General features: G+C 35.5%; 1 protein-coding gene across 7 annotated transcripts; it reads left to right on the forward strand.

The window, feature by feature from the left end:
* The first annotated feature begins 6,151 nt into the window (after positions 1-6,151).
* Positions 6,152-58,191, forward strand: LOC131042480 (transcriptional corepressor LEUNIG). Of its 7 annotated transcripts, XM_057975782.2 has the most exons (20): positions 6,185-6,390; positions 7,516-7,577; positions 7,778-7,825; positions 9,447-9,544; positions 12,614-12,723; positions 12,885-13,160; positions 14,973-15,058; positions 15,223-15,310; positions 15,472-15,544; positions 28,372-28,412; positions 28,600-28,887; positions 29,239-29,358; positions 29,605-29,835; positions 29,952-30,075; positions 30,270-30,379; positions 30,539-30,688; positions 32,403-32,558; positions 32,672-32,788; positions 56,857-57,057; positions 57,472-58,191. In XM_057975782.2, exons 3-20 carry the CDS (start codon positions 7,794-7,796, stop codon positions 57,616-57,618), a joined length of 2,448 nt encoding a protein of 815 aa, XP_057831765.2. In that variant the 5' UTR covers positions 6,185-6,390; positions 7,516-7,577; positions 7,778-7,793; the 3' UTR covers positions 57,619-58,191. The 7 variants fall into 7 exon arrangements, with proteins under 7 accessions (XP_057831764.2, XP_057831767.2, XP_057831765.2 ...); XM_057975781.2 differs by lacking the exon at positions 7,516-7,577 and having other exon boundaries at positions 6,152-6,282; XM_057975784.2 differs by lacking the exon at positions 7,516-7,577 and having other exon boundaries at positions 6,184-6,390; positions 29,263-29,358.
* Positions 58,192-72,089: the final 13,898 nt, after the last annotated feature.

The following is a 72,089-nucleotide window of genomic DNA, read 5'->3' on the forward strand; positions in this document are numbered from 1 at the left end:
GTAGCTAGCTCTAAGAAATGCTTAAGATCGATGTGTAAATACCTTGAAATTCGCTTGGGAGGTGGTTTGATCGCCTTGAATCGCTTTGCTCTGCTTTCTTGAAAACTTGGTAAGTGTGAAATGACCGCGTAAAAGCTTTAAGTACACAATATACCTTATCGGGCTTCGTGCAGTTAGGTCAAAAGACATTAAATGCACTCGGTTCCCTTAAACCAATTTACCTTTCCTTTTTATGCTTTTACCGAGTAGCCAGACTTCCTATGTTTACCAACTAGACAGGCTTCCTGAATTTACCGACTTGACTAGTGCACAAAAAGACTTGATAAATTTTCAAATTTCCTAATGCATCTTTAGCCATGCAGATTTTTTTGAATTAAGTACATGATAGAATAGGAACTGCTAAGATTTAACCTTTGAAAGAATGCAATCCCTTCATACCTTTACCGATTAATTTGGAATAGGTGCACCTAACTCGGTAGGTAAGGTGCTTTCTTCATTTGACACAATTTCCTTTATTCTTCAAATCATCTGTAATTTGTCTTTTATTTCCTCAGTGACTCCTCTAGGTTGATCTCTGCAATCTCTAGCCAAGTGTCCAACTTTGTGACAATGAAAACATGCCATACCAAGATTTCTCCATGATCTTTCGTTATTCATTCCAAACCTTATAAAGCAGTTGGCACTTATATGTCCATATCTTCCACAACATTCACACCATATCCTTGTATTGTAATCCCATGGTACTGCAGAATATTGTCGGTAAGGATCTGTGTGAGTTCGGTAGCCTCTAGTATTTGCTCGGTGTGCAAACCACATATAGTTCTTCTACTTAAACCAACATTTCTCGGTACTATGTCCATATCTATTGCAGTTTATACAAAATCCTTTGAATTTTGCCTTCTGATAATTGCTAACAGACTTTGTCCTACATTGGTTAGATGTGTGACCATACTTATTGCAATTGTTACAATAATCATTAGACTTAGTGACATTCGGTTGCTTACCTTTTCTGATTTGGCACATATTAGCAGTATGTCCTTGTTTTCCACAATAGTTGCAAATAGGCTTCTTTCCTTTGATGTTCTTCTTGTTTCCAGCTTGCTTTGATCATTCTCCTCTCTCGGTAGTGTGGATTCCCTTCTCGGCAGAGTCTTTTCCTTTGTAACTGAGTCCTGCTTCTTTGTTGGGTCTTCTTGTATTTAGTTGGTCATCCAACATCTTTGATGCTTCATAACTCTTCTTCAGTGTTTCTTTGGATTTCTTCTCTGTTTCAAGTACATCGGTCAATCTTGATACTTCAAGTTTCAATGCTTGATTCTCATTATCCTTTAGATTTGCTTCATGATGTGCATAACCCAATTGATCTGACAGATTACTTTGAATTCCAGTTAACCTTGTGATTTCATCATTCTTTTCAGATACTAATGCTTCAAGCTGTTGTTTTTCTCTTTCTAGATCTCTTACTTTCTCCTCGACTGTCCTTAATGCATCAAGATTCTCAGTCATCTATGTGCTGAAATGTTCATGTCCTCTTTTCATTGCTTTTAGCTGACCAGTCAGTGCTTTGTTCTTTTCTTTCAGTTCTCCGATCATCTCTTCAGTCTCTTCAGATATATTGTTCTCAGATGATGTTTCAATTTATTCCACTAGCTCTTGAGAGTCTTGTAAATCATCAGATAATCTTCTTCTAACTTTTAATGATTTTTGCATTTGTCTTTGCATGTCTGCAATCACTTGATTAGCATGATCCAACTCTTCTTGCAAATACACAATTCTCTGAGATTGTTTATAGCCTTCCATTGATAAGATCTTTTTCTTTAGGCCGTTAAACCCTTTTCCAAGATTCAAGCTCTGATACCAATTGTTAGGCCCAATATGGAAAGCTAATGTACTAAGAGGGGAGGGGTGAATCAGTACTTCAAATCTTTTCTTCAATAAGATCTTTACTATTATGCATAAACCACAAACTACTGTAACATAACATAAAGTTGAAACAAATAAATAACAATCATACATGATTCACTCCATAACACATATATTTTGGTTATGCAGAAACTCTTGGTTAGAGAGAAAAACTGCGATGGGGATGGCAGCCACAACTTCACTACTGCAATAATAAAGAGTGCTCGGTTAGAGCTACATGTTCAATTATTTCTGATAGCTTACCTTGTTAGGAGTATCAAGATCGTTAGATCTACCTTGCTAAAGGATTTTACAACACTTATTCTAAATGCTGCACCTGGTTAAAGGCTTTACAATTTATAGACTTTGTTAGAGTCTTTTACCCTGTTAAAGGTTTCTCTTACAACTTTAAAATATTACAATAAAATCTTTACAAATATCAACAACTTTACATCTGGAATGTTATAGTAGATTCTATGTGCTCAAAATGAGATTACCTTGCTTATAGCATACCTCGGTAACCCATAAAGTAACTCGGTAAACCCTTCTGTTTACTCTGTTCTTTGACTGTTCTCTGAAATCCTTCTCGGTGACCTCTGTGTCTCTGACAGTCTCAATACTCAGTGCTTTCCCATGATTTTGCTTTTCACATATGTCTGTCTTCACACTCATACACATATACCTCTATCATGTCTTTCTGATCCTAATCCATGCTGTATAAATAGATCTCTTATGTCGGTGATCTGGTTCATTGCTTCGATCTTACAAACATGATTTATCGAATGAATAACCATACAAAATATTTCATTGGTTAGATGACCTCAAAATCATACACAATCCTTAAGTGCAATTTCCAATGTGATAACGGTTCTTTTGCTCCTCGATCTTGTAACACATTTCCACACAAGTGTCTAGGTTCAATGAATCTGGTAAAACGTTTCACTTGGTGTATATCAACTCGGTGTATCATTATTGCTGCTCGGTAGACATACAGTGTTACTCGGTAGACAGCTCGGTGTATACTAGGCTCTGTGACTACTTTCTTCTATAACCGACTGCTCTGTGCATATCGACTGAATGTTTCGGTAGTAGTAACCGACTAGAGTATATAGAATGACTTTGGATATAAAACTAATGGCAACTATAATAAGTAGTAACAATTTCTAATGTGTTTTCTCGCAAGGGACTTATATTGGTCTAATATTGATGCTCGTGTATTTGTAATCGATATTCAATTAAAAAAATAAAATTAATATGAACTAATTTTAAGTAAAATAGAACCAGCCTAATATATTTTCAAGACTACGAGTATAACTCAATCAAAGATGAAATAATCCTGAACTAAAAACTAATAACTTACACTTTCAATCACAAAATACTCATTATATTAAAGAAAAAACATCCAGGCCTCATAAATAATCAACAAATTAAAATCAATATAATCTTGTTACACTTTATGTATTTATTTAAAGGGATTTATATCAATCCTACTACTAGTATAATGATTGTTAATAGTAAAGTGATATATGTGCAACGCTTTGACAATTTTAATCTATGAAGTCTTAAAATTAAATATATGATTGTTTAGTCAATGTAATGATATCATACATTCACAATTTTATTAGAAAGAGATATTTTTAAAAACGAGGCGTTTGCATTTATATTCTCTAACTTAAACAATTGACATCAAAATAAGATATATTTTTTAACACATTGCATATATTTTAGAATTTTAGAATAAGATGAGGTTGTCCTAAATAATTATTTATATTTGAAAGGTAATTAGAAAATAAAAAATACGGTATATTCCTAGAGTTTTTATTATACATCTAACTTCATTCTTAACTAAAGTGATATACAATCTCATTTTTAGTGAAAACTACACAACTAACATATTCAATGACACGACAAAACACTTTATAATTCTTGTAATGTTGTGGAACGTTAACATATTCCCAATCGATATTTTAAATATTGAAAATGAGGTATAACTTGTCTTCTATGTCATAGTAATCCATCACTTGGTCATAATTAAAAAATGTTTTATAATTGAAATATTTCAATATAAAATCAAGACAAATAACATCTTAAAATAAATATCAGAACATTAATACTTATTAAAATGAGAGAAATTAGTAATTATGTGACACATGTTCAAACACATTCCTTTTAGATATGATTCATTATCTCATCCATGATAAAATAGCTATCACTCAAATATTTGAACACCACACTATGACAACCCATAACTTAAGGAACATGCCACTAATCTTATGAAGTACTAAAATTGAGATATATCCACAACATTGCAACAAAGTTTGACTCCACCCCTAGTGAAGAGAGAGAGAAACCATCACCATCTTATTTTAATAAATGAAATATTGATTTTAATAGAGCCCAAAAGGCTAAAACACTCTAATGATAGTCACCACAAAGTCAAAGTTGAAATTTGATACAACATTTCAATGAATAAAGTGTAAACTTAGTGTTAAACTTGTAATATTACATATTTTATTTTGGAGAATGAAAATTCTATTATTTATTTTGATAAGAAATTTTCCTAGTTTTGCAAGTCTCACCTCTTCAAAGAAAACTAAAATGAAATCAACTCTGAAATATTGACATATCACTACAGACAAAGAAGACTATATGACAAACATAGTTCAATCACGACCTTCCCTAAAATACAAAATACCCACACTTTCTTTTTCTACTTGAATTTTATATGTTATCTAATCATACATATCAAAATTAAATTCTCATGAACTAATCTTAAGTAAAATAGAAACCCACTAGCTCAAATAGTTGGTAAGGTCGTGCTAAGGTTTTGTGCTTGTTCCATGTAGGTCCAAGGTTCAACTCTTGCTAGCCATGTTTAACAAACACAATTCAATCACGACCTTCCCTAATATACAAAATACAAACACTTTCTTTTTCTTCTTAATTTTTTTTATCTTATCTAATTATAAATTTCAAAACTAAATCATCATGAACTAATTTTAAGTAAAACAAAAACCCACTCGCTCAAATAGTCGGCAAGGTTGTGCTAAGGCTTTGGGCTTGTCCCATGTAGGTCCAAGGTTCAACTCTTGTTGCTCATGTTTGACAAATGCAATTCAATCATGACTTTCCCTAAAATACAAAATACACACACTTTCTTTTTCTACTTAAATTTTATATGTTATCTAATCACATGTTATGTGGATTCAAAGTTGGTTCAACTCTCGCTAGCCATGTACTAATTGCGAGATATCCCAAGATTAAAAAACTAAAAATAAAACCACCACTCTAATATATTATCAAGACTACAACCAAATCAAACATGGAATAATCCCTAATTAGAAAATGATATCTCTTTTCAAATAATATTTCATTAATCAACATTCAATCAAAACAACATTTGCACTCTCTTTCCAAACAATATTTCATTAATCAACATTCAATCAAAACATTTATTTCAGTGTACAAAATGTCCCACTAAAATTTCATTAATCAACTTTTAAACTATAACAACATAAGACTTTTGTTCTTGGAGACAAAACCCAATATACAAAAAAAATTATAATTAGGAAGACTTTTCTTACTAGCCCTGCCAAAGCCAATCATTACAATGGACTAAAGCCAAAGCACAATCCACAATCCCAAAGTCCACATTGGTAGTGCATATGAGAAAATATCATTCATGTGCAAATCAACTTTATATATAAAACGATACAAATGCACAAAACGAAACAAAATAAAAATTTGTTTCCCACGTCACTATACAACTCTAAGTACCAAATAAAACCAAATTCCCCCACCACAATAATCTCTTCCTGAGCAAAACACCCAAATCAAAATTTAAAATTATTATTTTTGGGCAAAGTAATTTAAAATCTATTCTTTTGGGGTTTTCTTGACCCCAAAGTCATCATCATATTTTAATATTACTTTAAAAAAAAAATCTGTAACAAACCTTGCCAAAGACAAACCTAGCGCATATCTTGGGGTCATTACGTGGCCACGTGGAAGGCCATCGCGTTTGCCACGTCACTCGGGGCCCACACGCTCTGGTGGACCCCATTACGACCAGGACTTGTTCAAAGTTGGCCGAGCCTGAGCTTCGGCACCCCATCTCAGGCTTGGTGACTAAACCTACAGATCGAGCATCTTATTGGTTGCTAGGGCAATCGCCGCCGTCCGTTGGCTACCGAAGCCGTGGTAGTTCTCGGCTCGGATACCGAGCCTACAGACCTGGCGCGAACCTAAAATTAAAATTAATATAATCTTTGTTGCACTTTATGTATCTATTTAAAGGGATTTGTCTGCGGCAGCGGTAGCGGCGGTGTTTTTTAAACCTGTTTGCCGACGTTTAAAGGGAGGTTGCGGTAAAATTAGGAGGTAAAAAAAAGATTTATTCCAGTTCGGATCGTTACGCTTCTCAGATGTTTTATGTTTGAGGTGTATTGACAATTGGCGGCTGTGTTATGTAATTGCAATTACTGGAAGGTAACTTTTCCGGCGAATTTGAGCTTTGCGAAGTGGAATTTGGAGGATTTTTGTAACTTTTTGATGCTTTTGATGGGTTCAGTAGCTTGTACAGATGAATTTGAAGGATTTCGAGCTTTTTTTCAGTGAATTTGGTGTGTTTTATAGCTTATCTTGATGAATTTGAAGAATTTTAGTTGTTTTGCTTGATTTGGAAAATTTTGAGCTCGGTTTGGAAGAGTTTAGAGCGTTTTGAGCTTTGTTGGGATGAATTTGAAGGTTTTTGGGTTTATATTTGATGAATTTGAATGCTTAGTAGTTTTGATTGGAAAGATTTGAAGGATTCTGAGGTTTATTTGGTGAATGTTGAGGTGTTTGAGTCTTGCTAGTTGACTTTTGAGGTCTTTTGAGACTGCTGCTGATAGTCCTGAAGATTTTTGAAGCTCTGTTTTGATGAATTTGGAGACTTGAAAAGTTTGCTTGGTGAGTTCCGAGGTTTTTGAGCTTTGTCTGGATGGATATGGAGGATTTTGAGGTCTTTTGTTCTGGAATGTCGACGTTTTTGAGCTTTTTTAAGACGAATATAGGAGGGTTTCGAGATTAGTTTGGATATTTGGGTGTATTTGAAGTGTATTTGGATGAATGTGGACTTTGTGGCGATTTGTTTGGTGATTTTGAGGCTGTTTGATAATCATGTTGATGGTTTTGGAGGTTTTTAAGCCTTGTTTCGAAGAATTCAGAGAGTTTTGAAGTTTTTTTGGTGAATGTTGAGGATTTTGCTCCATTTGCAAGAATCTGGAGTTTTTTGTGGTTTATTTTGTGATTGATTAGGTTTATAAGCTATACTTATATCATTTTGAAGCTTCTGGAGTATCATTTTGATGATTTTTTTTTGTTTAAGTATGGAGGTTGAGCTTTATTATATGATGATTTCAAAGCTTTTGAGTAATTTCGGACGAATTGAGATATTTTTGAGTCTCCTATATATCAACTTAGAGGGTTTCTTACGAATGTTTGGTTGGCTTCGAAGTCTTTTTTGGATTTTTTAACAGGTCTTGAAGCTTCAGCTTGTTGAATTAGTAGGTTTCCGAGTTTGGCTTTGACTAATTGGTAGGTTTCTAAACTTTGTTATTGATGAATTTGCAGGGTTTTAAGCACTGTTTGGACAAATTTGGAGGCTTTTCAGTTTTCTTTTGATGATTTTGGAGGTTTTAGAGCATGTTTTGATGATTTTTGAGGTCTTAGATTTTGTTGAATTTGGAGATTGTTTAGGCATTTCCGAGCCTGGATGATTGGGAAAACTAAATGTCTGGCTACAGTTTGGCTTGTTTAGTTCGATTTGTTGCTATGTCGGGTTTGCTCGCTATTTTAAGTTATATGAGGAGTTTCCTTTTTTGTTTGGTTGCAGTTTTCACTGAAGAAGAATGGGGCAAGCTAAGTGGGAAGCTGACAAAATGTAATTGAGTTTTCCGCCACTTAATACTTTGTGTTGCAAGCGGTTGAGGTTTAACATCTTGATTTCGAAAAATATTAATATTTATTGCTCTTATTGAAAATCGGTAGCGCTTCATTTTGAAGATTATAGACACTTACTCTATGTTGAAACATAGCCGAGATAATTGATTAGCATGTAGAGATATTGTTAAATACTAGATTAATGCTTACAACTTCTGCGAATGGCCACTGCTTGCAATTACTGCTACTCTACTTAAAAAATAGAAACATGGAGAGCCACAGATTAAAATACTGTGGTATTGCGTAAATATGATGGGTTTTTGGTTAATTGTAAGAAATATTGAGTCCGCAGATATCATCAATATTGGGATTTATTGAGAGTTTCTGGAAGTTGCTGAGGTTTATTGGCTGTCTACTTAGATGTATTGATTACATTGCGCTTTTATACTTCCGTGCGAGTTTTGGTTGTATCAGTTAGGTTAATTAAATTAGTGTACTCTGCGTGACCCAAGAGAGCCATAAGGGATTTTCTCTCCTAGATTTGGCAAGGTTTGTCAGTATCATGGTTGTAAGACTCTCCGAGCTAGTCTTAATAATAGAATTCTTCATTCTGAGTAATTACCTATCGAGAATGGATTGTGTTTCCAACTCTCGTTGAGTTCAGATGACTGTGGATTTTGACAAGGCTCGAGAATTATATTCAGTTCTCTATAGAAATTGAAAACAATGCTCTTGTTTGAAATAGTCCAGTCTTTTGCTTGGTTTTGGCTACATTTGTTTTTGCTGAATCCAATTTTTATAGTTTATTGACATTGCCAGAATCGAATTCTCATAACCAACGGGCAATACTCTTGAAGTACAACGAGCCTTCCTTGCGAGAAAACAGAATAGTAAGGATCTCATTTCCACTCGAAAGACTTTATTTGGAGAGTAGATTCTTTTGTCAAGTTTGAGTTGGCCATATATCATTAGACCTGAGAAGTTGGTATCTATTTGCTAAGGCCATTAACAGTAACGTCACAAGAATTTTCACAAAAAACCAAGACTTCTACATGCTTTTCTTAAAGCAGCTGGCTCTCTCTTTGCAGAAATATATCTTCCAAATTTCCCTAAATGTTGTGTTCCTTCAAATTTGTTCCTTCTTAACTTACAAATAGTACTTAACAAGCTCATGAATGAAAATATTTGAACAGGACTAGCCTGTTATAAATATTGTTATGTACATTGATGACAAGATCGTACTCTATAAATTGTAGTGAAATGTAAATGTCCAGGGGTTTGTTTTTTTATTTTGAAAGATTTAAGGAATAGTTTAAAATTCTTTGTTCTAACTTCCAATATGATTGATTGTAGGCATCATAAGAGATGATGCCTAAAGTTGAGGGAGGTTTTATATATGGGAAATCACTTTGGTTTCATTTATTAATACACATCTATGATAAGAGTAGAGAAAGTCGAGTCAAGTGTGGCATCATCCTTGTGAAAAGTAGAGTATTGGTGTCAATTATTATTTTTTGTTGTTGTTGGAATTGAAACATATATGCATGTATAACAGATGAGAGCTTATTGAGACATTAGTTTCAGGTTAATGTTCTGATTTCTAGTTTCCTTTTTGTTCTTAGGCTGGATGTGTACATTCATGACTATCTTGTCAAAAGAGGCCTCAGCATGTCGGCCAAAACTTTCATGTCAGAGGGGAAAGTTTGTACAGAGCCAGTTGGTAAGAAATTCCTGATCCAACAGCTAGCTCTCAATTACTATATTATGTATTGCACTTCCATATGCGCCTTGATCATGTTTCATGCATATTGTTTCAAGTCAACAAAGACAGAATACCCTCATTCATTTCAGCTGTGGTGAATATATTTTATGTTAGTTCCTTTTTCTGTATTTATATTTAATATACTTGGTTCCAATAAAAAATAACCTTCTTTTTTATAGGGAAGGTAATTTAAGTTTCTTGTATGACCACCATTAATAATGTGCGTCTATGACATATTTGCCAGTTTACTTGGGGATTTATCTTATAATATTAAAGGTAAAATTTGTATTTATTTCAATTTTCTGGATGATATATTTATTCTATTCTCTGTGCTTGTATTTGAATTGCAAGGTAAATTATTCAGAAATTAAAGGTTTAAATATGTATGATTTGGCTTTAGAATGACTTCATCTTGTGACATATTTGCCAGTTTACTTGGGGATTTATCTTATAATATTAAAGGTAAAATTTGTATTTATTTCAATTTTCTGGATGATATATTTATTCTATTCTCTGTGCTTGTATTTGAATTGCAAGGTAAATTATTCAGAAATTAAAGGTTTAAATATGTATGATTTGGCTTTAGAATGACTTCATCTTGTGACATATTTGCCAGTTTACTTGGGGATTTATCTTATAATATTAAAGGTAAAATTTGTATTTATTTCAATTTTCTGGATGATATATTTATTCTATTCTCTGTGCTTGTATTTGAATTGCAAGGTAAATTATTCAGAAATTAAAGGTTTAAATATGTATGATTTGGCTTTAGAATGACTTCATCTTGTGATGTTTCTGAGATCTTGGAATCCGGGTTGAAAAGCACACAGAAAATAGTGAGGGTGGGGGGGGGAGGGGTGAATCATTATTTTAACCTTTTAAAAACATGCAACCACATGGAATATACTGCCTAAAGAAATCATGAACACAAGAACGCAAAGTTGCACGTGGAAAACCCTTTCGGCTAAAAAACCACTTCAGATCAATATTGTTCAATTACAAAACGAGCATCAACTCAGAAATACATAAGTGAGCACCAACTCACTGAGACCACCAACCCTCCTCGAAGCACCCACTACATAGTAACATACAGCTGAAGCACCAATTTCAGTTAGAGCACCAACTCAACACCAAAATTTGATTGCGAAGCAGTATATAAAGATAGCAGCATTAACTCTTTGAAAACCTCCACAAATCTTTAATCTAGCATTTTCAATCCCCTACCATCTTCTCTGCAAATTCTGATCCGAAATGTGCATCAACTCTCCGAAATACACAAAGAAAGACCAAGACCCAACACCAATTTCAACTAAAGGCAGATAAGCTATATAAAAATCAAACCAATAGCCAGTGCTATATAGAACCTAGTGTAGACTGCTCTAGAAAGAGTAAATTCCAGGTTTGAGAAATTCAAACTTACTGAAATTCCTTTCAATATCAAAATGTATGTATGCTGCCCAGTCCACTCCAATACACTTCACACACTCTAAATAATCAACACGTCCCACCTGTAACATGCACCAGCACAATCGATCATTCATATTTAAAAACATTTCCATATGCCTCTAAAAACCCCTGAGATAGTTGGTACAAATCTCCTGAAAGAGGACAACTAGAACTTAAAAAATCAGTTCTCTTTCATATATTCCTAGTGAATACTCTATATCCAGCGCCCAGCCATGAGGAACGCTCCCCCCCCCCAAAAAAAAATACCAAGTCAGACCCTTTAACTGAAATATGAGAAAAAAACTTCAATTTCCAGCCACGTGGATATTTCTATTAAACACCATTTTCTGAGTGCATGAATCGCTGAAGGAGTGGACTATATTAGGATTTTTGAATCTGTTACGGCAAAACCATTAAAAAAAACGATTCCCCTTTGTTTAAAAATAGGGCGTTACAAAGAATCTGAGCCACTGCACTAAATAGAATGGGTGAGTTAATGAAATTGTTTCCAAATAGAAAACGCTAGGCATTTATTAGTAAGAGGAATATATATGTGATAGAGCCATAATTATATTTGCCTTTGAAAAACTGAAGCCACCACAATTAAATAATATTCAACCCCTTTGAATGGTAACATGGCAAATAATTTCACTAAGCAAACAAGTAGACAAGCAACCAGCTGAGGTAGACAGGCAGCCAAGTGAAGCAGACACATAAGCAGCTTAAGTAGACATCGACACAGCTCAAGCAACCAAGCAAGCAGCTGAACAAACCAACCAAGCACCTCAACCATCCAAGCACGCAGCTCAAGCGGGTAAGTAGGGAGCTCAAGCACTCAACCAGGTAGCTCAACTGAGACTACAATCCAAAACATTTTTTTGAGGCTCAACAATTGACATTAATGGCAAAATCTGCAACACGGGTCATAAACATTTTTTTAATAATAATTCTATAGATACTGTATATATTTGATATTTTCTTTGAAAAATAGGTGCCTCTTTTTTGGTATATTGCTATATTATGTATAAGCACAGTATGTTTTACAATCGTGGAATTGCATTGCTGTTATAACTTAAAACTATATGCAGTCCTTTTTGCTTGATTATGATATTACTGCACTGTTTGCTTTGCATACTCTTCTTTATCTATTTCATGGGAAACAATTGCATGCTTTTCTATTGGCGCATAAATATTCTTCGTTGTTTGAGATTTATTCATGCTAGTTGTACTGGTTTTGAGATATATAACTCTTATTGGCTTTGGATATTATTTTCCGTATTTTTTCACTGTATATATCTAAGTTTCCAATTAAAATGTGCTCTGCCTTCCTCTTAAAAGTTTATTGATTGCCAGTGGATGTGAGTCGGAGCAAGATTGAGCATTTTCACAGGATAATGAACTTGGACCATGCCATGGAAGCTCATTTATGGCTGCATCATGCTCCTCTTTTCCTTGTTTTAATAGTTTTTAATTTGCATGTTATCATCTGGTTTGGCTTCCATGTTATGTAGTTCAGTATTTTTGTGTTCTATTAAATTACAATTATAAGCTCTATTTACAAGTCAGTGAATTGGATAGCAGCAATTGATGCGCCTGGAGGCTTTTTGTTTGAGTGGTGGTCCGTGTTTTGGGATATTTTTATCTCACGAACAAATGAGAAACATTCTGAGAAGGCAGCTTCATATATAGAGGTGAAGGTTTCTCACTTTTGTCTATGTTTACATTGCAGGACTGACACTAAAAAGAGACTGTTAATTTGATAAATTGCTCAAATTCAATGTGAATTTTACCAAATCTGTTTTGAATTGCAATTGGAGTTGTCTGCATGTGCATTTTTGTGGCGATTTTACAGATACAACAAGCAAAAGCTAGGGAGCTTCAGATACAGCATGAGAAACAGGAAAGGCAATGGCAACAGCAACAACAACAAAACCCACAGCAAGAGCAGCAAATTTTTGCTCAGCTAAGGAGGAACATGACCCATCCTTCTATTAATGGTGCTGCTAACTCGATCAATCCTGAAAACCGGATGGGACAATCGACAGTTAATGCTATGACAACCAAAATTTATGAACAGTGCTTGAAACAGTCACACCAAAGGGACGGGTTTGAGGAGTCTGCTTTGAAGGTTATTGAAAGCTGATCTCTTTCTGTCTGTATGTTTTTGGATTTAGAGATAGATACCTTTTGAGCATTTTTATAAGCAAGATCAATGATCCTAACAATGGAGGTGCATTATTTAGTCTGTAATGCCCCTCCTAGAGTTAACTAAGGATTTGCAGCTGAATTAATACAATCGGTAATAGAGTTAACATAATTTGCAATATATAGTGTTATCCAAAATAGATAGAAATAGCATTGCATACTATACATGTTATAATTCATAAGAACTATAAAAGAAGTATCTAATATGGTAAATTGAATAACACAACCATATAAACCAATCATATTATCACCAAACTCATATATTATATTCTCAATATCTTTTATCATCAAGGGTTTCGAATACTTATCTGAATCTTGAGCACTTGGAATGGTCATTCTCACTCTAAGAAGATTTCAGTGGTCTTGGCCCTTATAATTATGGCACATCTAGGAGGAACCAATTCATATTCAAAACCAACATAGATGCTTCCCAAACATCAATAGAGCGTGCTCTAGAGTAATTACTCAACATGCACAATAGCCCTGGCCAGGACAATCCCGAGTGTACGCTGTACCCTGAGTTGGACACACACTGTGTGCCCCCTTATCCAAGCCCATAGCTCACCAAGCTAACTTCTTCTTCTTCCTTGAGTGATCTCCATGATCCCTTCTCAAGTCTCACATGAATGCTTTATATAACATTTAAGGGGTGGTTTCCAAACCATAACACCCTTTTACAAGAGTTTCTTTTTAGTAATTGTTTAATAAATAATTTTTCCTCTCTCTTTTTAAAAGGTTTATAAGTATTCCTTTTTAATCCCTCTTTTAATCAAAGGATCATAATATCCTTTGTTTTTAAATCTCCCTTTTAATTCTAAAAGTATATTCCGTAACTTTCTCTTGGGGAAAAAGTCGCATAGCACAGTCAAAAGTGTATTATTTTTTGACATACAGAAAAGTGAAAAGTGAAGGGAGCTTGGAGTTCCTGAGTCAAATAGCAACCTAATTCCAGAACATCAAAAGCCTTGCTATCTGCAGTCCTCCCTTTACAGATATCTCTATTTTTCTTCTGGTGTATGGTTTCAGTAATTAGAAATTGGTGTACTTGTTCATGTCTGTGTATAAGTCTGTAATAGGTTAGGTTCAAGCTGCTGTGGTTGAGAACAGGCTGCTTCTGATTTTATTTTCTATGTAAGGTTCCCTGCAAAAATGGCAGAAGCTTTTTTGCTTCTTTTTCCAGATGGAGGAATCATAAAGTATTCGTTGAAAGTGATTCTAATTCTTGCTGTACTTCTCCTAGATGCTTGCCGCAGAGAGGCTGACACTGTGAAGAAAAAACATGTTAGAGTCCAAGGTCAGAATATGATACTGTTTTCAGCTTGTTTGGCTAAATGTAGGCATTGAAAGGCATATTCCCTAGGAAGTTCTACTTTCTTTTACTGTTTTTCTTAGAAGTCTTCTGAGATGGCATGGATATGCACAAGTTTATGACTAAAATGGCCCAAGTTTTGACTAAATCAGAGCCTCTCTGGAATGTAATTTCACAAAAAGAAAAGTGTTGTTACAAAGGGTATCTTATTGTTTTTGACTTTTTTCAAGTCATCATCTTGTCTTCTTTTTGCTGTTGTAGAAACAGTAGACTTGGCAATGGTGCAACTTTGTAAACATCCCTTTATAAATAAATTTTTTGCTTGTTTGCTTATATGAAATTGATGATTTTGTCTTTCAGATATTTAACAGAAAGTACTATAGTAACTTTACAATGACTTGATGTTGGACATGTTTGTGAGAGCAGAGAGTTGGAGAATCTCCAGCACACTTCCTGGATTGCGGCAATGCTGTTCTCAATAAAGCTGCTTCCATTGCAGGGCAACCTTCTGGGTAAGTTTTAGTTATATGTTTGATTTTTGTGTAGGACACTAAATTTGTATTTTGCAGCAGACAGGAACTTGGGACAGAGTCACAAACTTGCTTCATATTTAAAATCTTTCTTTCAGCCCCATGCATATCTTTTTTTTTTCTTAAATTGCTTTGGATTTGGACAGGTCATTGTTTCAGAATACTGCTGCAAATGTTAGTGGACCTGCCCAACAAGGTCAAGTTTGGCGTCAACCAATTCCTGGGAATTCACAGGTTTATCTTTTTGGATGTACATTTGTTTTTTTTGACATAGCTAGTTTGCTAGTATCAACTTATATTGGGGGTGGTATTAAGTGTTCTTGCAATTCTTTTTAGGGTAAAGAATGAATTACTAATTATTTAGAGTGAAATCAATGCTATTTTTTTTGAACCAGGGATCACTTGTTATAGATCCATCCATGTTGGGAGTATCTGGTCCAGTGTTAAAATGCGATCTTCCAAATCATGGTTTGTTTGACCTTATTCCATTGCTCATATTTTACCACTAGTACTGTTTATTGGGAAAAAAAATATATATTAATTATCTCAAGTCAGAGCGGCCCCACAATTTTTTTTTGCATGTCTCTCTCAGGAAAGAGTGTACTTTAGTTGGTGTCTAAGTTCTAACAAAGTTATATCAATGTAAATGGCTATGACAATATTTAAAGATTAAATGTTAAAGAATATTTTGATTGATATGATATGGACCCTATCAAATATGCATATTAAACAATGATTCTAAAATGATTAAAATTATTCTGAAAATAATAGGAACTGAAACAGTAGTGAAAAAACTTTATTATTTCAAACTGTAAATATCTTAGATAGGAATGTTATGTCAAAGCTAATTGCTCTACTTAACACAAATGTTTGGAGCGAGCTTCAAAATCAGATTTTTTGCAACTGATAATTATCCTCAATATACTATGTGGAAATAAATTAAAACCCCTTAGAAATGTGACAATTAACACAACAGTACACAATAATTTGTTTCTCTTATCTATTTAGTGTGATTTCAACTTACAATCAATTCAATATTACCAGATCTTCCTGGAAACAACAGCAGTAAATTTATTATTTGAAAATGCAGCAAATCTACAGCAATGATGCTAATGGAGCCATCTTAGAAATTACCAACCCTAGGAATTGAGGGAGCCGCCTATCACCCAAACAAATAGGTGTTGGAATAGTTGTCATTGATGTCAAAAGTGGGAAGACATAATTGTCATTGATGTAAAAGAGAAGTTAATGCTACAATGATCTAATGAATGGCCACCAGAGTGAAGAAGATACAAAGAGAGAGAAAATCAATTATCAAGACCATATGAAGAAAAAAACAATTAAGATAGTCATTAATATGACTCTCAATTTAGCACAAATTATTTGTGGGTTTTGGCATAAGGACTCTAGTAGTTCCTATATGTTAAGGTTCTATAATGTATATGTGCATGTATCCATGTTTTCATATGAATATTTTAATTTTTCCTATTTTTATGTAGCCGTCCCCTTTGCCGTCCCATAGTCGTCCCCAAAATTGGCAAAAGAAATCATTGTCTCTAAAATGTGTACACCTATCCCCTACCATCCCCATCCTAGAAACTCGGGGTAACATAACTAAAAATTATAAAAACCCACAAATAATTTTTTTCACAAACAAAATTATAAAAACCCACGAATAATTTGTTTCCAACCCTAGATCTTCTAAAAAACCTAGGACGTAAAATTCCAGACAATTTTGTCAAAAATTGTAAAAATAAAACCCTAGCCAGTGTGCGGGCTGAAAGCCGAGGGCGCGAGCTGAAAATAGAGAACAGAACCCATGAACTTTAAAATTGGCGGCTTTGAGTTGCAACACCCACGGAAAATCCACGGAGCCCAATTGTGAAAAACACCATCAAAAACAGAAAGCCACGAATTAAAAAATCCCGTCGGCAGCAGACAAAACAGATTGGAAAAACGCGAGGAAGAAAGTTGTGCATGGGAGAAACCAGTTGCGACTCGAAAAAACCCTCACGCGGCCAAAACAAACTTAGAGCTTAGAAAACCTGTGAAATAAATTTGCGATTTTTAGAGAAAGTAGAACCACGATTTTTCAGATGCCATGATTTAGATCACAAACCCACGAAAATCAGAGAAGAAAAACCACAAAAAAGTTCCAACGCACAGACAGAAAAAACGTGCAGAAAACTAACATGCGAGTTACATAATCCTCATGCGAATTGCAGAACTGGAAAACCCTCCCAAAATCCTGGACCCCCCTAGTGAGGGAGTTAGACTCAGACCAGCTCTGATAACATGTTATGATGGTAATTGCATTAAACCTAATATTTACAACAGAGATGAAAGGCTCTATTTATAACAAATTACAAGACGATATTTCTATATGAAACTATCATGAATTGAAGCCAGAAATAGAAACTAACTAAACTAACTAGGATGACCATTAAAGAAACATTGCATTATTTAATATGGTGCGGTTAATGTAAAGTCCAACGATGCATTAAACAAGAGGTTTCATGAACCATTTCTTCATGGTATAAAAGTGTGATTAGTTTTAGACATGTGGGGCGACTTTATTATGAAGTATTAAAAAGCGATCAGATTACAGGAAGAGACACTTGCAGAGCTAAGAGAATCGAAAACATGATAGGGAGATGTGTAGAAAATGGCAGGTCGACTCTACAGTTTGTTTATTAAGCAGCGATCCAAGAAATAAAAGGCAGTGATTGTATTTGTAAAGGCAGTGCATGAAGTTAAGTTTGACCAATGTTGTAAAAGAGTAGTGATCATGTAATGAAGAAAACAACTTTGGTTATTAAAGAACAATCAACAACTAAAGGAGATACAAATAATCAATAGTGCTCGATATGACCAAGTATTCACTAAAGATAAATCTAGGCTTCATATGTAATCATTTTTCAAGGAATGATGCCGACTGACCAGTCATCATATAAAAATATGTGATTATATCTAAAGCAAACAACTCATGCGATTATCTTTGAGGATGATTTGTGACAAAGAAATGAAGCGATTAGTGTTTAACGAGGTGGTTAGTAATTAAAAAAAATTAAGTGAAATGGTGCGATCTGTTGAAGAATTTGTGGGGTGCGATTTAAAAGATTAAAAGGTGGCCTTTGATATCATAATGACATGTTTGTTAAAAACATACGTTGCTAAAGAATAAATGAAGCACTTTGTCTATTCTCAAAAGATGTGATTATGATTCAAGGGTAGCGACTCATTATGATTAATAGAGCATAATTTGTTAATATCCAAAAGGTGCGATAAAGATGAATAAAGAAAGGGTGCTATAAAGATTAATAAAGAAAGGAAAGCAATTCAATAGAAAGAAGCAATTAAAAGATCTGATTAGTATATGATGAAGAAAGAAAAAGGTTATAAAGTCAAAAAGTGTGATTAATGAAAAGGTGCATTATGTGTCTCTCTACTCATGAAGACATAAAGGTATATATAAAGAGATCTTATGAGGGGTGATTTGTGAGATGTAGTAAATGAAGTGAGAATAGTGTGTAAGAGATAGAAGGGTATATTTGATTCAGATTTACTACTGCAGAGAAGAAATAAAAATGAAAGAACATTTGTGAAGGGTTGCCTCTCTTGGTGAAGAGGCATGTTTGAGTAATATATGAGGTGAATGAGAAGTGTGTTTGTGCCTCAATATAATATTTTGAGCAAATTTGAACAGATTAGTGAAGCATTCATAGCAGATTTATAAAGGAGAAGATATGCAGATTTGGTAGCAAGAATGCATGAAGATTTGTAAGGAAATCTAATCAGATTTGATGAGGAAAATATAAAGAGTTCATAGCAGATTTTGAAGTGAAGATTGAGACTGTTTTGTGACAGATTTATGGTCAAGAAATAGCAGTTTGAAGAAAGAAACTCGAGAAGAATAGGATCATCCATCATCTGTCAAAAGGTGGAAATCTGAATGAGGGTTTGGTGCCTCTAGTGAGTTGAGACCTACAAATTTGTAAAAGAAGTTCTCTATATATAAGGAAGCTATTTTATCGTGGTTTTCTACCATAAGGGTTTCCACTTATATATCTTGTGTTCAACTTGTGATGCATAATAGTTAGATTCAAGTTAATGTTAATATGCAATGAATATGTTAATGAGATCAAGTTAGATGCTTATAATATAAAGTTGAAAAAGTAAAACTCTCTAATCTATTTGAGGGAATGAATTGATAAACAAGCTTCCATCTTTAATCTTTGACTTAGGGTAAATAGTAACTTGAGTAGCCATTTCCTTCCAAAAGACAACTTCAAATTCTTTCCTTTTCTTGACAAAATAATTCTGCTTACAATCCTTTGGCTGACACCACTTTAAGAAATAAAACTTGATTACGTTACACAAAGGGCCTTATAATCTAGTGTGATTACCTTATATAACACTTAAATATTGTACAATCAAAATATTATAAAATCACTCCCTAATTTATTTCCTCTAGCCCATAGAAAATGAAAAATAGGCTTAAGGAACTATTTGGTATCATATGGGAAAAGGGGACATGACAATCCTCCCTCCAAAATTGTTTGTCCTCGAGCAATTCAAAACTGGATGTGGACATGACAATCCTCCCTCCAAAATTGTTTGTCCTCGAGCAATTCAAAACTGGATGCTTCAAAATGTTGGGTCCTTCCCATGTAGCATCTTTCTTTGGCAAGTCCGTCCACTACACCAAATACATTGATAATGGTTCTATTCCAAAGCTTTATTTCTCCAATATTCAAGATAGCTTTTGGTATTAGAATGTGTCTTATTTCATCATCCAAAGGTGGCAATTCTTTCGAAGGTGCAATATGCTGCCCCAATGCTTTTTTGAAGCAAGAAACATGGAAGATATTGTGAATTTTGTTGTTCTTTGGTAGCTCTAGCTTATAAGCTACCTCTCCCACCTTTCTTATGATCTTATATGGGCCATAAAATTTAGGCTTAAACATTTTTGCATGTTTCTTCTTCAATCAAGACTGCCTCTGGGGTTGTAGTTATTGATTAGACCATTTCTCATCTTCAAATAATCTTTCAGTATGTCATGATCTACATAGATCTTTTGTTGATTCTAAACATGTTGAAGATGGCCCTTAAGAAACTTCAATATCTCGACTTTGCTTGATCATACTCGTTGCTCTAAGTACCTTGTTTTCTTTGATTGCAAGATCCATAAAGGTTAAGCATTATATCCTTAGAAAGTCGTAGTAAGTTACATACCTAGGGACTTATGGTGGGAGGTGTTATAACCTTGCCCTCCCAAATGTAACCACTTGATCCAAGTTGGTTGTTGTCAAGAAACATAGGTACCCTCCAATCCTTTTGTTGACAATTTTAGTTTGCCCATTTGTCTGTGGGTGGTAACACATGGTAGGCATGAGTTTTGTTCTTGTCAAACAAAACATTTTTATTAGAAGTCTGTCAAAAACCTACTGCCCTTGTCACTAACAATTCTCTTGAGCAAACAATGTAATTTTAATACTTCCTTGAAAATCAGTTATTTGGGAAGCCTTGAAATTGGAGGATATGGCGTAAAAATGCTCATATTTAGTAAGTTTATCAACTACAACAAAAATGCAATCTTAACTATTACTTTGGTTAACGTAGTGATAAAATACATAGATATACTTTCCCACTTCCACTGAGGGATAGGTAAGGGCTGACGTAGATATGCATGATAGATTTGTTTAGCCTTGTTCTCTTGGCAAGATGGATGTTCCTTAACATACTTGAGGACATCCCTTTTCATTCCTTTCTATGAGTATTCATCAGAAATGCCTGCTGTCTGAATTGGAGATTGCCAAACCATAATCTGTCCTTGCCCAACCTACTGGCTATAAATAGCAGGATTGCTAAAAATAGAAAGTATCTCAAACGGAGTCCTGGAGACCTCAAACGAAAACCATACCTGGAGTGCTCGCTTTGAAGATGGTGAATCAAACTCTGGAGGACCCTCTACCCAACCTCATCAGCCTACGAGGGTCAGTGATAGGCTAATCTACTCAGCTGACAGATGTCAACTACAATCATCCAAAGAAACGGGACTCGGGACTCGAACCCGACTCGGCAAGGCCTACTCGTCTCGAGACTCGGAGTTGAAACTCGATTGGACTCGACAAAGTGAAAAACTCAAGAAATTTAGAGATTTTTAAGGATTTAAAACTTGTTTCATGCACCCTTTATTAATTACACCTTAAAGACACAATCACATCATCAAATAGAAGCTAATTTGATTACATACACAAGTATACATCAATCACATAAGCATGAACGCAAATTGTAGCTGAAGGAAATAACAAACATAGATATATAAATATTGTCAAATGTATACAATATTACAGAACTCATGGAATAAAAAATCCATGTCATCATATGATCAAATGAGATGCAAACTCTTCCTTTCCAACTCTTGATGCACCAAATGAAAGTATATGGAGCCTAATTAGACTCAGAGGTTGAAATTTCCCTACTTTTATCGGCGCAGTTTCCCCCCTAATTTTTTGAATAGGGTTTGGGGGGCAGTGCCCCCAAGTTGGGGTGAAGGGGCAACACCCCTAGTGCGCTCCTTGTCACGATATAGGGTGGGGTCGAGGGGTAGCGCCCTGCAAGGCCAAAAGACTTTTATTATTTGATAAAGGCGTCTGGTATTATTTTTCTATTGTTTCTCCTCACAACTCACTTTTCTCCTCCTATTTTGCCAAATGAATGAAATAAAGTTCACTTTTAGGGGCAAAGCAAAATATAAAAAAAAAGTTAAAAACATTTTGAAACATGTTTTTTTTTTTGTGTCTTTAAGTTGCCTTACGTCGGTCGAGTTTGGTGAATCCTGACTCCCAAACTTGGCGATTTTAGGCGAGTTTGGAAGATGGTGATTTTGGGCGATTTTTGGGGGCCAAATTCGTCCGAGTCCGAGTCTGAGCTCAGTAGACTCGGTGACCCTCACTCGACTCGGGAATCGGCCAAAATCGGCGATTTTGGGCAATTCACGTTTCTCTGGTCACTATCATCTGAGGCTCTTAAAATCTTTTCCTTCATCTTTGATTTTGGAACAAAATATATCCTTTCCTTATGTAGAATTAGATCTCTGACTACTTTGAACTTGTCATATTGTATCCTTTCATGCAAAAGGCAATGAATAAAATTATAAAATCATTCTTGACATGTTCAGATATAATGGTGGTGATCCAATTAGCAAAGATATAAAGAATGTAACATAAAGTAGGAATTCGAGATGATGTATCAACAACCTATGTCACCGCATTCGACGAATTTCATCCATGAGATTCAAAATTCAACGAATTTTTTAAAAACCCCAAAAATTCGGTTAAGTTTGCCATTAAATTCGTAAGATAAATGGGTAAGGGTTTTTTAATAAAAAACTTATTTAAAAAATGCGAGCTTCCTTCACGGGTTTGCTGGAATCTATTCACAAACTTCTCGTGAAGCTACAGTCGTGAACAGAGGTGACATCGTGCATGTCCAACGCGACCAAACAATGCCCTGCAAATTCGAAGAGAGGCGATGCCCGACGCCCAACGCCCTGCAAGTCCGACACAAAAAAACCTAATGCTCTGCAAGTTATGCGTAACCCAGCGATGCGGCTAGTCTTGTGGGAACATCGTTTTAGTTTTCATTTAAAAATACTTTTTCCGTTATGTTTTTTTTGGCTGTCAAAACTTTAATTTTTAATTTAAATATTGACTTAGATGTCAATAAAAGTTTAAATATTATATTATTTATGTTAATTTTTATAAAAAGTAATATTTAATTATAACAAATTTAAATTTAACATCTTTTATCTTTAAAAAAAAATAGTTATACTAATTTAATAGTTTATTGGATATATTACTTATATATAAAAAAATTATATAAGGCGAATTTAATGTCGAATTTTTTTTCCTAATTTTTCACCCTCACCGAACTTCATCCGAATTTTATGGTTGCCGAACTTGAATTCGAATTCGAATGCGGTGACTTAGTCAACAACACATTATGTTTACCCTTCACACATCTGATATCAAAATCATATGCTTGTAATTTGCCTACCCATTTATGTTGTTTACTGTTCAAGTCTTCTTGATTAAGATATTACGAAAGTAATTTGGTAAAAATGATTGTAGTATTTACGAATGATCATGAAGATCATTATAAAGAATTACAAAGAAATACAAAATAGAAAGTTTCTAATAAGAAACTAAAATTACAATATATTACATTATTGAGCATTAATAACTTAGGAAAATATAATATTAATACCCTCACTTAATGCTCAATCTATCAACTACACCAATAGATCCCCAGAATAGAAAGTTTCTAATAAGAAACTAAAATTACAATATATTACATTATTGAGCATTAATAACTTAGGAAAATATAATATTAATACCCTCACTTAATGCTCAATCTATCAACTACACCAATAGATCCCCAGAATTTTACAAACTTATCTGTACTGAGGGGCTTGCTGAGAATATCAGCTTGCTGCTCCGCTGTAGGAACATACAGCAACTGAATGGATCTGTCTTCAACCAATTGGATTCTTGGCAAGTTTGAGAACTCCCTAATTGTCAGAGACCAAAGGAGTCGGACCTGCTTGAGATATTTGCATATCCGCAAGCATCCGGCGAAGCCAAACTGCCTCACAAGCTGCCTTAACTGCTCCTCGATATTCTGCTTTTGTCAAGGACAGAGCCACTGCCTGCTGCTTCTTACTAGTTCAAGTGACTGCACCGGATCCCAAACTGAACACATATCTAAAGGTTGATATCCTGTCATCAACCGAGCCTGCCCAATTTGAATCTGTGAACCCACTGAGTCTAGGATCATGACTCCTAGTGTAAAGAAGTCCATAATCAGAGGTGCATTTCACATAACGCAGCACATGCTTCGCTGCTAGCTAATGATCAGCCTTGGGGGCTGTCATGAAGTGTGAAATGTAGCTCACTGCAAAAGTGAGATCAGGTCTAGTAGCAGTAAGATAGATGAGACTGCCCACTAGTTGCCTGAATTGTGTTTCATCTTGAGCAAACATTGGGACAACCAAATTAAATAAGGAATACAAACCCCCAAGGATTCGTTTGGGGACCCTCATTGCTTGAGGACAAGTAATTTCGGGAAGGGCAGACTGTCGTGCCCCCAAATTGATACATCTAATCAGCAACCCGTATGCCTTGATCAGCAGACCATTACCAGGTTAAGTGGATTGTGGTTATTGGGTTATGTAGATTGTGGTTCACACCGGATATGGGTACTGGTCCGGTTTGCCTACGGGTCCGTCAAAATCTTTGTGAAAACTTGGAAGTCATTCATCCACCTTGGTGCAAAATTCAAACTTTGGATTTTTTTTTAAAAGAAAGAGTTCAAGGTCCCCAATATTCATGCGCAGCTAAGAGAGGAACGAACTTGCATATGAAAGAGTCAAAGGGAGCTGCCTCTTCACTTGGTTGCAGGTATTCAGAACAAGGGAATTGGAATTGGTGAATGGGACCTGGGGCTGAAGTATTGACGTGTTGAAGAGTAAGAAAAAAAAGACCCCAGCTTTCATTGAGGAAATTGAATGCTTATGATCTCCAAATATCTCTACCTCAAAATACATATGTTTTAGACAATACTTAAAATAATATATGCAACTATAATATAATAAAAATAATAAATAATATATGTATATCAGAATACTTTAAAATATAATATATGTATACATATATTATTTTTATTGTTATTTTTTATATTTTATATTTTATATTTTAATTATTTTTAAATATTATATTTATTATATTTTCACTTGAGAGAATGGCAGATCTATTATACTTATATGCTTCGAAAATACTTATTCCTTGTGTGGAAAAAAACCGAGTAGATTCACACCAGAAAGAAAGAAATATAACAAAAGGAAAAGGCTTAATTCGGTTCAATCCTTTGTCCTAGCACCCAAGCCCAAGCCAAATTTCTTTGATGAGGTGTTAACAGCTCTCTTCAAACATCCTCATGCCGAGCAACCAATTTTATCATGATTCTGTTCATTGCAGCCACAACCTCTGCAGTCCAACATTCAGGCACAGGAAAATTTCAATGCTCTAATACGATATCAGAGATTTTGTGCAAAAATATAGACTCAAAGATTTTACACAAATAATACGATGCTTCTATTTTTCATTGCCTTCGTTCAATAACACATTACATATATAAGATTCACAAATCTTATTTTATAGGAAACATCATAAACAACTTCCCTAATTATATTTAGCTGTTTTAACTTTTAACAACTCAATATAAACAAAAATTCGTTACCACCAATATAATAATAACCTGTTAAACAAACTATAACAAGCCTGATTATTTTATGGATAATTATCATAGACATCCTATGATGCAATAATCTTAACAATCTTGCCCACAAGATCTACTTGCAAATAGCTTTAGTCATTTGGGCTTATACAAGAGAATTGAATCTTGTATTTCAGTATTTTTTTATTTTAAGAATTTCAATTTATAAATTTTGAAGTTTAAAAGTTCTATCAATCCATCATTGATGACCATAGAATGTTAATTTTTATAAAATTCAATATATAACTATACTTTTAATGTTTTAACTTCTAAGATTTTAATATCTACGGACTATTATTAATTTATAAGTTTTAAAACTCGTTAAAAAGTTAAAATTTAGATTTTAATTGTTTTTATTTTATAAATTTTAAGTTTCTAATTTTAACCTAGTTAAGTTTAAATGTTTTGATTAAGGTAAATGTTTTGATTAAGGTAAATGTTTTGATCTTGGTAAAGTCTTAAATTTTAAAATTGAATATCGAATAATTGTAATTAACAATGTACTACATATACATCTAAAAACAAAAATGCAAATATCAAAAAATTTAAAAGTATTAATTAGAAAAAATATTTAATTCAAGATAGTTATATCATACTCATTGATTCATTGAAATTTTAGTTTTGAATTTGTAGTCAATACTTTTATTTCTTTTATCTTTTTTGTGTTTAGAATGTTAGGAGGGAAAGAAGGCATACCCTTGTTAGCATTGTGATAATGTTTATGGGGTAAAGGAGTGGTGGTGGAACAACCAACATTACCTTGTGACCTAACATGTTGCTAATTACTTTTTTTGCATCATCTAATAGGTTGCTTTTTATCTATTTAGTTGAAGGCTAAGATCTAAGGACCAAGATAAACTTAATTAATGGGTTAAGTTTTACAAGTGACATATTGACTTTCTTCAAGCTGTTAGGACTTGGTTTATTGTGCACAGATAAGATGTTTTATAAAAAAAATTCATAATTTTATGACAAGTAGAGGATTTGGTCACGATAGATGTGCTCAATTGAAAACGCAGGAGTAAAACAACATAGAGCTTTATTTATTTATACATTTCACCATGGATAGAATCCTATTTTTTAGGGCGCTGAAACATGATGTATTCAAAATGTCTTGAAATTTACCCTAAATCTGGGTATGGTTGGACATGGTATCCTTCCTGTATTGTACCCATGTCTTGCAACCTTGAGAAAGAGAAACACACTTAGATTTGCAAACTGCATCATTGAAAAGAGTGTGGTCTATAGATGGGTGCAACATTGTAGTGGATGGTTGGATAGATACTTAAAATTGTAACATGCACTTGAGGCCCATATTTTTTGAATGCAATAAATTTTTATAGAGCAAGGCTATGTCACAAGGTTCGGCAAACTTCATGTATGAAGTTCGAGTTTTTGAAATTTCTCTAGAATCTTAAAACATTCGTTTAAATTCACCCAAGAGTTCGTACGGAACAATGCTCGGGCTTGTGTTAATGAATGTTTGGCTGTTGGGAAGAGGTGAGAAAACTGGGTCATTTTAATCGTTGCACAGTATAAACAAATGAACAGCAGCTAGGTCAGTCCAGCGATCACAAGAGTGGATCATCTACAAGGTAGTCATGCTTCCTCCACGACTTGCAAATATGTGCATCATGTCCTCTGCATCGTAGGCTCTTTATCACAAATGTCTCACAGAGAATTTTCCGTGTCTCTCCATCTCAGTTGAAAGGTTGTCCTTTTCTGTAGCTTTTATAACATCTGAAAGCAGTATTGCCTCCAGATTTTTATTGTCGGAGGAGGAGGAGATACGCTGCACGTTTAAGTGTTTATAAAAGTCATTAGCAGAATTGAAGCAGAGTATGAATGTGCCTGCCGACACAGGTAAAGTGCGCTTGTTGGGGTTTGAAGTGTAAAGTGTGGAGGAGGGTGAGGTAGAAGTCGCTGATCAAAGTGGGAAATTTCCAATTGCCAATCAATTTCTAAACAAGAGGATTTCGAGAAGGCTGTAGTAGATAAGTCGCTTCACAGTTCAGCCAAATCCAGCGAAAAATCTTGTTCGATTCACCATGTAATAGATAAAATTTAACACATATTAATTACATATATATAAATTAAAGTTACATTTTGAACATATTTAAATTATAATGTTTTTAAATTTTATTATTATGTATTCAAAATTAATATCATATTGTCTTATTATTTTTAAATTAAATATAATATTATCTTATGTTAATAAATTCAATTTGACTTTCATTTCAGATCTATTTAATTTTTGATAATAACTTATAGTGATAATAAATATTTACTTATATTTTTAACAAATGAGTGTTTTGATTATTTTTTGCGTATATTACTTATGTTTTAGAAAAAGTCAAATTTATGTTAAGGCAAATATAATGTCAATTTTGTTTTTTCAAATTTTTTACTCTGCCGAACTCAATCCGAATTTTATCGTTGCTAAACTTGAACTCAAATTCAAACCTTGTGACTTAGGAGCAAGGGAAAAATGCATGTTTCCTTCAAAATCAATAGTGTGAAGCCATTAAGGGGGTGCTGGCATCATTTGTAAGGACGAGATGGAAGATAAGTCTAAATCAGTAATGGATATCTTCAATGTTCACACTGAACTTGTGTGGAAGTTCCTATCCGAGCTAAAAACTCAACATATGGCATTCCAGCCATTTCTAAAGCATTTCTAGCAATACAGATGATACATTTTTGTTTCTGTTTCTGCTTCAAAACCCTCATGTTGTCGTCACATAACTAGTAAAGGGAAACAGAAAGCTGTATTTCTAACTGAATTTTGATTTCTTGGATATCCCTTTTAGAGTTTGTGAAAAAAAAACATTGCTATTATTATGCAATAAATATATGTTTGAATATAATTTTCTTAGCTGAAATGTATTTTCAAATAGTAAGAACTAAGCAATACTGTGCATATTCTACATGGGTTTTAATCTTTGTTGTTCTGGCAGGTGCTAATAATGGTATACCATTAAAAGGGTGGCCGTTGAATGTGAGTATTATCTATATTATTTATCTTAAAGTAGTAAGAAATTCTGGGTGGAACTAGACAAGACCTTGGATGGATTGAATTAAGTCTTCATGTCTCAACAAATTAGTTACAGAAAAGGTTCACATGTTAATTTTTTTATTGAGATCTTAATAATCATGAATGGAATTATGTTGGTGGTGCACTTCAGAGCATGGAACAGCTTTCTTCAAGCTTGCAACAACAAAGACAAAATCAGTTCTACCAACAATTTAAGCTCATGTCTCCGCAGCAGCAGCAGGAGTTCTTGCTTCAGGCAAAAGCTCATAATCTTGGGGATGCAGATTTACTAAGGCTTAAGCTTTCAAGGTCACATGGATTGACAGGCATGGATAGTCTACCAATTGAGAATGATGGATCTCATGGTATGGGACGTCAAATGCAGATGTCTTCTATGGCAAGAGCGGCTTCACAAGATCAAGCTGACCTTGTTTCAAAGGTGTATATTTATCATTTTTTAGTTCAAACAATAGGATTATAGTACTGTTTGTCTGCGAAATGAGATATCTGTTCTTATTGATTTGTGTTTTCACTAAGAATATCATTGACTTGCAACAAGATTACAAGCCAATATTATTAGAATAAAAAATGAAAAACGTAAGAGTTGGATCAATTAACTAGATAACTTAGCAAGTTCCTCATTTTCCTTGGGATCAGAGGTTGCTTTGGACAGAGTAATTCCACCTGTATTTGCAATTATGGTGTTAGTCTTTTTCTGTAATAAACCTTTGGAGGCCTTTATTTTTGTGTTATTTGTATATATAACTTTGTCAACTTTTGCTTAAATTAGATTAAGATGGTCCATATGATGCAGCAACAGCAGCCGTTGTTGTTATCTCAGCGTAATCTACAGCAGCAGCAGCAGCAACAACTACAGCAACAGCAACAACATCAAGAATCACATCAACAGGTAATTTCTTTGGAAAGATCAACAGTAGAATAGAAACATTTAAGTTTGTTGTTTTATAGACACAATTCTTGTTTATTTTCTCACGTAGTTCATAAAAAGTATTTCAATTTGCATATTGCGTGTTACATTCAGTATTGTAGAGAAAAACTTGTAAGAGCCACAATGTTGCTTTTTTTCTTTTCTCTTTTTGAATCCATGTAGTATTTATTAGTCTCTGATAACAAATAAATTATCTTAAATATTCAGTTTGGAAAAAAACGGAAGCACGCATCTTCTTCAGGAGCAGCAAATAGCACTGGAACTGGTAATACTCCTGGTCCTTCAGCGAATTCAGTGCCTTCAACACCATCAGCCCACACACCTGGAGATATGATGTCCATGGCTAGCACCTTACAGCAGAGCAACAGTGCATCCAAGAATTTAATGATGCATGGATCTGATGGGACAGGTGGACTTGCTTCGCCATCAAATCAGATGGTTAGGGCCTACTACCTTCAGTACTAGCAGTGTCATTAGGATCCAATTTCACTTGATTCTGTATTATGATCTATTTACAGTGATTTAATAAAACACAATAATTCATTCTCATTCAGGTGGATATGCATTTTGAGGACTGTGCCCTTGATGAAAACATAGAATCATATTTTTTACCTGATGAAGGAGAAAAAAGAGAAGGAGTCTCAGATACAATGAAGAATCAAATGACTAGTTCAAAGGGTAGATGCAACTAGAGCTTGATGTGTTCACTTTAAATGATCTCATTGTGAACCTAAAATATGAACATATATTTAATCTATGATATTGGTATTTTCTCTGCGAAATTTTCAAATTGTTGTTTAGGTTAACAGTTGCCAGGTTCTATGAGAATGAAAGATATGTAGGAGCTAAAATTTATTTGGAATTTGTTTCAGGGTTTTCTTTCAAGGAAGTAGGTAACTTACTTCCAAGCACAAATAAAGTCGTTTGCTGTCATTTCTCACCAGATGGCAAGTGGCTGGCAAGTGCTGGGCATGATAAGAAGGTAAGAAGTTGGTTATTTTCAGTTTTCAGGAATGCTTAGATGATTTTGGCTCATAGTACTTACTAGCTGCTGTAACAATTGTCTACGATACACCTTCTGTATCATTATCATGTATGTTACAAGTCTCCATGAATAATATATGTGCTTAACCACTTGCAGGCTGTTTTATGGAATGTGGAGACCATGAAGCTTAAAAGCACATTTACAGAACACACTCATTTTATTACTGATGTTAGGTTCAGCCCGAATCCAAATTGTCTGGCTTCAGCATCCTTTGATAAGACTGTCAAAGTATGGGAAGCTGACAAGGTAACCACTCCTTTCCATGAAGTCATTTTGTGATAAAATGGTTCAAAATTCATTGTCATTATTGGTTTTCCTGACCTAGAAATGATGTGAAGCATTTTAATGAATAAGAGTCACAAAGTTTTGACTTACATAAATCAAATGATATATATATGAGAAGAATGCCAATTGTCCTATTCCCTTATCTTCTATGACTTATTTATGTTCTGGTAAAATTCGTTTACCATTCCACCTCTAAGAATAGCAAAGCTCTTATAGGGGCATCTCAGTCCAAGATTTGCAAAGCAACCAGAAGATTACGGATCTCCCATTTCCTTTTATTGTGTTCTCTGGCTGTAAGATATTATAATATGCTAAATGCAGTTCTGTGCATTGCATTAATATGGTGTCATGGTGGATGGTTGGCTTGCTTGGAGGGGCTGCTGACTAATCATCAATTTAACCCGAGTCAGCCATCTCCAAGATTATGTATGAAAGGATTTTATTGCATTTGAGAAATTATATTCTGATTTTGTAGGCTAGACCAACACCTTTAAGGGAATCTTTTGACTGAAATTCAAATTCTAATTTATATGGCCCTGTCTCCAGTTTCTCTTGGGTTTGTGCTTTCAACCAGGGTGTGAAAATCTTGGGCTTCATAGGTCATGTACTACTATCATAAGGTTCTAGGCTGTATTTGCGATAGCTGAGATGTAGCTGGTTTGCTGAGCTTACAATTGTGTCATAAAAAACTGAGCGCCTATAAAACAAAAGAAGAATATTGAAATAAGAAAGACCCCAAAAACTTGGAAATCCTAAACTGTACCCAACTTGATCAACTATCTATAGAGAAGCATGCTCATGAATGCAAACTTTCTTTTCCAACTTAGAGGAACTGGCAGTCCTCTCTTTTGTCCTAAATTTTGGCATTTTTTATCCTGATTTGTCTGCCTGGGTGCATTGTTAGCGAGAATGCCTTAATAATGATGATTCATCTTACATTAGGTGCTGGGCATGCTATGTGTTTTTGGGTGGGAGATTGTTTTTTTCATTAAATCTGCATTGAAATTTAGATTTTATGTGACCGAGCCTTGCTAAAATATATAACATATAGGGAAAGCTAGAATGTATTATACTGAATAATCCTTTGGGCATATTTTTTTTATATCTAGTGATAACTGCTGCATTTATAACTAGGTTTTATGATCCCAGGAACATAACCCTTGGCTAGGCAGCATCTTTTCTTCACAAGCCATTCAACATTACAAATATTGGTAGTTCAATGTTATTAATTTAGTATCTTTTAGCAAGTATATTTTTTTGTTGGTGCAAGTATCAGACAGTGTTAATGGTATGTGATTCTCAGCTCCTAACTAGTACAAATTAGAAGTTAGGTAGGATTTGCATGTTCTGTCTTTTAGCGTTTCAGTCGTATCAATTTGAAGCAGATTTTGCAGTCCATCTATAATACATATCAAGAGGGGGATGTTATACCATTTGCATTATTCTGTTTTTGATAAGTGCTGAATGATTTTCTGCTCTACAAATTTCCTGATTCTATAAGACATATCAAGAGGGGGATGTTATACATGTTATACCATTTGCTTTATTCTGTTTTTGATAAGTGTTGAATGATTTTCTGTTCTACAAATTTCCTGATTCTAATGGTCATCTTGAGTGCAATAATTTGGATATTAGAAGTTCAATTTGTTCACCTGTATTTCAATTTCTTGGGCAGACTACTTACTCCCTAAGGTCTTTCACCGGGCATTCAGCCTCTGTCAACTCAGTAGATTTTCATCCGAGTAATGGGGATCTTCTCTGCTCTTGTGATGAAGACTCTGAAATCCGCTACTGGAGTATAAGCCAAGGTGCTTGCACAAAAGTTTCCAAGGTAAGTTTTGTCTAGCTCTACATGTACATGGAAAAAGTTGATAATTATGTATTTTCTCTACTTTGTGAATTTGTTATTACAACCTTGTTCACTGGATTCATTTGTTGGAGCAGGGTGGCTCAACACAGCTGAGATTTCAACCTCAAGTTGGGCAGTACCTTGCTGCTGCCACAGAGAATGCAGTTACTGTCTTTGACGTTGAGACTGATACTCGCTTGTATTCCTTACAGGTTTCGTTTTTTAATTCATTTCTAGAATTTTTCTTCATACTTTCCAAGCCATTGTAATTTGACATCATTCCTTACAGGTTTCATTCTTGAATTTATGTAGAATTATTTTTTCATCCTTTGCAAGTCATATTGTAATTTGACATCATTCAAGCTGTTATAAGTCCAATGACGCATTAATCGTTTGGGGAATTAATCGGCAAAACAAAATTACAGGAAAAAATCGGATTTACAAAAAAACGTAAGAAATTGTAAAAAAACAATAAAAACTATTTTTTTTATATATTTAAGGGCATTTCCATAGCATAGAGATATTGCAGGCATATAAAATAGACACTTCAACACATGAATTGTAGAATTGCATTGCACAAAACATACCACAACATAAACAATATCTAGATGGTGATGGATGTCAAAATGTCAATTAAAATATTGTTCAAGATCAGTGTGATTAGAAACATGTAGCAGCAGGTGAAAAATATAAAAACCTGAATAATGCTTTTGCGGTATTTGGTGAAAAAATAAGTAGGTTATTAGAATAATATCTTTCTCTGTGTTATTAATGGTCATTTAAGTTGTTTCTAATTTCGCCTCTAGTTAACGATTGTTTCTTTTAGAAACATCGTCCTTGTAACTCTATTTAAAGGAGCTTTATCTCCTTGATTAATTGAACAACATCGATTCTTTGAAATCCATATGCTTTTGCATCTGTATTATGGTATCAAAGCAGCCTTGGTTAATTTCGAAATAATTTTTCAATTAAAAATTCGTCATGAATTTTTAACAGTTTTTTTTTTGAAAAATTTCTTTGTTTATTCGAAATTGCAGTTCGTTTTGGCTGCACTACTAGGGTTTTCTGGCTATTTTCTGCCCTCTCCTGTGACCTGTCTCTCCTGCATTTCGCGCAACCACGCGACGCGTTTTTTCCCCGCCTGCAGATTTTTTTCTGCCATTTTTGTACGAAAATCTGCATTTTCGGCTAGGGTTTTGACCCTCCAGATTCAGTCGAAATTTTTTTCTGAGTATAGATTCGTGGTGGGTTTTTTGAGACCTCAACTGGGTCATCGTCAGAATTTTTTGGGTGCCTTGATTTTCGAGCCAGTGGATCCAGATTTTGACAGTAGATTCGTTCTGGGTTTTTCGCAAGGATTTCTGGGTTGTCTTCGGATTTTTCTGGGTCAATTGGAATTTTTTTCTTGAAATTCGTGCCCATCGTACTTCATTTTTTTGAAGTCTGTACCTGCATCTGCCTTTGTTTCTGCATTGGGATTCAAATTTTTTGAATTCTGTGCCAACGCCTCTTCTCAGTTTTTTCGTGCATTGGGAAACGTGCAAGATGGCGTCATTGACCAACTTGATGTTGGAAGGCAGTCAGGTTTTGTGCACTTAGCATCTTCTCAGTACCTCGTTTTTCGTGCCTCAAAAAACGTGAAGATGGCTTATGGGCATTGATGTTTGTTTCAGTTTTTATTACTTTTTTACCTAAAAAAAATTTTGATGGGTTTTAATATTTTTTCCCTTAAAAAAATCTGTGGGTTTTAATAATTTTGTCCTAAAAATTATCTGTGGGTTTTTAAATATTTTGTCCCTGTAAAAAAAAAATCATGAGGGTTTATGATTTTTTCCTCAAAAATTGTACTTTGCTGTAGTTTGTTGTTAGTCGCACATGGAGTTGTTGTGTGAACATCTGCACTAGTCTCTTTTTTGCAGTCTATTTTCGGGCATCTTGCTCATCTGCAATAGTTTGGAGGGTTTGTCGATTTTTTCCTCAAAATCGTGACAACTGTTCTTGGTGTGTCTCTAGTTACAGGGAGGAACAACTCTTCAACATCAGGTTGGATGGTTGGTGTTGTTTTGGGTATCTCCAGAAGTTTTGCAGTTTCTGGGAGGGTTGGTGGCAGACTCATCTCAAGTGGTAGAGTTAGTGGCAGGCTCTTGTCGTCTGTTGCAACATGTTCTGAGAAGAAGGGGGCAACCTTCTCTGTTATTTCCCTTGGTAATTAGAACGACGACCATTAAGGGAGGGTATTAGAATAATATCTTTCTCTTTGTGTTATTAATGGTCATTTAAGTTGTTTCTAATTTCGCCTCTAGTTAACGATTGTTTCTTTTAGAAACATCCTCCTTGTAACTCTATTTAAAGGAGCTTTGTCTCCTTGATTAATTGAACAACATCGATTCTTTGAAATCCATATGCTTTTGCATCTGTATTATAGGTGCCCTCGACTTGCAACCAGCAGAATGCCAACAAACCCCCACCCTATGTCACAAGATTCGAGTTTGAATTCTTGTTCGCCAACAATAAAATTCGGATGAATTTTGACAAGGAGAAAAATTCGGAAAAGAAATTCATTATTAAATTCGCCTATATAATTTTATTTTATATTAAATATAATTATATAAGTAATAAATTAAATAACAAATACTATTTACTATTTGCAAACATTATAATAAATTTAAAAAAGGTAATATAGATATGTTTAAAATCTTAATTTAAATATTATTACTATATAAATAAAAAATATATTAAAATTGACATATTAAATTATAAATGTATTATAATTAAAAATTTGATTTAAATATTTTCTAACATTAAAACTTTAATATTGAATAAAAATAAAATAAAAAAACAAATCATGTAAAACGCAATTTATAAAAATATTAAATTTTATTTTAAAAAGAGAATAAAATTAGAAGCTAAACTTGTTGGGCTGCAGCTTCCCCTCACTGTTGCGCTTCATGTTTGCTCTTCACCGTCGCGCTGCAACACGAAGCTACCCGCAATTTTCAGGCTCTTCAACCACATTCTTTCTGCAACTCCTACATTTTTTGTGTTACTTTATAGACATTTTCGCACATTTTCGCAGGTTGTTTTTAGGCTTTAGAAATTTTTTTGGTTGACACGATTTTCTCGCATTTTAATCTGCGATTTTTGCATGTTTTTGTCGATTTTAATTGGGGGGAAAATCGATAAAGCTACTGATTCTTGATTAGTCGCGATTAATGGTCAACGATTTTTATTGCTGATTGGGGGGAAAAATTGACAGAGCTACTGATTCCCGATTAGTCGTGATTAATCGTGGCTGGTCGCCGATTATTGCTTCTTTGGTTATAACCACAACATAAATATTTCCTTGAAAATTTAGCTATCACATAGATATTGCAAATATATTCCTTGCAAATTGACATATAAGATCCTATATTTTAATAAAAAACACCGATAAACAATGATTTAAGTCCCACCACAACATTTTGAAAAATCTACCATATGATACACGGGCTTATGCAAAATTGTACAATGTAAGAACCTCAAAAGGCCCTCGACTGAGACAACTAACGTTTTGCTGAACCTGTTGCGTTTCTAGTATATTCTTTGCAAATAATGACAGCAAATAGAATTTTGACAATCTTAAGCACAAAAAGCAACTAATGGTATTTGCTGGAAATCAATTTATATTCAACAACACTGATCACACCCTCATTGTATCCGTTCATCATTTATTAATACTGAAATAAAAAATAACAAGCAGCTAGAGAAGAACTGATAAATACCATTATATTCTGTTAAAACCCTTATTTTCCTATTGCTGGTCATACACAGATTTTATGACAGCAAGCTGCAATTTATTTTAAACTGACCCGAAATACTCGCATGTTAGCCCGATGGAAAGACATTGGCAAGGCGTCCCTTCTAGCATTTGTTTCAAAATTTTTGGACGACTCCTCAGCAAAAATTGTACTCTTTCAAGGAAGAAAGGTACGGCAGACCGGCAAGCTATACATGCACAAAATCCCCATTTGTCACACACTTATTCCTGCCTCTGTTCTGACTCTGTGGCTGCAATCAATCTTTTGCATAAAAATTAATAAACCCCTTTCCAATTTGTCCAATCTTGGTTTTTGGATAAAACCAACTGAAAGAGCAAGATCAGTTGATATTTCACAACCTCTGATGCTGTTGCACAAGAATCCCACGTTTTCCTGTACCGATACCTCTGATCACTGCAGAAGAATCTTCTGCTGAAACCTTAGGCCAAAACTCCTCTCAGAGCTCCAAAGCAAATTATCCAAAACTCAGCATAATGAAAGAAGACCTAAAATCTTCTTTAATCATCTCCATTTAGGGTTGGCGCGATTCCCAAGAAAGGTGCGATTTGGCCTTTAATAATGTTTTAACTTTTATTATTTATTTTTGACTATTGAAGTGTCAAAAAAAAATCTTTTTTCCATTTAATATAAAACTGGCCCCATCTGATGAGAAATAGACCCTCACTTACGTTATAACTTAAAGTGACTTTTAAAACATTAAAACATTAAAGTTCGCCATTTAATATTTAATTAAAATAATTAAATATTAATATCTCTCTAAGTATTCATCAGAAATGCCTTCCGTCTAAACTGGAGACTGCTAAACCATAATCTGTCCTTGCCCAACCTACTGGCTTTAAATAGCAGGACTGCTAAAAATAGAAAGTATCTCAAACGGAGTCCTGGAGACCTCAAACGAAAACCAGACCTGTAGTGCTCGCTCTGAAGAAGGTGAATCAAACTCTAGAGGACCCTCTACCCAACCTCATCAGCCTACGAGGGTTGTGATAGGCTAATCTACTCAGCTGACAGATGTCAACTAGAAGGGGACATCACAGTCCGCCCCTCCTGAAATTGCTTGTCCTCAAGCAATCTCAACTCCGGATGCTGTAAAATTTCCTCGCTTTTCCAAGTAGCATCCTCTATCGGCAAATCTTTCCATTTCACCAGGTATTCTGTGATAGTTCGTCTCCTGAAATTCCTCTCCCTGAACTCAATGATAGCCTCAGGTACGAGTATCAACTTCCCCTCATCGTCCAGGGGTGGTAAGACCGTGGAAGGAACAATACGGTGTCCCAACGCCTTTTTGAGATGTGACACATGAAACACATTGTGTACTCTGCTATCTGTCGGTAAATCCAACTCATAAGCCACCTCACCTATACGCCGGGTTGCTCTAAAAGGGCCATAATATCGAGGCTTGAGCTTCTCTGCTCCACTCCTCCTGAGAGTAGATTGTCGATAAGGCTGCAACATTAAATACACCATGTCTCCTACCTCAAATGACCTTTTTGTCCTCTTCTGATCAGCATATTGTTTTTGTTGATTTTGTGCCTTGGCTATATTTTCCTTAAGAGTCTTCACAATGCCCTGACTCTCCTGTAACATGTCTCCTGCACTAGGCACCCTACTATCACTCAGCAATAAGTCAATGAGACTGGGAGGTTCATACCCGTACAGTGCTGTAAATGGAGTCATCTGAATGGACATGTGGTGAGTGGTATTGTAACAGTACTCACAGAGGTAAATCCACTTCACCCACGCCTTTTGCTGCCCTGAAATATAGTTTCTGAGGTATCCCTCCACCCATTTGTTAACTATCTCAGTCTGGCCATCAGTTTGAGGCTGGGAACTGGTGCTCGGTGTAAGCTCGGTCCCCACAGAGTCTGAAAAGCTCCTGCCAAAAGTGGCTCAAAAACCGCGTGTCCCTATCACTGACAATAGTCCGAGGCAACCCATGTAATCTTTATACCTTTCTGAAGAATAACTCTGCTACCTGAATAGCTGAATAAGTGGTGGTGATTGGATAGAAGTGAGCATACTTCGTCAAACAATCCACAACCACAAATATGCAATCACGTCCCTGTGCTCTCGATAACCCTGTGATGAAATCCATAGACAAACATTCCCACTTCTTGTCAGGAATTGGAATTCTGGAAGTGGCTGAAGTAAACCAACAGGGTATGTATGCTCCTGTTTATTCTGCTGACAAACAGGGCACTCTCTAACATACTGTAGAACATCCGCCTTGAGTCGTTTCCACGTGAAGCGCTCACGAACCTATCTGTAGGTTTTGAAAAACCTGGGATGTCCTGCTATTGGTTCATCATGACAAAACCGCAGTACCCTACTCCTCAACTCCGATCCTGGGATCAAGTACACTCTCCCCTTGTAAATGATCAATTCATTTACAATTGTATACCTGCTGTCCATTACTGACCCTTCTATCACACCTGCAGCCCAGCTATCTTTGGCGTACTCTGCCACTATAATATGCCGCCAATCCTCTGCTATCTAGACCATAAAATTCAGGTGGGGATGACGTGACAAGGCATCTGCAACTACATTCTGTGTGCCTTTGATATAGGAAATATCAAAGTTGTAAGCCTGAAGTTTGCATACCCACTTTTGTTGCCTGTCGTTTAAGTCACGCTGCCCAAGGAAATGTCTCAAACTATTGTGGTCAGTCTTAATGCAGAACTTGCTGCCCACTAAGTACTGTCTAAACTTGGCCAGTGCATGCATTATGGCCAACATTTCCTTATCATAAATGTTGTAAATTCGCTCAGGTCCACGGAGTTTCCTACTTTCATAAGCAATAGGGTGTTTGTCCTGCATAAGCACCGCCCCCATGCCCTCACCAAAGGCATCACATTGTAACTCAAATGACTTCGAGAAGTCAGGTGTAGCAAGTACTGGACATGAAGTCATGAGCTCCTTGAACCTCTCAAAACACTCCAGGGCCTCAGGAGTCCATAAGAAGGCACCCTTTTTCATCAAATCTATCAAAGGTGCCGCATGGCGTGAATAACCGTTAACAAAACGGCGGTAGAAACCACATAGGCCCAAGAACCCATGCAACTGAGTGAGATTCACTGGAGTAGGCCAATCTACAATAGCACAGATCTTCTCGAGATCCATCCGCACTCCCTCTGCACTGATAATATGGCCCAAGTACAATAACTCAGTCATTCCAAGGTCACATTTGGATTCCTTGGCATACAAGGACTCCCTGCTCAAAATGCTCAGAACTGTATCTAAGTGACTGAGGTGCTCCTCCCAAGTACGACTGTAAACCAGTATATCATCAAAGAACACCAATACTGATTTCCTCAACTGATGTCTGAAGACTTTGTTCATTGTGGACTGGAAAGTAGCAGGAGCATTGGTTAGCCCAAATGGCATAACCACAAACTCAAAATGTCCATAATGACAACGAAAAGCAGTCTTCTCAATATCCTGCTCACGAACACTGATCTGGTGATAGCCTGATCTCAAATCAATCTTTGAAAAATAATAGGCCCCATGTAATTCATTTATGAGCTCATCAATACGCGGAATGGGATATTTGTTTTTGATCATCCGCTTATTAAGGACCCTGTAATCAATACACATCTGCAAAGTGCCATCCTTCTTCTTTACCAAAACAACTGAAGAAGCAAAGTGGGACTTACTAGGCCGAATATGTCCCATGACCAAAAGCTCGTGTATGGTTTTCTCTATTTCATCTTTCAGGCGCTCCGGATGTCTATATGGAGTAATCATCATTGGCTTCGCTCCCTCCTTTAGCTCAATGATGTGTTCAAAACCCCTATCTGGTGGCCTCCCTGATGGTATGTCACTGAAAACCTTGCTATGTTTGGTTCTCAGTATCTGAATGTCAGGAGGATATTCAACTTTTTGAGCATCCTGCTGTATGGGCATGATCATACACTCTGCTGCCCACTCAGTCTGATCATGGCGTACAAGCCTCTCCATCCGCCTGAGTGTAATCATTCTGAAATTGCTGTCCTTAATCGCTTTCAGCACATGTGTTTTCTCGTCAATGGTGAAGACATCTCCATCCCTTGCAAGTCAAGTGTAAACTTGCCTAGTTCATGCAACCACTTCATACCAAGGACCAAATCTGTGTCTCCCATCTGAACCACATAGAAATCAGTCTTGAATTCATAATTGTTTACACGTAATGGGAGTTGTGTAATCATCCTATTACACTTTAAAGTGTAACCATCTGCCACCCTCACACGAATGCCCTCAAACTCCTTTGTTTGGATTCCTCTCTTCTCCACCAACCTGGCATCAATAAAGTTATGTGTGGCTCCGGTATCCAGCAGTGTAATAACTTTCTGACCAGCAAGTACTCCTCTCATTCTAAATGACCCTTCCTGCTGAATACTCGTGAGAAGTGCCTCCTTAAGGTGCTCATCACCTTTTGCATCCATTTTGTCAGGTCTCGGAGGACCCTGTGTGTCATCTTTAGCCTCTAAATTCTCATATAACCAGCAGGCTGACCTTCATGATCAGATTCAGAATCTTCATAATATGCCCACATTACTCTGTTTGCCCTGCCCGTAGGCCTCAAAGGACAGTCATGGTTGGCATCAAATGGACCTTTGCAATAAAAACAGAGTTTCTTTTGCCTTAGATCGTTAAGTGTCTCTCGACTAAGGGAGGGGCTGCTGGCTTTGGCTTGTAATCATTTCTAAAGTCTGATTTTTCTTTCCCTTTGCTGAAATTCCTATTATCTTTGAAAGATGTTGACCCTTTTGTCCCAAATTTATTTTGAGTGGCTGTCACATCCATACTCCGTGCCTTTTTAATGGCGAGTAGAAGTGTTGGGGGATCAAATGCCTTTACCCAGCCTCTCAAAGGCTCCATGAGTTCCTCTATAAACAAAACTACTAATCGCTGATTTGACATGTTATTCACCATGCATGACAACTTCAAAAACTCGGAAACATACACCTCCAAGTTCCCTGTTTGTTTCAGCTGTGCTAACTCCCGGAAGTATGACTCGGGGTCTTTTTTATCAAACCTCTCTACTAACAAATCAGTGAACTCCTGGTAGGTGGTAATCTCATCATGTTGGAGACTGATGAGTCCATTATGCCACCACTCATGTGCAGTACCGTCCAAGTGTAAGGTTGCAAACTTAATTGCATCCCTTTCAATCATGGGTCTCAGTGTGAAGTATGTATCCAGTTTATGGATTCAAGATCTAGCTATAACTGCACCGCTGCCATCATAATAAGGTAGAGTGAGCTTGCTTGTGGCAAACTCAAGATCTCTATGTTGGAACCGAGGCCTCCTCTCTTGCCTGTTTCTCTCTACCTACCGTTTTTGCCTCATGAACTGATCGAAATTCAAATTTTGCCTCACATCAGGTGGAAGAAGACTCCACTCATCATGTACTGTCATAACATTATCAACAAAGACAGGCTCTGCCTCAGCTTTGGCAACATCCTTAGGTTCTTTTGCCAAGAAATTAGGCCTTGCAGGCCTGTCAACTGTACGTGTAGCTACCCTGTGAGGTCTAGGAATATTGGCTACACTCCTATTGTCCTCTGGTTTTTGATTGTTTCGGTTTGGAGGATTCATACGCTCCATCATGGTGGTGAGTGCCTGTAAAGCCTGAGCAACCTGCTGCTGCCCCATAGCCATAGTCCTAAAAAATTCTCGTCTCCTCATTCTCAGCTCTGTGACCTCTGGTTGGGTTGCCTATATGCCTTTCACCCATGGTATCTGATTGCCTGTTAAGACTCCTGCGTGTGTAATACCTGTGTGAACCCGTTTCCTGCGACTGCATGTAATTGCTAAACCCTTAGGATGGCAGGATTTAGCTCTAATACCACTGTAAGAACCTCAAAAGGCCCTCGACTGAGACAACTAACGTTTTGCTGAACCTGTTGCGTTTCAAGTATATTCTTTGCAAATAATGACAGCAAATAGAATTTTGACAATCTTAAGTACAAAAAGCAACTAATGGTATTTGCTGGAAATCAATTTATATTCAACAACACTGATCACACCCTCATTGTATCCATTCATCATTTATTAATACTCAAATAAAAAATAACAAGAAGTTAGAGAAGAACTAATAAATACTATTATACTCTGTTAAAACCCTTATTTTCCTATTGCTGGTCATACACAGATTTTATGACAGCAAGCTGCAATTTATTTTAAACTGACCCGAAATACTCGCATGTTAGCCCGATGGAAAGACATTGGCAAGGCGTCCCTTTTGGCATTTGTTTCAGAATTTTTGGACTCCTCAGCAAAAATCGTACCCTTTCAAGGAAGAAAGGTACGGCAGACCAGCAAGCTGTACATGCACAAAACCCCCATCTGTCACACACTTATTCCTGCCTCTGTTCTGACTCTGCGGCTGCAATCAATCTTTTGCATAAAAAATAATAAACCCTTTTCCAATCTGTCCAATCTTGGTTTTTGGATAAAACCAACTGAAAGAGCAAGATTGGTTGATATTTCACAACCTCTGACGCTGTTGCACAAGAATCCCACGTTTTCCTGTACCGATACCTTTGATCACTGCAGAAGAATCTTCTGTTGAAACCCTAGGCCAAAACTCCTCTCAGAGCTCCAAAGCAAATTATCCAAAACTCAGCATAATGAAAGAAGACCTAAAATCTTTTTTAATCATCTCCATTTAGGGTTGGCACGATTCCCAAGAAAGGTGCGATTTGGCCTTTAATAATGTTTTAACTTTTATTATTTATTTTTGACTATTGAAGTGTCAAAAAATAAATCATTTTTCCATTTAATATAAAGCTGGCCCCATTTGATGAGAAATAGACCCTCACTTACGTTATAACTTAAAGTGACTTTTAAAACATTAAAACATTAAAGTTCGCCATTTAATATTTAATTAAAATAATTAAATATTAATATCTCTCTAAGTATTCATCAGAAATGCCTTCCGTTTGAACTGGAGACTGCTAAACCATAATCTGTCCTTGCCCAACCTACTGGCTTTAAATAGCAGGATTGCTAAAAATAGAAAGTATCTCAAACGGAGTCCTGGAGACCTCAAACGAAAACCAGACCTGGAGTGCTTGCTCTGAAGAAGGTGAATCAAACTCTGGAGGACCCTCTACCCAACCTCATCAGCCTACGAGGGTCAGTGATAGGCTAATCTACGCAGCTGACAGATGTCAACTAGAAGGGGACATCACATACAATCCATACAGAAGAATATGGATAATAAAAATTGCAATTATCTGAATAGTCATTAAGAACAAACAGATGCATGACTTAACTCATTAGGAGTTCCAAAAATTCTAATTATCTCAATAATCATATTGATCATTTGCATCTTCATATATAATGTGGAGCATCCTTACGCAGATTCCAGATTGTCAGATACAATGTATGGAAATATATAAAGGATAGCATCAACGAATTGTATAAATAGTTGTATGTATTTCTGCATCTATCTGTACATTAGATGATTACCGATTATATGTGCATCTAAATATCTTAATGAACTGGAAAGGACTAGCATTTATGAACTGCAAGGAGCAAAGTTTTCAATACAATGTATGAAAATATAATGTATGAAAATGTATAAAGGATAGCATCAACAAATTGTATAAATTGTTGTATGTATTTCTGCATCTATTTGTACATTAGATGATTACCGTATGATATGTGCATCTAAATATCTTAATGAACTGGAAAGGACTAGCATTTATGAACTGCAAGGAGCAAAGCTTTCAATACACAAGCTTTTGGATGTCACCTTACAAAACAAACTTTCATATGCTATAGAGATGGAGAGTTCCAAGGGTAAGGTGTAGGTCTGCCATCACTTAGCAAGCATAGTATCTTGGGATCATTCTATTTACTCCTGTACTGGCTGATTGCTACAAATGTGCAGAATCTGCAATGAAGCCTTTTGATATTTCATTTTAAATGTTCCAATAAAAGTCAAAAAGATTTAATGAGGCCGATTAATTCTTGAATTCGAAGCAACCCAAATAATAATATTTTAAAATTTTGAGTAGTGAGTTTGAGTTCTATATAAGTTCATAGATGTTGGATTCATGCCATTACATTCTGAGTTGATCAAAACTTATAGATGTTTCTAGATCAATCTCTCCTGCTTGAGAAACAATGATCTTCATTGTGGCAAGTTGCAAGAGATGGTTTCTAAAGTTCTTGGCAACTTGAGCTTCACTGAATCATTTTCTTTAGGAAGGAAGTTTACTTCGTTTAACAAAATTGTGGAAAGCAATCTCTTGATTGCCTATATTTTGTTAGAATAATAATTCTATGTAGTGTTAATGGTCAAATTAATGCTGTTAGACATCTTAAATGTCTATAATAGCTATTAGTTAGTTTAATTAATAGCTACAGTGTTTTGTGTAATTTATATAAATGTATCTCTTCCTCATTAATGAATGAAGTATTTTACCAGTGAATCTGATTTTCACATGGTATCAAAGCGCTAGGGTAAGGGAATTTTTCGAAAATTCTGTTCTATTTTAATATTTTCGAAATTTTTCACAAACCCAATCTAGGGTATTCTGTGCCTGGCTCCTTTGTCTATTCGTGTGGGCTCTTGTTAGGTCGTGGGATCTGGTTGGTGGGTCTGTGTTTGCAAGTTTTTGCAACCTTGGTGATTTTTTACAGACTGCAATTTCGCTTTCTTTTTCTGATGCGATTTTTCGCTTTTTCTTCTGTTGGCGAGACTTCAACCTACGATTTTCCTTGCGCCCAACGGATTTTTTTTTGGGTTTTTTTTTTGTTGCGTGAAAAAGATATTTTCTACAGAAATCTGTCACCTAGGTTTTTCGAGATCTAAACTGGGTTGCCTTCAGATTTTTCTAGGTGCATCATTATCCATGCCTTGGTTTTTGAGCCCGTGTATTTGACCCTTCAGTCGAAAAATTATTCTGATTACAGATTCCTTGTTTTTTTAAGAGCTCTTTTGGGTCGTTCGGTTTTTTTGGGTTCTTTTTTCGTGCCTAGGGTTTTGACCCTCTGTTTCAAGGTGGATTTTTTTTTCAAAACCTTAATCGGGTCTTCGTAAGAATTTTTTGGGTATTCCGAATTTTTTTGCCTCAAAATCTGTGCTAGGGTTTCAGTTTCTGGCTTTGAATTCGACTTGCAGAATTTAAAAAAAAAACTTGTGCATTCAAATTCGTGCCTTCACCAATTCGACCTCGAGGTACATGATGGCATCTCTGACATATATAATGCTCGAAAGCAGCCATAAATTCAACGGTTGCAACTACAACACTTGGAAGCAGCGTATGATGACCATTTTTGAGTATTGATGTCTTGATGCAGCTGTTTTGGGCACGTCGCAATGTCCAACTACTGCCGGAAAAGACTAGGACAAATGAGATGAGTGCAACCGCGAAGCCCTCATGCTCATTAAACTCTCTGTCACCGATGAGCAACTACCTCAAGTATTGTTCGACAAAATTGCGAAGGAGATATGGAACCATTTGAAGAGTCCGTGTGAAACCTCTGACAAGAGCATAGCATTCTTTTTGAAGAGCATGCTCTTTTCGATTATGATGGACGAAAGGGCACCTCTGCAAGATCACTTGACCAAGATCAAGGACATTTGTGACCAACTTGAGGCAATTGGTCGCACAATGGAGGAAGAGGACATGGTCGTCATCATTCTGAAGAGTTTGCCTAAATCTTATGAGCATTTCATCGAAACGCTCAATATCACTTCCACTGACGTCGATTTGGAGTTTTTCGTTCTTTGTAACAAACTTTTACAGCAAGATCGGTGGCGCCAACAGTTTGGAAGCAGTACGAGTTCCATCTCCACCGAGCAAGCGTTCTCTGCCAAATCTTCTGCTAAGGACAAAGGGAAGGTTCAATCTTCTTAGCCGAAAGGCTCTGGTTCTTCTCAGGACAGCAAGAAGAAGAAGAATGTTCAGTGCAATTATTGTCATAAGTTTGGTCACATGAAGGCCGAGTGTCGAATTCGTTTGGCTTCTAAACAAAACAAGCGGGGAGGGTCTCAACAAAAGCAAATGTCGCCGAACACTTGAGCAGAAAGAATTTGCTTTATATGCTTTTATGGCCACGAGAACAACAGATCCAGTACACTCTTCTACATGGTATATTGATTCAGGAGCTTTGCGACATTTTACTCATTGTCGGGATTGGTTCACGAAATTTGAACAATTCTCAGATTCAGTAATCTTCAGAGGAGGAGAGTACACAGTTTGCTGGTAAGGGCATTGTCCAGATTCACTCAGGAGGTAGAAATTTAATTTTTCTTGATGTCTACTATGTTCCAGGCACAGAACATAATCTCCTCTTCGTTAGTCAGATCATGAGGCATTCTCCTCAATTAGATGTTGTCTTCAGTTCATCCATCTGCAACATTGTTGATAGGGAGACTTGTACTACAATTGCTATGGGACTTGAGGATCATAGTTTGTATAGACTTTCTGATTCCGGCGATTCTCAAGAGCACGCTCTGGTTGCTCGGAGTACATACATCAAAACACTTTGGCATCAACGTTATGGGCACTTAAACATGCACTATCTCTCTCAATTATATCGGGAGGGTTTGGTTGTTGGTTTACCTGAGATCCAACCTCAAAATCATGGAGTATGTGGACCCTGTCAAAGCAGCATCAGACACCATTCTCGGATGGTGATTCCTGGTGAGCCTCCAAGGTTCTTCAATTGGTTCACATTGATGTATGTGAGCCAATGAACACTCCATCTGTTACTGGTTGCAGGTACTTCTTGTTATTTGTTGACGATTTCAGTCGTAAAATGTGGGTGTACTTTCTGAAAAATAAATCAGATGTGTTCGCCTTATTTCAGCAATTCAAGGCCTTAGTTGAAAAAGAATCTTATTCTCAGATTGTCACTCTAAGGTCAAATAATGGGGGGAAGTTTTGTTCCAATGACTTCTCTACATTTTGTGCTACACATGGCATTAAATGCCAACTCACCACACCATACACCCCTCAGCAAAATGGTGTCGTTTAAACTTAGGAATCACACCATTATTGAAATGGCTCGTTCTATGGTAGAGCATCACAATGTTGAAGCAGTTTACACTGCGATCTACCTTCTGAATCGGTCACCTACACATGCCGTCAAGAAGATGACTCTTGAAGAAGCCTGGTCAAGATGCAAGCCTAAAGTGGACCATTTGAAAGTCTTCAGTTCAACGACTCATGTATGTATTCTAGACACCAAACGTGCTAATAAGCTAGATTCAAAGAGCCAAACACTTATGTTTACTGGTTACAACGACAACCACAAGGCCTACAAGTTGATTGATGTGGAGACAGATCGTCTCATTTTTAGTCGTGATGTTGTGGTTGATGAGACTACTGGTCCATTCATGCCCTCTACTACTCCTAGTCCTGCGACTTTGTCTATGAAGACTTCTGATGTTGGTGTTCATCTTCCTCTTGGTTCCCATGATGGGAGGGCTTCAGAGCATTCAGACTCTGAAAATGAGGAATCTATTGATTCTGCACCACTTGATTTGTCACAGGATTTGCATCCAGATGACTTTGTTCCGGAAACTCCAGGGGATGTTGTTCCTCCAATGCCAGATGTTGGTACTTCTTCCCTTAGGCCTAAATGGTGGGCCAAGACAATAGGAGATCTTCATGATGATGAGCTTCTTGAGGATAGATCAGTTCAACGCAAGAGAAAGCAGCAAAATACAATCAACTTTGCACTTATGGCAAACATCCACAACATTCATGAGCCCCAGACATATTCCGAGGTTAAAGGCATTCCTGAGTGGGAACAAGCTATGGAGACTGAATAACAGTCTTCTGAAGAATAACACCTGGGTTCTTTCTGATTTGCCTCCTAGGAAGAAACCTATCAGCTGTAAATGGGTCTACAAAGTCAAGTATGATGCAGATGGTACTTTGGATAAGTACAAGATCAGATTGGTTGCTCGGGGTTTTACACAACGGGAGGGCATTGTCTACGAGGAGACTTTTGCTCCTACTGCCAAGATGAGTACAATTCGTCTTCTTCTCGCCATTGCAACTCAGTTTGGATGGAAACTTCACCAAATGGATGTTAAGAGTGCATTCCTCAACAGTGAGTTGCAAGAAGAAGTTTATATGACTCAACCACCTGGCTTCAAGGTTCCTGGTAAGGAATATCAGGTTTGCAGATTTGTAAAAGCCCTCTATGGCTTGAAGCAAGCCCCTCGGGCTTGGTACTTCAAGATTGATCAATATTTGGTTGAACATGGTTTTTAGCGCAGTCCCTCTGACACTAATCTGTATGTCATACTCTCAGGTGATGATATCCTTTTTCTTGTTGTGTACGTGGATGACTTGATCATTATTGGCAATTCAACACATTTGATTACAGCCATCAAACAGGACTTGTGCCAAGCTTTTGACATGACAAATTTGGAGCTTCTCCATTATTGCTTAGGTGTCGAAGTGTGGCTAACTAATGTCAGTATCTTTATCTCACAGTCCAAGTATGCTCGTAGTTTGCTTGACAAGTTTCGAATGCAAGATTGTAAACCTGCTTCCATACCTATGGAGAAAGGGCCGAAGTTATCAGCCTAGTCTGAATCACCTGCAGTAGATGAAACCGATTTCAGGCAACTAGTAGGCAGCCTCATCTACCTCGTTATCACTAGACTTGACATCTATTTTGTTGTCAGCTACATCTCTCGCTTCATGACTGCACTTCCGACTATGGCATTCTGTATAGCAGGTGCAACGATCCAAAGCTGATTGTTTATACTAACTCAGATTGGGCAGGATTAGTAGATGCCAAAAAATTCACTTTTGGGTACATATTTAGTTTGGGTACTAGTGCCGTCACTTGGAGCAGCAAGAAGCAATAGGTCGTGGCTCTTTCCTCCATCAAAGCTGAATACCAGGGAACAATCAAGACCACATGTGAGGCAGTTTGGCTCGAAGGATGCTTTCTGACATGTAGATGCCGCAAGTAGGTCCTTCTCCCTTGTATACTGATAATCAAGGGGTGCTCAAACTAGCCAAAAATCCAGTCTTCCATGAACGTACCAAGCATGTTGAGCCTCATTGTCACTACATCCGCAAGCTGGTAGAAGACGGATCAGTTCAGTTGCAGTTTGTTCCAACAATAGAATCAGACTGCGGATATTTTCACCAAGTCTCTGAGCTCGGATAAGTTTGAAAAATTCAGGGAGCAACTTGGTGTTTGTGACAAATTGACCATTAAGGGAGGGTGTTAGAATAATAATTCTATGTACTGTTAATGGTCAAATTAGTGCTGTTACACATCTAAAATGTCTACAGTAGCAGTTAGTTTAATTAATAGCTACAGTGTTTTTGTCATGTATATTAATGTATCTCTTCCTCATATTAATGAATGAAGTATTTTACCAGTGAATCTGATTTTCACATATTTGACCTTGTGGCCATGATTAGATCCAATTTTGTTGGAATGCAATCAAAATTGACCTTTTCTAGCTAAAGATTGTTCGTAACATCTAGTGGGTTCAACAAAGAGGAAAGTAATGGCACAAAAGTTCTTGTATTAAAAATTGGGTGCAAACCAAGTTGAGCTATAATACACTTTTTTCTCCATCCTTTAGCATCAAGTATGCCTCTCACTCATGCCTTTATACAAGTGGTATGAATCTCTTTCTGTCTTGGAATATTAGAGTTTTCAAATCCACTTCAAGGAGATGCCCTCCAAATCACATCATTTTGATACAACCGATAGTTTCATATGGTTTAGATGTTTGGGGACCTAATTGGGGGCTATTTGAGTGAGCTCATATTGAGCTGGTTGAGACTCTTATGCTGCAAAACACAATCTATTCCAATTGAAAACAAAAGAGAACTGTCATATGATCATTGATTTTAGATAAAACAGCAGTTTAATAACCCTAAAACCAACATTTTATCAATTTTCATATATAAACTTTAAACAATAAATTGAAAACAACAAAATTATATGATCATTGATTTCAGATTTATAAATGAACATGGAAAATAGAACATGCAAATGTCAAAGTATGAGCAACAACCACGGTTCAGCTTGAAGGTTACCGTTCGATGAATGTGTTGAATGGTTGATCAATGAAGACTTGCTCTTGCTCTCTCTCTTGCAACCTCGCTTTAATAGTTCACTCATGCTCAATGCAATGAGAAACTTGATAGTGATTTGGACTAAAGGTAGGATGTCATTTTATATGTTTTAAGTGTCTAGGGTGTAGGTAGGGCCGACTTTAGGGCTAGGGTACCCCTGAGTTGGCCTAATGGTAAAGACTTCGTACTTTTAAAACAAAGTTCACAAGTACAAATCTTGCAGGGGATAATGTATGTGCATCTCGTATTTGAAGCACAGTTAGGTGCCTCCTACATATTGGGAGTATGGGGAGTCCCATATATTGTAAGCCATCTGTAAACCCAAATACAAATCGATTGACATCGTGGACTATAAAACAGATTTTTTTTAGTTTCAAAAAATCCTATTTTAAAAATAACTACCTTTTGACATTTTAGACATGGGAGACAATCAACGGTTTTGGGAATAGTTGAGGAGCCGAAGGAAGTTTTTGAGCCATCATACGGATATTGGGGTCCCCATCATTTGGGAAAAACATCTTGAGGAACATCTCCTTGCTAGTGGTGGTGGGAAGCGTTGAAGCGATGCATCCTTGGTCTCTCCAAGTCTCAAGGATGTCCTTGTCTCAAGAAACAACAAATTTTAGGGGGTCACATCCCCATAGAACACTGTAATAGCTATAGTTATTTTGTAGGTGAAAATTGAATGTGAAGATGGAATCAAAAGTTATGTTTGATTTCATATTTAGATACCCCTAAAAAATTAGTGCAATTTAAAAAAAAACAACACCTAGTTTCAAGTCTAGATGCAAAAGGTATGGCCTTTGGAGGATTGGGGTAAAGTGGTTAACAAATAGGTGAACCCTAATTTTCCCCAAATGAACCTGCAACTCACAAAGGGTTGAACTATTTAGGGGTTAACAAGCAATTTCTTTTCTCCGTTTTGACATACATACTTTTGTCTTCCAACATTAGGAATCAAGAGGGAGTTATTAATTACCTTCTCCATGTTTGAGAGGAGCAAAGATGAAGGGTGTATAAGCTAGGTTGATAATGCAAAGTACTAATTGATGTTTTGTCTCTTCTAACCACTTATATGTAAAGCTTCCTCGAGACTCATCCCCTGCCTTGGTACCCCCATCCCTATACTCAAAACATTTCGGGGACTTAGGGACTTGGGTTTTCGTTACTTGGGACGACCCCTTATACTAGTAGTCACTCAAACTTGAGCTTTGATTTTGATACAGACCTACCAGTTGCATTTGTTGATTAGGGACAACCATATATTTTTTATGTTTTTGTCATTTAATAGTTGAAACTTGGAGCCTTTGGGCATTTGGTTATAATTATTATATAATATGTATGCACATTGAGAATGAAAGCATTTGAATTTTTTTAATATGCTTGTCAATTCTCATGTGAAATTTCAATTCAAGTCTGTAAATGTTATTGACTAAATCAATTCATTACAAGAGGAGACGAAAGGCTCCTTATAAAGAATTTACGATATGATCTTTTTTACGACTAACTACGATGACCATTATAGAGATACTGCATTATTATTTTAATACCCTCCCTTAATGGTCATCCTTTTAACTACCCTACAGAAGACTCAACATAATCTGCGGGTCTTTTGGCCATGAAAGCATAGAAGGCTGCCCCCTTCTCCTCAGAATGCTTTGCAACATGAGCCTGCTGAGATCCTCCCTGGTTCTGCAGAACTTGTGGATATGACCAAGATTACCATAATTTGTCGACCTAAATCCTTCGAACTTGATTCGTCGCAAAAAACACCCACAACCTCAACTTAGACAAAAATCACGATTTCTGAAAAACATCACACCAAAATGGTCCAGTGTCCTTGGTTTTATCTGAAAAACCAATGCAAAAGAAAACCTTCTTCATGAAATGCAGAGAAGCCAACACAGATTTTGCCCTAGTTGCATGTAAAGAACAGATGCAGATTGTGTGAAAATACCCACGAATGGATCAAAATGCATGGAACAAACCAGAAGATGCACAGAAACCAGAAGCAAACTGAAAAAAAACACCACGATTTTGTTAAAATATTGTCCAAAAAAGCGCTGAAAACTTATCGCACAAATTACAGTTGATAAAAATCGCGATTTCAAGGGTTGAATGGGCCGCGATCATGCAGAAGGAAGGTGCATGATTGGCTGTCTGAAAAAAAACCATGATTTTCAGGCAAAGAACAGACACCTTCAGGACAAGAAAACCTGCCAAAAAAACTGCATGTAGACAACTAGGATTTACAGGTAAAACAAACTACATGATTTTTATTTTTTTTAAAAATCTGACAAAAACTTCTGAAAAAAAAAGGTAAAAAACAACCACGATTTTTCATGAAAAAATCATAAAAGATTTCTGGAAATAAATTCCAGGTAAGAGGTACGAATTTTTATTACAATTTTTTTTGTCTAAAACGGCCTCAGCTCTGATACCATGTAAATATTATTGACTATATCAATTCATTACTAGAGGAGGTGAAAGGCTCCTTATAGAGAATTTACAAGACAATCTTCCCATAAAGGAAACGATCGAGAATAGAAACATGAAAGACAAGAACAAAAGTTACTAAAAATGACTAACTATGATGACCATTATAAAAACACTAAATTATTATTTTAATAAAGTCTATTGTTATGTATTGAGCTTCTACAATGTCTACGATGAATGCTTTATCAATGTTATAATATGACTATTTGAAATTTCTCTATCTTGCAGACATTAAGTTTCCACAATCCATGAGATAGTAATCTGCTCCTTCCTGATTAGATTGTGTAAATTTTTCCATCAACCTAATGATGGATCACAAAGTGTTATCTGAAATGTTGATGCAAAAAATTTACACACAATCTAATCCAGAAGCAGCTGATCACTATATCTCTATATTTTAAAAAAATTCCCTATTTTTTAATAGCTGTCCCCTAAAAAACGGCCCGCAAGTACCCTCGTACTGGGAACACGTCCCACCATGCCCTGTTGTTCTTGTCCTCGAAACTTGGGCAAGCATAGCTTATATGCAGCAGTTGCTGGGGACGTTTACAAGGTTTTGAGATGATCCATGTATGATGAGAATCCAACTCGGTCTTGAATTCGTTGGAGTTTTCTTCCCCCATTGTGTTTTTTCTACGGTAAACAATTATGTCATGATTCCTTGTTTAAGTATGCTTGTAATGTCCCATCCTCTCTTGCACACTGAATATTTGAATAGTAGAACAACACCTGCTTGTTCTTTAATTAGATTAATAATGCTGTCTTTTTGAATGTGATCTTTCAGAATTAGACAGAAGTTGTAGTAGGTGTTTTTTTTTGTTTTCAAGAGTTCAACTTAGTTACTGTTTTGCAACATATTTAGAATGAATAACCAACTGAAAATCAGCTTCTGTAAAAGTCATGGAACTATATATTTTTTTTTATTTTGAAAAATTTACAACATTTAAGTACTATTTAAAAGGGTGGCCAGCTTGTAGTCTGAGCCTTACAAAGAATTCAGTTAAGCATACCCAATTTTGGAATCACTATGAGTTGTTGGTGGAGGTGTCCAAGACCTTGCTGATGATCAACTTGGAATTGAGTTAGCAGCCAACCAAGTGACTCAAAAAATGATTTGCAGCAGCTCCCTCGGTGATGACTTTCCACTCTTTTGATGTTCCCTTGTTTTGCCATAAGTAGTTCACTAGTTCACACCAAATAAAATCTGTATTTCTCCTTTTACTATTTCAAAATTGCTCTTGAATTGTATGGCCAGCCAAGCAAGCTGGTTACTCAGAAAATTGATGATAAATCACTTGAAACTCCCGAATCCCAGTGCTAAAACCTCTTAAAACTTTTTTCTTGGACAGCTGAATTTTTTCCAACTTGAGCATAGCAGATTTGTCACTCAGAAAAGGGGTCGGCTAGGCAAGCATACAGGTCACTCAGAAAATACGTTTCAAACACCTTCAAAACTTGAGTCTTTGCTGTTGCAGACTACAAACCCTCTTCTCTGCAGCCCTAACCCACCATGTCCAGATTGGAACTCTTTGGATTCTTAGTTTGTCAAGAAAGGGGATGGTTGGTAGCAAACACCTCACTCAGATTTTCTGTAACAGCAACAAAAACTATCCAAAGTTGATTCCAAACTGATATAATCTTACTCAAATCTGCTGGTCATGATGTGACTTGATAATTCAATGCTGAAGATGCAAGGAAAGTGCTCTCCTACACTCCAAACAAGCTGAAGTATGGGTTGGCCTCTCAAGCAAGCAGCTCCTTCAGATTTCAACTAGCAAAAAGTGTTCTAGAACTGATTTCTTTGTAGCCCAACTGAGATCCCTGAAGTAGAATCTACTTGCACACTCTTGGCTGGTCTCTCACAGCTGCAAGTGTGTTTGCTAATGGAGGTTTTCGTCTCCACAAGTAGCTCTAACCCCTAGGGTTCAACCACGCTCCTCTTAGGAGACAAGAAAGAGAAATAATCCTACATAATATTAATAACATAACAAATGATTTCCAAATAACCCTTTTAATAGCCTCCAAAAGCTATGCCCTAATTAGGGTTTTCAAGTGGGAGCCCACTTTATGTTTTAATATTGAGTTCACTTAAAATAAATAAACTCGTAATATTCACTTTTTATGGTCTTAATAAAATCTTTTAATCTTTCACTTACTTGCCTTTAAGACTCTTACCGAAGGCTCCACTTTTAGTATCTCGTATATTTGCCCTTTTTAATCTTTATGCCCATTTATTGGAAAAATCACTTTTATAACCTTTTTAAAGATCCTTCCTCGTTATTTTTTTTTATTTCTCCTCTAAGCACTCACTCTCCCACTAGATTCATGTATGCCTTTGAGGGTGTTATACTTGGGAGTTAATGTAGTTTTTAACTGGCAACCTGGGGGTAATGATACTGTCGACTGAATCCACCATTGTTTACTCTAAAGTGCCCTCTGAAATAGGAGAAAATCACCAATCCAATGTTCTCTGTCTGTCCTTACTAGTCTACGAGGACTTCGTTAGTTTGAGCATTCTTTCAGCTTTCATTTGAGTTTGTGTTTTAGTTCTAGCATGTGAGGGGCTGCAGATTTGTGCTAGGTTATCAGGATGGTTTCCATTAAAATTCCATCCATTCTACTATTGCTTGTGTTGTATATTGGAGTCTTTGACCATTGGGCTTGGTCTAACACTATGCTAGGATAATTTGTTGCTGATGAGTAGCACAGTGTGGATTATCCACCCCTATTTATGTGTCGTAAACATCTTCCCATACCCTTGTCTTGACTCCCAACCAACATGATCTACATACCCTTTTCAGTTTCCCTAATTTCAATACTATCATAAGTATGCACAATCTGATTACACATATTTACCCTGCCCTTCAACATACCAATTTATTTTCCTGAGTAACATGTACCGTGAAACCCTTACTTGCCCCATGTTCATGCCATACATGCACATTTAAGACTATTGTGGTAGCCCCACTGCAGCCTTGTAGTCCATTCTACATGTTTTTTTACCTCTCCTCTTCCCTTCACACTCTTGTGATGCTACTATACACTTACAGCTGATAACACTATCCAGTGCAAAGTAAATAGAAGTAACAGAATTATTCCAAAAAAATGTAGATTAATACCTATATTTGCTTTTGTTATTCAAAGTATTTTAAAGTTTTGACTCTTGAAGTTTAAACTGTTCATTTCTTTTGCTTTTATTTCCACGCTTTCTCAGAATGTGTACTATATGTAATCACATGTTTAACTGCTGTATCTCTTCCTTAATTATTCTTGAAGTTTTTGCTGTCTTTGTACCTCTTGTTTCAAGTTTTGCCATCCTCCAAGCCTTGTAGCTCAACACTAAGGTTGATTTGTTACACCATTCTTGAACTGTTTTAAAAAAATTACTTGGCATTAAATGAGAAACGAAACATTGGTCCCATAAATGATTCAATCAAAACAGTTTAGGAGTCTAAATACATAATTGAAACATTTATTTGAATGCCAAAATCATTAGCATCGGGTCCAGCAATACAAATGTACTGAAAGAAAAACACCATGTGAAAGGGATATGATAGTTGAATAGATGTATTAACTGACATCCATCTCTTCTACTCTTCAGACAAAAAAGTTCAACACTAACAATAATCTTGTTGCAATCAAAAGATCACTTATTGCTTTTATCTAAATAAATTTGAAGTATTATGTACTTTCTAGAATAAAGGTGACACAATCACGGAGTCATATAATTATTTAACTGGGACATCTTGTTGTAGCCATTCAGAGCTATTAGAAAAACAAAAATGCTATATGAAAATAAATGCTTTATAGCACCACATTTATTTTTCTCAACTTCTTCCATTGGTTCTTTATATTGAGGGGTGACTTTAATGGGTGCAAAACTGATTACTATTTTATGCGCAGAAACACAATAGGCCAGTACGTTCTTTATGCTGGAATGCAACTGGTCAATATGTTGCATCTGTAAGTGAGGATTGTGTGAAAATTTCATCAGTAGCAGATGGTGGGAGATGCATTCAACAGATCCCGTGCACTGGTAACCCGTTCCAGACTTGCATTTTCCATCCAACTTATCCTGGACTTGTAGTTATTGGTTGCTATCAGGTAAGCTAATTTCATGTAAATTTCTCTTCTTTTTTTTCATGAACAAAATGTAGAATTTTGTATAATTATATAGATGTACAAAATAACACAATTGGGCTGAATTCTACCTTTGCTGAAAAATATAACCTAGCACTCCAGAACCAGGAGGAAATCAGAAAATAGTATTCAAGTTATTAAAGTGCAACCATGTAACTCATTAAGACTACATAACATGCTTCAGAAAATGTCTTGTAATTGATAATGAAATGCAAATTCAACAACAGATTATAGTAAAATTGATTAAAAATCGACGTTTTTACTTTTTCAAATATCATCCTCGGTTTCTCTAAATTGCGAAGTTTTTTAAACCTGTGTAATTGAGAAATACAATAATGCTGTGTCAATGCCAATTATGTGTCTTGATTTTTTTGGCAGACTATTGAGTTGTGGAATACGGAATTGGAAAGGAGGATGACAGTTAAAGATGCACACGAAGGTCTCATTGCTGCATTGTCCTCATCAGCTACAACTGGGATGATTGCTTCTGCAAGTCATGACAAGTATGTTAAACTTTGGAAATAACTACTTTGTGCTCTTACAATTCCGGGATTAAATTTTGTGTATAGTTCAGTACCCTGATAATTTTGCTTAACCTGAGGATCCCTGATTCAAACTGTTGTACCCAATATACCTGAGGATCCCAGATACAAACTGTTGAACCCAATATGTGGGTTACTGTTTTTGTAATCGAAATCAGAGGCCAATGGCAGAAGAGCATTTATTACTCAATGCTCTATTGAGATCATTTTTAATGTTATATTTGTGGACGTTTATATATAATACCAGTTTTGATCCATAGAACGAATTTCAGATATTCAGGCAAGACCATTTCAAAATACTGGTCTAGAAACATTTGTTAATATTACATAGTGATGTGAAAGTTGAGGTGAAGTTGATCCTCACTTGGAAGAGAGATTATATGCTTGCCTTTCTGTTTATAGAAATTTCTCTCATGCAAGGTGCTAGAAAGGAATAGTTCACCGAGTGGGAAGAATTTTGAGGGCTGGAAAATATTGTATAAATATTGATTAGTGATTATATTTCCAGTCTGGAAAAATAAGAAATATAAGCGTTGTTGGTTAATATTTTAAGAAACATGCTGTTATGATTTAGCTTTTGCAATTCCAACTAATCTATATTATGTGTTTGCCTGATATACTTTTCTAGAATATTTGGTTGATATTTGGAGAAACATACTGTTATGATTTAGCTTTTGCAAATCCAACAAATTAATACTAAATGTTTGCCTAATGTTTTTCTAGAATTTTTGGTTGATATTTGGAGAAACACACTTATAATTTAATTTATACAAATCCAACAATTTTTTATTAAATGTTTTTCTATAACTTTTGGTTGATATTTGGAGAAACACACTGTTATAATTTAATTTATGCAAATCCAGCAAATTTATATTAAATGTTTGCCTAATGTTTTTCTAGAACTTTTGATAATTGGCAATTTTTATTTTTATTTTTTGAAATTTTGATAAATGAAAAACTCCCTATGGAATTCCACCCTCTAAACGGGAAACCATAACAACCTTACATTTTGGGATAATGTGATTTCTTGTGCAGGATACCATACATGCTATGATACCCTAAGTCACCAGGTTCGAATTTGAATTCGAAGTTCGACAACTTTGAAATTCGAATGAAGTTCGATGCGGAAAAAATTCGAATTAAATTCGCCATATGTAATTTTTAAATTTTTTTAATAAATATATGTAATATATCTATAAAATTGCGTAAATAGTTTAACATTGATAAATAGATTTGAAATTATTACAAAAAGATCACATTTATAAAATATAAACCATAGGAAACATATGCTTTCACTATTGCAAAGATGTTTTTTTGTCAAAAAGGTACAATAACAGTAAAAAACTTTAGAACTTTAAAATAACTCTTAAGTCATCAAGAGCACTTGGCTGAGATGTCAAATCATCATCATCTGTATCACTACTCAGTTCATCATCTATAAAGTCAAGCTCATCTGCATTTGGCATTGCTATGCCTTCAAGAGTTTGTTCTAAAGAAGTGTTCTCTGCTGATTTGTTCATCAACAATTTCAAATTGCTGTGAACATAGACAAGATCTCCCAACTTTCCAGTTAGCAATTTGTTCCTCTTTTTGAAATGGATGTGGTCAAAGCAATTCCAGTTCCTCTCACAAGTTGATGAACTTGCTCCCTGACTCAAAATTCGAATAGCAAACTCTTGCAGTTCAGGAGCTGATGATCCATAAGCAATCCACCATCTATATCCAGGCATACGTGGCGAGTCATATTTGGCTTCTGCCCCTCCAAACATCCCTTCTCCTCTCTTGTATTGCCAATTTTGATCTCTGATTAGTGTTGCAATTTCTGGATCTGGTACATACCTGTTAATGGCTTGGTAAAGCCCTGCCATGATTTCATTATCACCCCTTCTATCAATAGAAAACAACTTAAGCTCCAAAAAACAAGCTGCTGCATGTAAAGGTGTGTGCATCATTTTCCATCTGCAATCAATTGTCTCCCATATTTGCATATATTCTGCTTCTTCATTATTTAGTGCTTTTTAAATAGATTCCTTACATCGGTCCATGCTTTCATAAAGCATGCCAAGGCAAGGAGTGTCACCATCAACCATACGAAGCACATCAACAATTGGTTTACATACAAGCAAAACTTTTGTTGCACTTTCCCAGAAATTGTTGTTTAGGATGATTTGCTCTATGTTCTTCCCCTTGGGGCCTTTAGAAAGCACTGAACTTTCCCACTGATTGGAACAAATAACAGACTTCAAAGCTGTTTTTTCTTCAACCACTCTTTTCAAAGTGATATAATATGAAGCAAATCTTGTTTCACAAGGCCTCAACAACTCCTTTGATGCATGCTGCCTATAAATGCTCAATGTGAGACGATGATTCCGTATGAAATTTGCAATTGCTCTCCCTCTCTGAATAGCTTCATTTACCCATGGGAATTTAGCCAAGTCATGAAGCAACAAATCGAGACAATGGGCTGCACATGGGCTCCAATATATCTGTGGGTACTTCTTTACAATCAGCCTCCCAGCTCCCACACAATTTGCTGCACTATCAGTTACCACTTGAACCACATTTTCCACCTCTACTTCAAGAATGGCTTCCTCTAATATTTGAAAAATATACTCTAAAGTTTTCTTGTGGTTCATGGTGTCAATGACTTTAAAAAATACAACACCTTCAGGACAAGACATCAAAACATTAATCAATGGCCTTTGACACATATCTGACCATCCATCACTCAATATAGTGCAACCTGTTTCCTTCCAAGTGGCTTTGACATCAACTAATTTTTCAGTCACTCTATCTTTTGACCTCTGCAAAAGAGTTGTCCTGATAGCCTTTGAACCTGGGGGTGTGTACCCTTTGCCAAACTTTGTAATTTTTCTGAACTGCATTACGGAAATGAGGATTTCTCGCAACATTGAATGGAATAGCACTTGTGTAAAACAAATCAGCAACTGCATCATCCACCTGTTGTTTCTCTACTGGTTTCCAAAAGTTGTTCAGTGTTCCACTCTGTTTTGATACACTTCACCGCTTCGGATTGCACATAAGAGGAAGACATGACAGATGTGAATCTAGATATATCTCCTTCAATTCTCTGTTTCTTTTGTGCCTTCTTCATTTTGCCTACCGTTGAAGCAACCAACTCTTTCTCTAGAACAACTTTAAGTTCTGGAGTCACACCTATGCATGCTTGAACACCTCCACCCAGACCCCTTGTATTAACAAGGAAGTGGTCCCTAAGCCTTGTTAAAGTTCCAATAATATTTGCCTGACATATGTTACATTTGATGTGAGTTCCATTTCGGGTCACATGCGTCCATGCCTCATAAGTTGATTTGGGAGGAGCCATTAAATGAAAATCTGCATGTTTAGAAAGAAAAATTAAAAAACACACTACATTTATTTCAACCTTTCAAAATAGAAATACTTTTAAGTTTTAACAATTTCACAAATGACCTCTTAAAAATATATAATAAAAATATATAATATTAAACAATAGAATAAAAAACCATTAATATAAAATTATTAATTCTATAATAATAATATTAAACAACATTATAAAAAATAAACATTATAAATTTATAAATAAACATTATAAAGTTTAAACTATTAATTAACCTAAAAAAATATTAAATAAACAACATTATTAAATAAATAATAATAAATTTATAATAAACATTATTAAATTGTTTATAAAAATATTAAACCTAAAAAAAATAAAAAAAATATAAAAATATATAATATAAAATTACAAACTATTAATATAAAATTATAAATTTTTAAACTATATAAACATTATAAAATTATAAATAAATAAAGAAATAATAAACTTAAAAAAAATGGCGGCCTCCTGTGCAGGTCGCGGACAGGTCCAAGAATGGTGGCATCGCGGACTGCAGGTGGTGTCGCGGACTGGTCGTGGCGTCGCCGACTAGTGGCGACTGGGCGGACTGAGTGACTCCTGTGGGTGTGACTGTGCGACTCCTGTGGGCGTTGGCAACTTGCGTGGGTATGACTGCAACTCCTGCGGCCGCCATATTTATAAAATCCGCGACGAAACCGTAAAACGCAAGCCAAAAAAAACTTTATCGCAAACCCTAAACTTTAATTCGAATTTAATCGAATTTAATCGAATTTTTGCATATTTTTTCAAGTTCGGCGAATTTCAAACTTCAAGGTTCAAATTCGGCCAAACCTGGTGACACAGATGATACCTATGAGAGGTCTAAAATTACATTTTGGATATAAAACTTTAATATAATAAATTGGACAAGCCTTCGTCCAAAATATATACTAAAAACATGTGACAGCAAAAACGCCACTTCAAAGAGTATTAAAATATCTGATGTAGATATGTTTAGCCATAATGCATGATGTATCATGCATTGAGCATCATGAATAAGAGTGATAAACGATCTTAGAGCTAAAATTATATGGGCTTTGGGTGAGGATGTGAATGGTGGAGATCAGATGGTAGAAGGATGGTTGAAATTATTGTTATAAGGGTTGTATTTAATTTAATTCAAATTAAATATTATCGATGGGTGATATGGACATAAATATTTGAATTTTATTTATTTAAGTGGGTAAATGGGTTAATTTATTTTATTTTATTTAGTTAAATGGGATGGAAATATATTAAATCAATGAAATAATTTGTAGATGAAATTAATTAAATATTTTAAATGAGGCAAAGATTAAATGTTGACATTTATCCCTCTTTGAAATGATATACTAAGATGTCCCAAACACATTGGGTTGGATGATGTATTGAATTAGTGATGCCACCTCAACCAATCAAGTAAATACAAATAAAACAAGTGGGCATGTTAATAATCTTGAAGAACCTTTAAATATGACGAGCAACTTGGTGTTTTTGCTTCATTATGGAATATGATGTACCATCATATAATGAACAACTCCATCGTAATAGGATGTGCACTTCTCCATTTATCATCAACTGAAGACTTAGTAAGAAGTGCATTAGGTCATTCCTCCCCACATTCATTCATTTCAAGCACACAATAACAACAATTGTATATGATGTGGTAGGGGGAGATATGAAAAGATTCAAAATAATTGAACTTACAAAGGTTGATACATCTTAAAGAGTTTGCTTGATTTGCACATATGCACTAATTGGTTCCTTGTGTTTGGTATCTATCTCTTCATTCGCATTCTTATCTAGAACAAGGCAAAGGATGAAATCAACAATGGTATAATATTCTACATCATGACCTCCCAAGAGAAAATTAAGAGCAACATCAACACATGTAACTTCATTTATGGTGTTGTTCTTGTAATCTTTACTGTGTACAATGTATTTCTTGTGTTTGTAACTTGAACTCTTCACTAGACAACTTGATTTGACCATTTTGGAATATCAAGTAATTTACATTGAGAATGCAAGGTTTGGCATGATGGCAAGAAGGAACATACAATTATTGCTTCCTCGCTTTGCCTATACATTATTTTTCTAGTGGATCAGACTAAATTGAAAGTGCCTCATCATTTGGATTCGTTCTTTGTGGAACTTCATGCTTACGAGATAGTGGCACTTCTTTCTTCTTCAATACCCACTATTTTACTCGACCTTTCCTTCTCTCTATCACCTCATAGGTATCATTGTAGTTCCTTGTCCCATTCTTTTCCCTTTGTTTCCTATAAGTACTATACATCGGATTTTCATTTGATCTAGTTCTAATAGCATCATTTAGAGCAATACATGTTCATCTTCTATTGGTATTCATTTTAGACTTGCATTATTAATGCATTTATATGGTTTGTTTTGTCTTCATATGACATATTAAACTATTGGGATAAGTACACAAGTTCCCTTAGATGTTCAATACTACAAGTGGAAATTTGCATTGATGTGTATTAGCATTATGTTCACATTGAAAATTGAATCAATTACATCATAATCATTGTACTCATCTTCTCCTTCATGGAGTCATATCCTAATGTATCATATTGATCATCCTTGGCTTCATAGTGTTCAATATAATCTTCCTCGTGAGGAAGTTCTTCCTCTCCACTCACTAAAGGGCATTTGTATTCTTAGAGGTGACAATTTAACATTTTTTCACTTCAAGCTTTACAAGAATTTGTTGTCTTTCTTATTCAAGGTGATAGAACACCTCTTCTTTCTTTTCAACTTCTCCATATGATATCTCAGGAGGAAGGAGATATTGGGCAACATGTGTTTTCACATCTTGATTTCTCGTGCGAAAATTGTATACATTATAGGGTATATTTCCTTTCATCCTACTAAGAAGCATACGATTTATTTCTAATTGAGCCTCTTGTACTTAAAAGTATTGCCATTTATTTTTATGCATCTTTTTTGAGGTGATATAGCAATTCATATAGTTCATATTCATAAATATATGACATAATGGTAGAAGTTGGATATTGACAAAAGGATATGCGTCATAGTATTTATTTCAATCTCCTCCAACAATCATATAATCCCTTCTTATTTCATAATCATACATATGGATTTATTTATATTTTATGATTATGCTATCATCTGAATCTTCAAAAGGAAATAAAAAATAATAATTTCTAGCTAAAGTACCTACTTTTAAAATAGGAAAGGAAGTCAAAATAACACCAATATTTTGAGCTTCCTATGATGCATGTTCTCTATATGCATTGGTAGAAGCTTCTTCTTCTTCTTCTTCTTGATAGTGCTTATGTTACTTTCTTCTCTCCATGTTCAAGCCTTTATTTATAATTAGTTCTAGGTTTGACTAAAAGATAGTTGCCACTCTTCATGCTTGGAAGAGATTATTTTCTAACCAACTCAAAGTTCAAAATACCAAACAAAAAATTACTTCCATGTTTCCTTTTTATGCCATTATGTCGATGTAAGTAGACAACTTGTCAACATATACACTAACAACTAACAATGTGGACCACTAGGGTCTTGAAAACATGATTAGAATATCCCCCCTTAGCAATGATGCCATTATTTTGGTGCACAAATTTGTAGGTCTCAAATCCTTAATGCTAGGTTGTTCTTTAAGATCCTAAGGTATCAAAATTAGAGAAACAAATATCTAACTTATGTTCAAGCAGGGGAACATTGCGCCAATTTACCAAGGCAAGTAAGACCTTTGATTTCAAGCTTGACTATGCCCAATGAGGATTCTCTAAAGGTATCTTTAAAAACAATAAACATAACTAAAAATAGACGTGAAAAAAATAATGCAATAGTACTTGATGTATGAATGACCCCAAAAGTTGTCACTAGGCGAAGGAATAACCTACCAATGCAATCTATATTAATTTAATAACCACATCATTGCACAATAGTAGGATGTGGGCATGTACAACATGATTCTCCAAAGATAAGAACAATTTTAGATCATTGAAGGATTTTTCCCTAACTCGACTACTAACTCATGAGGTACATATAAACTACTTCCTACTCCTAATTTATTAGAGAAAGATATGTTCATTTAGAGTGCATGGTGGATCATTACATCCATGATTTATGCATATTCATTATGTTATAGATCCAAGCACACCATGATGAACAACAAATCTAAATAAAAAAAGGAACATGAGTTGGTGCATACACATACACCAAATATAATTGTGCATACACATACACCACAAACAACAATATCAAGAAACTAAACACTCTTAGTTATTTACCTAGGCTACAAAAATTACTATGCAATAAAGAAGTGATTATTACAAAATCTTGTATTGAATTTGTTGTAACATTCATTAATTATTATTACAAGATAAAACACTACACTGAAAATTTCTAACAAAAATTATAAATGGAACGATGGAGACATTCAATTGCAAGAATCATTTATAGTATTAACCTCCTTGAGATTTTCAAACATTTGTTGCTTTTCAGATGACATGTGTGATGTGAATGTCTATATTTTTAAGAGAATTTTAGATTTATAGATATGGTTTTTGAATTTTTACATGTTAACTAAAATTTGTGGTATGTAGAAATGTGATACGACTATGTTCAATTTGTCCTAGATGAAGAGAGTTACAAGTTTTCATAGATATTTGGAGAGTTATTATTGATCTATGGTTAGTCCTATGTGGGTTTGTATGGCAAATCAAGTCTAGAATTAGTCCTAGTGTTAAAGTCTTGAAAATACACATGTTATGTATGATAATCTATGTTCTATGTGATACTAATGTGGGGTTATATTTTTTTTAGTTATTTGAGAATGGAGCATTGACTATAAATTTCTCCTTTGAGATGTTGCAAATATGCAGATCTTGTAAAATTGTCTAATTTGGATTTTGTTTTATGGGCCTTATTGATGGTCACCATTATTACATTGTTATGTTGATTGCAGTGAGAAAAGGGTTTTTTGGGAGTACTTGATATAGTTAATTTTTTGGGGAGTACTTAATATTGTTTTGAACAACCAAAGACAACACCAAAGATACAATAATGACTTGTCTTATTTGTGCTACAATGTGTACACAAGTGTTGCAAAGAAAACTTCAAAAATAAAAGGAAAATACAAAGAACAAGTTCATTGTTGCATACTCAAGGTGACACCAACATAAGACTAAGAGTCACAAGACAATCTAGCCATGAAAAACTAGTGAGAGAGGGGGAGCAACATCAAAAGGATGATCAGGTACAAAATAATGACCATATTCTCCCACAAGTCCACACAAGGATAGGGTGGGGTAATCATCAACGTCCAATCCACACCCCAAAATAAATCTTATAACACTTACAACACACTCAAAAAAATACCAACAATGAAACATTTCTAGGAGCAAACATTGCTAAACTAGATGACAAAAAGGTGATACGAGCAAACTATAAGGTGTAAAAAAAAATTCAATCTTGGGAAAGGACTAGGAAAACCCTAGGCCACTTGAGCTATGAAGGATTTATACTCCGGTTTTTATATCAAGATCAGGGTCACTCAAATAGGGCACAAGGTCCCCCTTTTAAGTACAAGGTTGCCCAAACTAACTTGTCTAAAATTCCACTTTTTCAATTAGTATATGTTTGCCTCAACATGCTGCAGGGTCAGCCAAACAACCTTAAACAAAATTCTAGGCAATTTGGGCCAATTAGAGGTAACACAAGGCCACCCAAACACGTAGAAACATAAATTAGGTCCATTTTATCCAATTTCATGGAAACTTAAAAGGAATACAAGTGATCTTGTGTGCTTCGTACCAAATCTGATACATGTAAGAACATCTATACAAATAGTGCCACATATGTGAATATGATTACAATCCATCCAATAAGAAGACCCAATAAATATTACAGTTACAAGATAATAGGACTCAAATGTCTTCAATTGCATATTTTAACATAAGAATGAAAAAAAATACATTAAGAAAATGCAAGAAGGAGAGAAGAGTCAAATAACCATCTCGATACAAGATCTCCAAATCTTCAATCCCTATGGTGGTTCTAGGCCACCCTTCCACATGGAATCAAAAGATACCCTCCCATTGTGCTAGGAGGTGTCACAAGACCTGGACACACGCACAAAACACATGCAAAGATGGTATACACTCACGCCAATCATGAAGTAGACATAGCATTCCACTTTGTATTAAAATCATATTCTTCACTCAAGTAGAGAATAGGGTATTACTCAACATCCAAGGAGCTAACTCCAAGAGATGGGAAAAAGTAGTCATCACAATGGTCTCATGTAGCCGCCAAGTAGAGTACCACTATACCCCTCACAAGAGATGAGGTGAGCTACTAATGCTATCACACTAAGTCACTCAATAAATATGAAAGGTGAAACCCCAATGATATTTCAAGGAGTAGCTCAAGGATGGGAGACCAAATCATGAAAACATCTCATTTCCAAACTAGAAAGTGACATAAAAAAATAATGCATAATAATTCTCACATTCGAATTTAACAACACGATTTCATTTGGTTTATTTCATGATGGAGACTTTTGATCTCACATTAAAATTCCTCACAAATCTTTCAAAATTTCAAAATTTCTAAAACTTTCAATGAAAAACACCATGGAAGAAAAGCTTCAAAAATTAATTTTCAAAACTCAAAAATCTAAAGATACCCTTTTTCTCTAAACATTCCCAACGCCCATTCTACATTGTCAATTTCAATTTTAGACCAATTCTAAAAAAAATGGGCAAAATAACCCCCAAACTTATAAATTTTCACATATAAAATTCTACAACATCTAATTTCAAACTTGAAAACAATGGGGGCACTTTTCCTAGTTTCACAATCATATTCAAAACACAAATAAACATAAACAAATGAAAACTAAGAAAGTATGAGCAAAATACCTCAAACTTGGTACTGGCAAATTCTTTGCACTCAACAAGCAGATGAAGGATTCGATATAGACACATGTCCATCCATCCATTCCCAACCCAATGCAATTGATCTCAATCAATTCCACTCAAAATTCCTCATCCAATCAACAAAACAATTTTCGTATGGAAAGAGGATTTACACACACATTTTTCTTCTCGAAAAACAAAATAATCACCAAAATAACTAAACCCCTTTCTTTTATTGCTCCCCTATTCCAAACAATATAAAATATTATAGATTAATTTTCCTTTCATTTCACTCCTAAACCCAAAACGTTCAATTAAATATGTTTTTCTGACATTCAACATTAAAATCTATTATTCACATCCATATCAGACTATTTTAAAATTAAATTATGAAAAATTACAATTTAAAATCAGGAAAGATTATTTTCTCAAGTTAACTATAACAATCATTCCTAGCCCCAATATCCTTTCAAAAATACAATAATATAATTTTAGTCACATTCTTTTCATCGAGGCCCAACAATTCATTTAAAAATAGAACACATAATTTTATTTTAAATTTATTAACAAATATGAATTTAACCAAATATTAAAACATGCACATATACTGACATTCACATAGGGTTGGGTCTTTTGGAATCCTACCAAAGTGGTATCCAAGTCTACATTGAAAGACAATTAGAGTATCGCACTCATATTGAGTACGACAAGTAAAGAAAATAAATGCAACCAATACGACACCTCCAAATAACCACCATTAGGGTACACTCAAACCTCTGGAGCCAGCTGGAGTCAATACCTTCTACTTTTAACCACTTAACACATATGCCACACGTACTTTCTCAATATAAACATCAATAGTCGAAGCATTTAATAATCACCCAATAGGGCCTAACATTATATCCACAATCTCATTACATTTAAATGATAGAATCTTGATAACCTTTGAAAATGATATCAACATCTATGCACATGACCAATGAATTGAAACATAATAATAGTTCAGGCAAGCTCGCAACACATATACATATTTGAAAAAATATCTCCTAATGAGTCACATCTAATAATAGCATTAAAATGCTATCATTAAATATCACAACATGCAACTACCATCTGAATCATAACCTTGTGTCAGTACATCATATTATTCAAGCAAGGGATAGTTAGGCATTACATCCTTCGCCATTAGAAAGTGAATTACTCCTAGAAGTCACAAACATCAAGATAATCACATACCACATATCAAATAGTGAAACTTCTCTCACCAATATCAAACGATCATACATCACTCACAAAGGATAAGCAGTAATACACATAATTTGCCACTGAATAGGATAGAGAAGATGGACCAAACATTCAATTCCCTTAGGAACTCCATCATTTTCTAGAAACATACTTTACTTATATAAGATTTAAACCTTAAAAATATTAGCATTTAATTGATATTTCTTTCCACAAAGTACAATAATTTACACTTTCCAAAGCATGATAAATCAATTTTAACATTTCACATGTAGTTATATCCAAAGTAAAACATGCATTTTATATGTACACTCAAATTTACATCACAAGGTTACATATCTGTCCAGAGGGACTCCATGACTCGATGACATCTATAATCCATAATCAATGCCAAATACTTATTTGTCTTGATGGCATGGAGCCACGCACGTGCCAGGCCATCCCATACAAGTCCACAATGGCCTACCTCATTATGTGTAAGGGGGTTATCCTCCAAAATATAGTCAACACACTATGACGGTAGTGGATCATAGTCATAAAACAACCCACACATACCCCCATCCTCAAAGTTTCTCTACATCTAATTCCTCATATACACTCAAACAAGGTAAGCTTCATTAACCCCGGTGAGGAGTTACATCACGACACAACACAACACCAATATATGAAAACTACAAAGATAAGCTAGCTTAGCCACCAAGGATGTTAGGAAAATTGTGTATCAACCTTACAATTACATAAGGTTACTATTTATAGTTAGTTTACATTTAAGCACAAATTAGTCCAAAATATTTTGCAAAGCTATAAATTTCCTAAATAAGCATGTCAATAAATATTAATTGCAAGATCATGTTTGGATTTGAAGATATTAAAGTTTTCATTTTTAAAAGTTTCAAAGTCAATTTTGAAGGCCTTAGAGACATTTTTGGCCCTAAACATGGTTGTAACTAGTGTAGTTGGTTATAGATTGGAAATAAAGTACTTCACAATCTTTCTAGCACTTCAAATAGTCCATCAATCGATCTCCTCAATCAAAAATTTTGACCTCTAGAAGGTGGGTCTCATAAAATTGAAAATATAAAAAACGTGTTGGACACACAAATGAGTTGTAAAGGGGAGTTACATGTGTTGTGTATGGGTGAAGCCACAATAGTGGATTACACCTTTTTGCCAACTTTGACACTTCAATTTTTATTTTCAGAAAAAACCTCACATTCAAACACTTATTACTGCTAAACCATAAGGAATTTGTAGATGGTGTGAGCTAGTGATTTGTGACATTTTGTTTGTAGATTCTAAATATATATATTTTTTTAATTTTGTGAATCAATTTATTTTCATTTTTCTATCTCTCTTGAAAACTAGTTTTTTACAAAAAAACAACATTTTTAAAGAGTGATACTCATTTGGTATGGCATATTTAAAAAAAAGAAGAAGATATGAATGTGATTCTTTTGAATTTAGTTTTGTGACATCCATATCTAATGTTTCCAATTGGTTTCATAACATTATCTTCAATATTTCATATTTTATTAAGTTTTGAAGTCGAGTTAACTGTAATTTTGACATATGTTCATTTGGTTGATCATAACTTGTTTTTGATTAAGGAAAAACAAGTTTTTAAGGGACCAGAAACCCTATACAAGACAGGTTTTAGAAGGACCTGCAACCCGAACTGAAAGATAAACTTGAAAGTCCACTCAAAGAAACAGAACAAAAAAGAGATTTGACACAACCAATCAAAAGAAGGGGAACAACAAAACCCCCACCAAAAACCAATAGGTTGCAAAAAATCAACAGCCCTAACCCAACCAGGAAGGATCAAGAATTTGTCCTACCCTTGTGGGATCGAAGGGTCATATCAAAAGAGGACTGGGACAATTTATATTTTTTACTTTTAACAGTAATCCATCCCTCCTCAACCCTAGTAGCAACCTTTTGCCAAGAGGATGGGTCCAGAATAGAGGACCTCCCATCATCAGGAGGAATAGAGCCAACATCCAGAGAGGCAGGGATAGCAGAAGATCCAACAGCAATCTGGGACGCGGGAGGGTCATCCATCGAAGAAGAAGATCCAACATTTTTCAAACAATCAGTCGGGATACCACCACAAGCATCCACACATTCTTGAGGCAAGGCAACACTAGAAACAGAGGCAGCAATCAGAGGCGCACTACCATCGACCTGAAGAACCTGTGCCACCACCTGGGAGAAGCTTTTCTTTTTAACAAAATAGTGTTCAGCGGATGCACCCTTCCACCAAGAAGTAGATCTATTTTTCTTTTTATCTGTTTAACATCGTGCAACAACATGTCCAGTCTGGAAGCACTTTCGACATCTAAAGGGAATACCTTCAAAGTCGAGCGGTTGGACCCAAGATCTCAAGGAAGATTCAATCTCTAACTCAGCTGGAATCCCTTTAGAGACATCAATGTTGACGAAAATCCGAGCATAAGTAGAATGATAAATTTGGAAAGATTCCTTATTAATCATGAGGAATTCGCCTAAAGCCTCCCCTACTTCCTCTAGCAGAGAATCCGTCCATAGATGAAGGGGAAGGTTAGGGAGTCTAACCCAAATAGGAATCTCATTAAAAGAATCAGTAGATGGGTTAAAACCCGAGAACCAGGGTTTAACCATCAAAACAAATTTGTCCTCCCAGCTGAAAGGATTAATACCTAATATTTTCGATCTATCCTCTGCATATTCAAATTTGGCAATGAAAAAACCCTTGGCTAAAGGAAAAATGTTAACTGAACCTTTTATGATCGATTCCCAGCTTTGGGAAATCCAAGTGTGCAACTGAGGAAGGCTTGGCCAAAAACCCCGAAACCTGCAAATCAGACCATGAGCTTCAAACACAGAGGAAGTGTGGATGATCTCCATATCAGTTTCATCAGACACTTTGAAAACCAAAGG

The sequence above is a fragment of the Cryptomeria japonica genome, chromosome 1 (assembly GCF_030272615.1).
Source record: "Cryptomeria japonica chromosome 1, Sugi_1.0, whole genome shotgun sequence".
NCBI classification, from domain to species: domain Eukaryota; kingdom Viridiplantae; phylum Streptophyta; class Pinopsida; order Cupressales; family Cupressaceae; genus Cryptomeria; species Cryptomeria japonica.

What these genes read in the sequence shown, in the direction of transcription:
- LOC131042480 (XM_057975781.2), top strand. Translation starts at nt 7,794, where the DNA reads ATGGGGCAAGCTAAGTGGGAAGCTGACAAAAT. An exon ending in CAATTCCTGGGAATTCACAG is followed by an intron (nt 15,311 to 15,471) that starts GTTTATCTTTTT and finishes TTTTTGAACCAG; the next exon opens with GGATCACTTGTTATAGATCC. An exon ending in TCAAATGACTAGTTCAAAGG is followed by an intron (nt 30,076 to 30,269) that starts GTAGATGCAACT and finishes AATTTGTTTCAG; the next exon opens with GGTTTTCTTTCAAGGAAGTA.